A 72,089-nucleotide genomic window follows, 5' to 3' on the forward strand; every position below is an offset into this window, starting at 1 on the left:
TGACTTGACTTTATGTTTTAAGTTGTTTCAAGTTGTATAATTGTATCAGGATTATGTCCGGACTACGTGTTGTAGATCCGTGACTTAGATACTCACTTACTTATTTACGAGGTATTTCATTTAGCTGTCTATTTGCAACTTACATACAGGCAATATTTTTGGAAATGAATTAAGTAATTCAACTTGGTAATGATAATGACGTCATAATTGAAAAGAAAAAGTTATTCCGCATTTTTAATTAAGCGTGGCTTAATACGATGATATGATAACAAACCGGGTATACACGGGGTGTTACACTACAGCACTTTCAAACCAGAATCAGTGTAACTGTTAGTCTCTAAAAAAAATTCAGAAATTAAATCAGAGAGACAAGGGACACACGATATATCTTGGTTCACACCCACTAAGCCTAAGTAGGGTGCTAGGTCCAGACTGAAGTAGCTGCAGATATTTTATTTATCACAAGCGTACCTGTTTTATAAACACGCGTCACACAGGAAATCAAACAAAATATCAAAAACCTTTCTACTGCCTACAATGCTCCAAGCTCTGAGAATACTCTCAAGCTGAACCTATGGAGTTCACCAACTCCTCTCACACAAGACCTCCACTTTCCCTAGTGGATTCTTGAGGCTCCAAGCCTTAAGACACCCTCTCAAGCCAAGCACAAGGTTGCCAACCCACACGGTTGCACCCACACACCTAAGACATATTTACAACACGCAACTACTCCACTTTAACAACCAATACAAAATATTTCAGAACGGTAACAAGTGAAATAATCCTAAAATACAGTGTCCAATCACACCAAATATATCACGGTAATATCAAACTAAGCTCCACAAATTTATGCCATATGCGAAAAATTAAACCAATGACATATGTATGAAAATCTCGAAAATTAATGCACCAAGGAGCTTGGATATTACACAATTAATTTTCTAAACAATGGGTACCGAGAAATCTGATTTAAACAGAAAATATTAAAATGTAAATGGAAAAATCAGATTCAGAATTTTTTTCAAAATTTCACATAAAATCCAGAATTAATCTTCTAATACAGAACCAAAAGAAAATCTGATTAAACCCAATATGCCTCAATGAAACCAAATATTCAGATTTAACATGCTTAACAAAAATTCTTCAAGATTTCAGAATATAGGGTTCAAATAAAAATATTAACCAAGAATTTGAGTAGATTAGAGTTTACCAAAATGAAGCCCTAAATTCTTTATCGAAGAATCTCAAAATTTTCTCCAAGAAAATATGTAGGCACCACAAACAAACGAGGAACCAGATCTTTCTCCAAAAAGATAATGAAAATAGAGATGTGAGAAGGAGAGTAAAATCATCGTTTATGAAAATTAGAACCAGTGTTTCTTGAATGATGAACTCGATTAGCCAGAGAAAATGAGCGTTGTGTTTTTCCTCTCTTTTTTCTCTTCTTCTTTCAAGATGGTTGTTAACAAGAAAGTGTGCTCTGTGCTCAACGTTTCTGACGAAGACTAAAATTGAATTGGTAAAGTGAATTCCCTTTTTGTCTATTACTTTTTTTTATATTGCTTAGTATCTTCCTAAGAGAACCCACGTGACGTGAACTTTTCGTACAGCTTTTCAATTGGTAAAGCTACTTTTTTTCTTATTATATTTATTATTGAAAGTGACTTGTACATTCAAGTGACCTAATGGCTTAACTTTTCTTTTTTCAATAGTTATTACTATTATATTATTTTTAAAAGAACCCACATGTTTATGCAACGTAACTTCCACAATTTTATTAATATTATATTATATGTAATCAAAAGCTAAAAACTTACATGATACTTTGCAAAGCTATTATTATTATTATTATTATTATTATTATTTTAGTTATATTAAATATCTAATTCACCTCTTGGTTCGGGGAGGCGCTGTAGAGAACTTTTGGAACTCGTTTGCTTTTGAGTACAACCTATCACCCTCAGACTGTTGGACAGACTGAGCGGATCATCCAGACCTTGGAGGACATGTCGAGGGCTTGCACCTTGGAGCAGGGCCCAACATGGGATAGGTACCTCACATCGTTGAGTTTTTGTGCAACTGTGTTTTCCTTGCTAGCCTGGGTAGGGAACCCTTCGAAGCGACGTTTGGTATGAGGTGTAGAACTGCTACCTGTTGGTCTGAGGTTGGAGATAAAGAGTTATTTGTCTAGGACCTTGTCCAATTTACCACCAGCCGATTCGGACGATCATTGGAAAGCTGAAGCAGGCGCAGAGTCGCCAGGAGAACTACATTGATGTTAAGCATCGTCCACTGGAGTTTAGTAAGGGTGAGCACGTGTTTGTGAGACTTTCACTGTCACCGGTGTTGTTCGGGAACTCAGAGTGAGGAAACTGAGCTCGCGATTCATTGGGCCATACCAGTTACGTGGTAGAGTAGGACCTGTTGCCTACCGGTTTGTCTTGTCTCCGAACTTGACCAACTCCCACAACGTGTTTTACGTGTCTCAACTTCGCAAGTTTGTAGCGGATCCTTCGCTCGTTGTACAACCGGATGTTGTGGAGGTTCGGGAGAACTTGAAAACTCCCGTCGGACAACTCAAGTTTCTCGATCATGGCGAGAAGCAGTTGAGGAGCGAGATCATTTTGATGGTAAAAGTACCATGAACGGGAAGAATTTCTGAGGAGTATACCTGGGAGCGAGAGGACGAGCTTCTCTAGCAGTATCCCGACTTCCGAGACATGCATGTTTCTGATTTTGAGGACAAAATTCTTAAAAAGGTGGGGTGAATGTAAGAACCCGCACCGTTAATTAAGGAAATTAATTAATTAATTATGTGAAATTAGGAAATAATTCCCTAATTTACCCTAATAATTATTATGAGGCTTAAATAAATATAGAAAGTGATTAAGAATGCTGAAAGTCGCTTTTCGGATGAAAAGTGCAGATACCGGTTCTGCTTCTCGGTATAAATGCGTACCGATGAAGTATGCCAGAAAATTATAATAAGTGTGGGAATATTACTAGAATAATATATAGGACTTGTAAAACAAGTTTCAAGTCAAAATAATGAGAACTGGTGTCAGAACTGATACTGGCTATGGAAAGGCGCGTACCGGAAAGGTGCTGCGAAAAATAAAATAAAAATATGAAAAATCTTAGAAAAATGAGTAGGTTCAGAATTCTAAGTTTGGGATTAAAATGATAAGCGTAGCATTAAGCGCTAATACAATGCGATTAAGACTTAAGTTGACTATAAATACAACTTATGCACAGAACCCTAGGCCATAATCTGAGTTCTACGTGGGTTTTGGAGCTGTGTTCAGCCCCCCTTCTGTTTATGATCTCCTCCCTTTGATAAACCACCAAGTTGTCACCTTTTACTTGATTTCTTCCTGTTCTACATTGTAAACACTTGAGTGAGTGTAGTGTGAGGTTGAGGTCCAGCTCTTACTGAGTGAAGGGTGCTGTTAGGGAGTGTTTTGTGGGCTGACTTGTGGGTTTGGGTGTTGTGGAGTCTTGTTCATGCCATTGTGGTGTGCCATTTTCGTGCACCTTCAAAGTCAGAACCTTTGAGACAGTTTAAAGAGCTCCAAGAGCCATTGTTGCTCTGTTTTGAGCTTGGGTAAGTGTTACAACCTTTGATCATGAGTTTTAATGATTAAAAGAGATTTCTTGGCATGTTTAATGAATTAAACAAGTAACCACCCAGTATATGAACCTAAAGAAGTGTAAAAATGCATGCTTGAACGTTGGAATGGGTTAAAAACCCAACCTTTGGAAGGATATCTCGCGAAATGCAGAACTGTATTCTATCGCGAAATATCTGAATATTGGGTTGGAAATATCCGGATGTTGATATCCGAATATAGATATCCATATATTGATATCCGGATATGGGGTTCTAAATATCCGGATATGGGGTTCTAAATATCCGGATATTGCAAGACAGATATCCGGATATTGATATCCGGATATGTCCCCGACAAATATCTGGATATTCTGGGTTTTCGAAGAACAGTAGCTGCACTGTTCATACAAAATGATGTTTGGGGTTTGTGGACCCTGGAATGGTTAAGTTGAACCTCTGTAATAATTAAACTAAGTTAGAATCATGTGATTAAGGGCTTGTGGCTTTGTGAGAAGCCTTAAGACATGAAACGTAAAGAAAAGACGTTGTCCTTGTGTCTAATACTTGTTGAGTATGATTATTGACATGATTGTTGGTCCAAAACAGATTGTGATTCTGCTGTGTTTGGGCTTTGAGCTTGGTTGGACTCTTGGTTTGGATAGTTAGCTTGCAAGGTAAGCTTTCGTATCCTCGGTTTAGCCATTGTTGGTTCCACCATACCCCATGGGGGAATGGTTTATATGCATGATGTGTTTTCATGCTTTGATGATTGGAATGCTTTTGAACTGTTACGTGTAAGGGCCTTATAATATGCATGTGTTGTTCCACTTTGACAGTAAGCCTGAGTATGTAGCGTCATACAAAATGGTGAGACTAGGGTGGATGCAAGTAGCGTCTTGCACTATTTGTAGGAGATAGACATATATCCTGCATTTCTCTGACCAGTAGATTATATTGACACACATGACATGGTTATCTGTGCATTACACTAACTTTGGAACTTATATATATTGTGTAAACTCCTTTAGAACTTATATTGCACATGTAAGTGAGCTTGGGGTGGACCCCTTGTCTTACTGAGATTTCTTTTTAGAGATCTCACCCCACGTTTGAGGCACATATTTCAGGTTCAGGTAATGCGGGGGTTGAGACCTCTAGCGGCAGGAGGCCGGAGCTGAGTTAGATGTCTGCTGTTATGATTATATGCTGGATGCTGTTATGTTATCTTTATGATTATACTGTTATTGTTGAGACTGTTGTTGGGGCTTGTTGCCTTATTTGGTGAGCACGAGGATTGTCCATGCCACATTGGATTATGTCGTTGATTAGATTTGGGTTGTATAAACTATTAAGGCTGTCCGTCTTACGTGTTTTAGTGCCGTGACTAGAGACTCATTTAATGATCTTAATTATTTTATGAGGTTATTCAGTATAGATGTATGTCTTTTGCATTTACATACAGGCAATGTTTTGGAAATGAATTAAGTAATTCAACTTGGTAAGGATAATGATGTCATAATTGAAAAGAAAAAGAATATTCCGCATTTTTAATTAAGCGTGGCTTAATACGATGACATGTTAACAAACCGGGTTAACACAGGGTGTTACAATATTCATATTTTCTCCCCCTTTGACATCATCAAAATCAATTATAGCATATAACAAGGATCAATGTTAGATAAGGCATATAACAAGCATATCATATATCCAAAGATTACCATGTCTTGTATCAAGTATTGATTCTTTGCAATTTTTGGGCTTATCTAAGAGATTCTTCAATTTGCTAGCATCTTTAATGCCATCTTCATCTTTTCATTCATTTCCAATTTCTCTTAACACCTACAACATAATCTTCCACACTTGCCTTTCTAGGCACCTTAGCAAGATCAAGCATTTATCATATAAAACATGTAATATAATTTACACAACAATTTTATATTTCATAAAAAATTGCTAATTGACATTTTATAAAGGAAGATGTTGCAAATGAGCTTGCTATCCTATTTGGACAGAATTGAATAGAAGAATAAAACAGTGGAATATTAAACTTTATAGGCATGTAGTGTATGAAGTAAGCTTTCTATCCACATATAGAACATTTATATTGAACATGTACAACAAAAGATATGTAAAAAACAATCTATGCATATCATATTAAACACCAAACAACAACTAGACATCATGTGCAAAATGATTTATGAAATAAAAATAGTCCATGGCACATGATGCATACATGCTCACTAAGTTTTCTAAGGAACATATATCATTTTCTTAACCTTGGGGCTAAAGAACATGCTAGATGTGTTAGGTTGAGGTCCATAAGATGTTGAAACAATGTTACCCACATTTATAGTCCTCTTAGGAACTCACTTAAGATTAGTTCGTTTTACGCCATATTTCTTATTATTGCATTGATATACAAGATGACCACTCAGGCAACAATATGTACATTTCTTAAATGGTAGTTTAGACATGAATCTAGGATGATATTGGTTTGTCTTTCTTGGTTGAGCAAAGAGAGGTTTTCGAAAATCAAGTCCATGTTTAGTAGTCTCAACCCTTTGTCTACCAAGGAGGACATTCAAGTTGTCTCTCCCACTTGTCATTCTATCAACCATTACCTTCAAACTATCCACTTCAATAGATAATTCAACACATTTAGTACATGAAATATTGGAAGGGGGATTCACATCATCACATGATCCAACAAGACAATTCATGAAAAGATTTTCATTTTTAAGGTTCCTCATTGTCTTTTATTAGATCATTTACAATGGTGGTCAAACTATCAACTTTGTCTTGCAAACAATTTTTCTCATTTTTAATTTTCTTAACCTTAGAGGTTAATTTTTCATTTTCAACTTGCAAACACTTATAAGCATACAACAAATCATCATATGATAGACCAACCATAGAAGAGGTATCACAAGAGGAGCTAGAACTACATATTGAATTTGAATAACATACCGAATAGGAATCCCACATAGAACTAGAAGAGTGGCTAGAATATACCTCAATTTGATCTTTTTCAATTTGGGTCATTAAGCAAAGGTTAACTTGTTCACTTGATGAGGAGCTTGTAGTACTTGAAGCGTCATCCGAAAATGCCATGTAAGCTCTCTTCTTTTTGCTTACTTTTCTTGAACTTGCCATTGTTATATTTATTCTTTTTGTTTGGGCAGTCCTTTTGGAAGTGACATTCCTTTCCACACTCAAAACAAGTATTGTTTGAGTTGTTTTCCTTTCTACTTTTGTTGCTGGCCCTTCTTCTCTTTTTGTTGAACTTCTTGTTGAAGAACTTGGTGAACGACTTGTTAAACTTTCTCACGAACATTGTCATTTCATCGTCTTCATCGGTGCTTGATTCACTTGATGAAGTATCAGTACTTTTCTTACTTTGCATGGATTGGGAAGAAGAAACTTTTAGAGCTATACTCTTTGAATTTTTCTTGTTAAGCTCATGGTTAGCCCTTCTATTTAATTCCAAATCGTACACTTGAAGCTTTCCAAATAAGGTAGCAATGGACATTGTGGAGAGATCTTTAGCTTCATAGATAGCCGAAGCTTTTGAATCCCATTCCTTAGTAAGACATCTCAAAATTTTGTTAACTAACAGTTCATCATCATGAAAAACATTTAAAGCATTCATTAATGTAACTATATGCATGAAACATTTTTGCATGCAAATATAGACTCACCCTCATACATCTCAAAGAGATCAAATTCTCTAGATTATGCATTTTGGTTAGAACGTTTTACTTCACTAGTACCTTCATGGATTGTTTCTAAAATGAGCCACATCTCACGTGCGGTCTTACATGAAGATACTCGGTAGTATTCATCCTTACCAAGTGCATTAACTATTAAGTTCTTTGCTTTTGAGTTGTATTGGGCACTCTCTAATTCAGCTCTAGTAAACTCTGTGTATTTTTTAAGCACACTTTTACCATTATCATCTAGTCTAGTTGGAGGCTGATATCCTTCCTCTACTCTATACCAAATTTTAAGATATACCGACTCAGGAAAAATCTGCATTCTTGTTTTACAGTAGGGATAATCAATCCCATTGAAAAACGGAGGGCGATAGGTGGAACCACCCTCGAGAGGAATATCCTGATGGAAAGAAGCCATAGGATCTTTAACTCTTTGGCAATGGCCAATCACTCAGAGCACGAAGCTCTGATACCACTTGTTGGGCAAGTGGCTTCTTACACAGGACGCTTACGGAACACCTAGAGGGGGGTGAATAGGTGTTCTAAACTTTTTCAAAAAAAATTTGAATTCAGTAAACAATTACACAATTTTTCTTCAGTCCCTATATGCCCAAAATAATTTTTCACAATGCTATGAAAAATGTAGTAACATAATGCGTACCTTAGCAATTTATAGAGTATAAATGCAGCAATGTAATTTTCTTAAACAAAATAGAAAAATATTAATTTTCAAATAAAGAAAAAACAGTTCAAGTGCTATAGTAATTATATCAGAACCTATAAGGTGCTACAACACTTTCAAACCAGAATCAGTGTAACTGTTAGTCTCTAAAAAAAATTCAGAAATTAAATCAGAGAGACAAGGGACACACGATATATCTTGGTTCACACCCACTAAGCCTAAGTAGGGTGCTAGGTCCAGACTGAAGTAGCTGCAGATATTTTATTTATCACAAGCGTACCTGTTTTATAAACACGCGTCACACAGGAAATCAAACAAAATATCAAAAACCTTTCTACTGCCTACAATGCTCCAAGCTCTGAGAATACTCTCAAGCTGAACCTATGGAGTTCACCAACTCCTCTCACACAAGACCTCCACTTTCCCTAGTGGATTCTTGAGGCTCCAAGCCTTAAGACACCCTCTCAAGCCAAGCACAAGGTTGCCAACCCACACGGTTGCACCCACACCTAAGACATATTTACAACACGCAACTACTCCACTTTAACAACCAATACAAAATATTTCAGAACGGTAACAAGTGAAATAATCCTAAAATACAGTGTCCAATCACACCAAATATATCACGGTAATATCAAACTAAGCTCCACAAATTTATGCCATATGCGGAAAATTAAACCAATGACATATGTATGAAAATCTCTAAAATTAATGCACCAAGGAGCTTGGATATTACACAATTAATTTTCTAAACAATGGATACCAAGAAATCTGATTTAAACAGAAAATATTAAAATGTAAATGGAAAAATCAGATTCAAAATTTTTCTCAAAATTTCACATAAAATCCAGAATTAATCTTCTAATACAGAACCAAAAGAAAATCTGATTAAACACAATATGTCTCAATGAAACCAAAAATTCAGATTTAACATGCTTAACAAAAATTCTTCAAGATTTCATAATATATGGTTCAAATAAAAATATTAACCAAGAATATGAGTAGATTAGAGTTTACCAAAATGAAGCCCGAAATTCTTTATCAAAGAATCTCAAAATTTTCTCCAAGAAAATACGCAGCCACTACAAACAAACGAGGAACCAGATCTTTCTCCAAAAAGATGACAAAAACAGAGATGTGAGAAGGAGAGTAGAATCAACGTTTCAGCGTTTATGAAAATTAGAACTAGTGTTTCTTGAATGATGAACTCGATTAGCTAGCGAAAATGAGCGCTGTGTTTTTTCCTCTCTTTTTTCTCTTCTTCTTTCAAGATTGTTGTTAACAAAAAAGTGTGCTCTGTGCTCGGCATTTCTGACGAAGACTAAAATTGAATTGGTAAAGTGAATTCCCTTTTTGTTTTTTACTTTCTTTTTATATTGCTTAGTATCTTCTTAAGAGAATCCAGTGACGTGAACTTTTCGTATAGCTTTTCAATTGGTAAAACTACTTTTTTTCTTATTATATTTATTATTTAAAGCAACTTGTACATTCAAGTGACGTGATGGCTTAACTTTTCTTTTTTCAATAGTTATTACTATTATATTATTTTTAAAAGAACCCACATGTTTATGCAACGTAACTTTCACAAGTTTATGCAACGTAACTTTCACAATTTTATTAATATTATATTATATGTAATCAAAAGCTAAAAACTTACGTGATACTTTGCAAAGCTATTATTATTATTATTATTTTAGTTATATTAAATATCTAATTGATTTAGTTTAATTTTTTTAAATTTTAATCATAACAAACAAAACTAATTATTATTATTTAATATGAAATTAAATGCATGAAATGCAATGATATGTATTGGAGCTTAGGTAGATACTATATGATATAATATAGTATGTAACATAATTTCTAAAAATACCTAACCACCTGTATCTTCAAGCTCTATCTTCAATTTGAGATTTCTTGTAAACCCTTTGTCATCATCAAAATATTTATTCCATTATGCTTAAGAGGTCTTCATGATGGATCTTCACTTTTCACTTAAAAGCTTAAATTTTTGGGTTGAATTAATTTTTTACATAGTATGAGAGTCTCGTGTCCCGAATTTGATACTCATCGGAAGGGGCGCGTTAGAGAAGTATATAAACCATTGATGGGCCTTTACTTAACAGGAACAAGGAACACGAGACTCTGATACCATTTAAAAAATAATTTAACCCAAAAATTTAAGATGATGAGTGAGACTATATTAATGATTTTATATATTTCTAAGAAAATATAAGCTAAATATTACATAAACATGTATTATTACATATTACAATATGTATATGGTAGTTATAATATGGTATTAACTATCAGGTATTCATCGATAAAATTTACAGGATAAATTCAACCCAAATTCATAATTTATGGGCTGATAACTCGGACTAAAATATCTGGCTATCTATATAAAGTCCGATCTGGATTCAATAATTGGAGTAGTACTGTCTTTCCGTAGCAAGAAATAAGACTACGAATTTAAGTAAAATTTACTTTAGGTATAACAACCAGGCATGTTATAGTCTTAACATTTAAGGTTAATGTTGAGATATATAGTCTCACATTGATTGGATGAGCAATTAATATGGCCTTTATGAGGCCTTGGGCACTCCCACCCCTTGAGCTAGCTTTTGGGGTAGTGTATCTCAAGGTTCTTAACATAGTATCAGAGCCTCACCGTCCCCTACTTTAAAAAAAAAGTGGAATTAAAATAAAATAAAAAAGCACAAAAAGGTAAACCAAAAATGGGCCTGTGCAATTTCCACGTTTCTAGCCTAAAGGGCTCTTGCGTGAGGAGGCGTGTTGAGATATATAGTCCCACATTGATTGGATGAGCAATTAATATGGACTTTTTAAGGCCTTGGGCACTCCCACCCCTTGAGCTAGCTTTTGGGGTGGTGTATCCCAAGGTTCTTAACATGTGTATGTAGTGAGTTCTCTGATTTATGGTCAATGTTGTCTTTTTCATTTCTGCTTTCCCCTGCTCCTGACATATAGGGTTTGACACGAAGGGTGAAGTTAGGGTTTGACATAAATATTATGCATTTTATTTATGGCGTTGTTCTACAGGCATCCAAGATTCCTAGCAACTTCTGTTATTGAAGACTGTGGGTGATTTTATATCACTAAGAGATTTGAATCCATGTATAAAGCAGAGGAGGTAGATGATCAGAATTATCACTGTGCAATTATAAAATTAAAGAACAGTCTTACTTGTTAGATAATTGAGACAAAATGATGAAACAGACAGATGACGATATCAGAGGATTAAGATATGCAGAATCAGAAGAATAAATCCGAGCCCACAGAACATGTCTCCTTAAGACAATTTGCCCCCTTACCGATGCCAAAGGTTGATGGACACTTGTCTCCCAAGATAGAACAGATTTCGTCTGAAGAATGGCGGCACTACCAATCAACAACCCAAACGAACACAACAATATGTCAGAGGAAGTCACACCGGAGTATAAAAAGGAATATGCAAAATCGGAAGGAGAAAAATTCCGGCAGAGTTTCAGTGCAGAAAATTGGATCCATTTTCTGAAGGTGTCATTGTCTATTTATAGACAACGTAAAGTCACGTTCCAAAAGGCACCTATTCGACGATGAAACAACACATCCTTTGGACACGAAAAGACACATTCGTTCGACACGAAAAGACACATTCGTTCAACACGAAAAGACACCCATTCAAGGATGAAACAACATGTCCGTTAAGATGAAACAACACATCCTTTAGGATGAAAAGATACATCTGTTTGTCGACGAAAAGGCACACCTTTTCACTACCAAACTTCTTATTCATAACCAATAGATTGTCTACACAATTATATATATATATATATATATATATATATATATATATATATAAATTCCAACAATCCCCCACATGGATAAGAAGTCAAATCATCGTGACAAAAAATGCACAAGAGTATAAATGCAAAGTGTAATTTCCTCAACGAGAAACAACTGCATCGAGATAGGTGGAGTTACCTTTGAACCTTCTCTAGTGAAAACCTATCGGATATACTCGGTCAATCGGTGGTCTAGGTCGACTTGAACCATCAACCTTTAGTGTATACCTAGACAATAGGAGTCACACAATTGCTTCTCTAGCATTGTTGGTCCTTTGTTGCGCCCATTTTGGCCGTGGGACACCTGCCTGGTTCTGCGAGTGTTTTAGAGAATCGGCCTTTGAAAAATTCCCATAAAAGCGACCCTCACTTCACACTCACATAGGTGATTTCTTTTGATGTAACTCACTATACATCATCTGAACACAACAGATTAAGAAATCATTAAAAGCCTAAATGCTTACCCTCATAATACATTGTCTTGTCTTAGGAATGAGTATGAGTTTAAAAACTCCACAGTGTTTGAACAGTCGACCATCACTTAGTTGTCTCTTTGAACCTAGTTCATGGGATCTCCACTCTTCTAGGTAGAGTTACCGCAATGCTCAACAATTGATAGGCCTTAAACCCATTCCTTTCGACAAATTTTCAACCAACTCTCTAGGAATCCCTTTGGTTAACGGATCCGCTATGTTCTCCTTAGACTTAACATAGTCAATTGTAATAATTCCATTCGAGAGTAGTTGTCTAACGGTATCATGTCTACGACGTATGTGTCTAGACTTACCGTTATACATGACATTCTTGGCCCTTCCAATAGCTGCTTGGCTATCACAATGTATGCATACAGAGGGTACCAGTTTTGGCCAATTAGGAACATCCTCAATAAAGTTACGAAGCCATTCAGCTTCTTCACCGGCCTTACCTAAAGCAATAAATTCTGCTTCCATGGTTGACCTTGCGATGCAAGTCTGTTTGGACGATTTCAAAGACACAACACCTTCGCCAAGAGTGAACACATATCCACTTGTAGATCTAGTGTCGTTAGAGCCGGTGATCCAATTTGCATCACAATACCCTTCTATAACTGCAGGGTATTTCTCGTAATGCAAAGCATAATTTTGAGTATACTTCAAGTATCCCAAAACTCTTACCATAGCTTTCCAATTATTTTCATTTGGATTACTGGTAAAGCGACTTAACAGACTTACTGCATAAGCAATATCAGGTCTGGTGCAGTTCATAACATACATCAGGCTTCCTAACACTTGAGCATATAGCTTTTGTGTTGTAGCTTTACCAGTGTTCTTTAATAAACTAAGATTTGAATCTACAGGGTTCCTCACAGGAGTTATATTCAAACTTTTGAATTTCTCAAGAACCTTAACTATATAGTGAGCCTATGATAAGACCAACCCTGCAGATGTTCTATGGATTTTAATACCTAGGATAACATCTGCTATCCTCATATCTTTCATATCAAACTTATTATTAAGTAATTGTTTAGTAGCTTTAATCATTTGATTATTACTACCCATGATCAACATGTCGTCTACATAAAGACAGACAATGGCAAATCCTTTTTCAGTATTTCGAACATAGACACATTTGTCACATTCATTAATTCAAAGACCATTTGACAACATAACTTTGTCAAATTTTTCATGCCATTGTTTTGGAGCTTGCTTTAACCCGTAAATGGATTTTATTAAGCGACAAACTTTCTGTTCTTGTCCTGGAACAACGAAACCTTCAGGTTGTTCTAAATATATTTCTTCTTCCAGGTCGCCGTTCAAGAAGGCAGTTTTAACATCTATTTGATGTATTTCTAATCCATTCAATGCAGCTACCGCGATCAACGTCCTAATGGATATGATCCTTGTAACAGGTGAATAAGTATCGAAATAATCGAGACCTTCACGTTGCCTGTAGCCTTTTACCACAAGCCTAGCTTTATATTTATCAATAATGTCATTCTCTTTCATTTTTCTTTTGAACACCCACTTATTTCCTAAAGGCTTATTGCGAGGAGGAAGATTTACCAATTCCCAAGTGTGGTTGGACAAGATAGACTCTATCTCACTATTGATAGCCTCTTCCCAGAATGGTCCTTTCGGGGACGTTATAGCTTCCTTAGACGTTCGAGGCTCATTTTCTAATAAATATGTCATAAAATCATGTCCAAAGGATGTGGCGGTCCTTTGCCTCTTGCTACGTCTAGGTTCATCTTTTACATTCTCTACATGATCAATATTAGTTGTAGCATCCTGAGGTATTACAACCTGGTCATCATTATTACCATTTGATTCTTGTATTTTCTTATACGGAAATACGTCTTCAAAGAAAGTAACTTCCCTTGACTCAATAACCGTATTAACTTGTATGTCTGAGACATCAGATTTATAAACTAGAAACCGATAAACACTACTATTACGTGCATAACCGATGAATACACAATCCACGATTTTAGGTCCGATTTTCAACCTCTTAGGTTTAGGAACCGCAACCTTAGCCAAGCACTCCCACACTCTAAAATATTTCAGGGATGGCTTCTTTCCTTTCCATATGTCGTATGGTATGCTCTTTGTCAAACACCCCCACACTTCAAGATAATTCAAGGTAGGCTCCCTACCTTTTCATATTTCATAGGGGGTCTTAAGATTGTTATTGAAGACAGTGGGTGATTTTATATCACTAAGAGATTTGAATCCATGTATAAAGCAGAGGAGGTAGATTATCATAATTATCACTGTGCAATTATAAAATTAAAGAACAGACTTACTTGTTAGATAATTGAGACAAAATGATGAAATAGACAGATGACGATATCAGAGGATTGAGATATGCAGAATCAGAAGAATAAATCCGAGCCCACAGAACATGTCTCCTTAAGACAATTTTCCCCCTCACTGATGCCAAAGGTTGATGGACACTTGTCTCCCAAGATAGAACGGATTTCGTCTGAAGAATGGCGGCACTACCAATCAACAACCCAAACGAACACAACAATATGTCAGAGGAAGTCACATCGGAGTATGAAAAGGAATATGCAAAATCGGAAGGAGAAAAATTCCGGCAGAGTTTCAGTGCAGAAAATTGGATCCATTTTCTGAAGGTGTCATTGTCTATTTATAGACAACGTAAAGTCACGTTCCAAAAGGCACCTATTCGACGATGAAACAACACATCCTTTGGACACGAAAAGACACATTCGTTCGACACGAAAAGACACATTCGTTCAACACGAAAAGACACCCATTCAAGGATGAAACAACATGTCCGTTAAGATGAAACAACACATCCTTTAGGATGAAAAGATACATCTGTTTGTCGACGAAAAGGCACACCTTTTCACTACCAAACTTCTTATTCATAACCAATAGATTGTCTACACAATTTATATATATATATATATATATATATATATATATATATATATATAAATTCCAACAACTTCTAGTGCTTGATTTTCACTCATTGTTGCCTGTAAGCTTCGTGGAAATGTTTATTTGAGAAAACTAAAGGGGTTAAGCTAGCATCATGTCACAGGAAAAAAAACAAATTTTTGTTGACACAAAACAATCATGGGACCCACATATTTGTAAAAAGGGTTTTATAAGAGTTATGTTATAGGAAAAGTGATTGTGTAATGTTATAGAGATTCGTTTTGCGTGCCATAATTTTTTCTTTTTCTTTTTTCTTCAAAAAGTGTGGGTCTTACAAAATGTTGTGTGTGTAGGAAAATTTGTTGACTCCTTGTAAAAAAAAGAAAAAGAAAAACTGAAAACACGGAAATCGATCTACAGGACAACTTCTTGCTTTCGTGTAACATTACATTCATTTAACCCGAAAACTATTAACATAATATTTAGCAACAAATATCACAAACGACCAGTCCACAAGAACAAATAGAGAGCATGGAACGTGGGGAAATTATTTTTTGGTAAGCAATTATGAAGAGAATATGTAGTCTTTCTTTAACATATGCTTTTTTATTTACAGCAAACACGGGATAACCACGGGATAACATTAACTGTAAAGAACCTTGCGATACATCATCCCAAAAGCTAGCTCAAGGGGTGGGAGTGCCCAAGGCCTTATAAAGGTCATATTAGTTGCCCATCCAATCAATGTGGGACTATATATCTCAACACGCCCCCTCACGCAAGAGCTCTTTAGGCTAGAAGCGTGGAAATTGCACAGGCCCATTTTTGGTTTACCTTTTTGTGCTTTTTTTATTTTAATTTCACTTTTTAAAGCGGGGGACGGTGAGGCTCTGATACCATGTAAAGAACCTTGGGATATGGTTGAGATATATAGTCCCACATTGATTGGATGGACAACTAATATGGCCTTTATAAGACCTTGGGCACTCCCACCCTTAGAGCTAGCTTTTTGGGTGGTGACCTCAAGGTTCTTAACATGGTATCAGAGCCTCACCGTCTCTCGCTTTAAAAAAGTGAAATTAAAATAAAAAAAATCACAAAAAAGGTAAACCCACATGCAAAGTAAGGACTTCCAATTTGCTATAGCAGTAAATAAAATGCATGATGCTTTTTAATTGGCAAAGTAGTTCCAACCTTCGAATTTAATATAATCATTAACTTCATGTAATCCAACAAACAAGCCAGCCATATAAGCAGTTAAGCCATATATTATTGGTGAGAAAGTTCTGCTCTAGTAACGGTGTATACCTTTGCGCCAACGGCCAACACACCAATTACAAGAATTGCTCATCAACCTTCTAGTATATATTCTACTTATGTGTCTCGTTTAACACTGACTCGCCTGAAAATAATTAGATTTATTGCGACTTGATTGAGGTGTGGAATATTTTGATTCAACGTCAAAATGTGAACACATTGTCAATTACAAGAATTGCTCTATTATAACAAACTCTAGTATATGCGAAAAATAAAAATAATTCTGATTTTAAGAAAATAATCAAGGTTTTATTTTTCTTACGTAAGATAAATCTTTTCTTCTATTCTCATAACAAATTATGAGACCCACTTTATTTAAAAAAGAAAAATAAAATAAAATAAGAAGTAGCACAAAAATCAAAGTGAGATTAAAAGATAAAATTTCATTTACGTAATATATGAGAAATAAAACTCAAATAATCAAAATACGGTAGTGATGAAAACATCCTATCATGCAAAATTCCATTGTTATCCTCTAATCAATAATTTAAATGATTTCAGTATACCTACTACCCAAATTAGAATAGGAAATCTGCTATAACAGCGAAAGGAAATTAATTCTAGAAGAAAGCAGAGAGAGTAAAATTAGAACTTCAATTTTAACAATTTACATGGTGTGGAACGATCTTGCAATGTACATAGTTACAAAACATTTATAATCACTCCTCTTCGTTAAAGCCTGTACTATACTTCTCAAATTTGTAATGCTAATTAACCTCATTATACAAGCTAATTAACCTCATTTTAGTGATCTAAATACTGCGTGTTATTTAGAATCCTTTATGATTATGATAAACTGATGTAACCTAAGAAGCTAACTTCTGACCGAATTTGGTTGAGATACCTGTACCACAATCAAAGCATTAATCCTACAAAACTGATTATAAAACATTCCTTTTTGAGTGTGCGCATGCTTGTGTGAGGAAAAAAAAAAACCTGACATGATGGTAACACAAATTTACAATTCAAAACTTATCATTCCAGTACTTATGCATAAGATCAGAATTTAACATATAATTGCCACAAAATGGGTACACAGCAACTCCACTTACATTCATAAAAAACAAAAAACTTTGTCTCTAATCTCAAACAAGTTCCACATTCTTACAGCTCCAAATGAAAAGGCTGATATTAAGGAAATACTTTGTCCCTAATCAATTCCCATCTATCCTATATTATTTCAAATGAAAGTTCACAAGTTGGAGAACACCTTGTGCATGAGGATAACACTTTCAGCATCTCGATCTTGTTGAGCTCTTCTCCAATTTTTTCAGCATTAACACAGATTTTCATGGTTCGTAAAATGCTTGCATTTTGCATCACATATCTTGCAAATTGAACTTCACCTTTTGAGCCTTTGTAATTATTTAGATGACATGTTTTAAGAGGTAATGGAATGCATTTAGGAACAACAGAAGGCGGGCATCGCCAACCTCTCTCTTCATAATTAGAGACGAAGTTATAGTCCTATTAATAATAGACGTGAGATAAAACGAATAAGAAAACCTCATTCTACGTCACCACAATCAAAACATTATACGTCAAAAAAAAAAAAATTAAATACAGTAATCAGAAACATAGTGAAAATCCTGTTCACAATAGACATGAAATAATATTATGGTTTTATAATTCTCATTTATCACGAGAATTCAAATTTTCCTACACACCCTTTGATTTTCGTGCTGTTATGGGTCCTACATATAATTTTTTCTAACATCTAGGTCCCACATATTTTTTATCTCTACAACATGAGAATTATCGTGAGAAAATCAAACCCCGTAAAATTATAGGGATTATCTCTTCGGTGCGGAGATAAGAAAATTTTATCTCTTGCGTTCATATAAAAAACGATGGAAACCATTTTTCCTCTTTCTATTTTAAGAGGAACCCACCATCACTTTAATGCGAGGGCAGAAGAAGAAAAAAAAAAAAAATATTCTCTAAAATAAATAATGTTTTAGAAAAAGATGAGAACTTAGAAATAATTCTTAAAGGATTAAACATAACAAACCTGATTAATAATAAGAATTTGAAGCTTGGGGCAATGAATGAGCAATCGTAGCACATGAAGCCAACTCATAGTATAACAAAAAAAGGTGAGTTCAAAATGGACTAGATTGTGAAACACTGGGATAAGATCTCTGGGATAGGGATTCGGGTTCTTATATCTGTCAACAATCACATTATACCGAGGATACTCCTGCAAGAGACAACAATTGTCAGATATACCATTTCCCTTAAAAATGAAAAGTGACTATACATAAATCTGTTTTTCAATACCTTATCAATGCATAAAAACTCCACGTTATCAAGTATTAGTAGAGGAACATAACGTTTATGAATATCAGCTCTGACCAACTTGGGTAGTCTTTTAAACTCTCTATAACTTAATGATATCGGGCAACGTTTATCAAAATACAAATCTTTAGCTACCAAATCTTCAAGAACTGGACACCCAGAAAGAAGTTCAGCGAGATATCTACCTTCTAAAAAAGTAACTTTATTCAAATGCAGGACTTTAAGTGAGGGTAAATCAATGGACGAAATAGATTTGAGTCCTAATACATTCAACTTGAGCACAACGAGGGTTCTGTGTCTTAAAATGGCACAAGACAAGCTGATAGGCCGAATCCTAGCTGAAAACAGAGATAGGTCGAGGTGCTCAACTCTGAGTTGTAGTGCAACATTAACCCACATGTTGATAATTCTGGGATCATAATTAAAAGACCGACACTGACACCAGAGGCGGAAGGTTTGGATAGGTTGATGTAAATCTCGTGACAGGATAACTTCATTCACCCACTGAACGAAGCGGGAACACTTCTCTTTGTTTAAATTTTGAAAGTGAAAGTCTAGAGTGGAGACTGAGCGCCAGAGAGGGTTCCATGTCTTGTTAAGAACACTAGTTGCAACAACTTGTTTGGTTGGTAGAAAAGAAAGAATGTGGCAGAGAACAGAAGCAGGCAACGTGCTAATCCGATCGGCCATCGTTTGAACATGAAGAAATTATGGGTTCTGTCCCACTTCTAAATAAGTGAATCTTGCCGATGATTATGAAGTCCAAGAGGCTTAATATATGCAACAACCGTGGGGTACACAAGCTTGAATTTAATATTGTAATAAAAATATATATGAATGCATAAATTATTAATATCATTAATCTTCTTAAAGACGCTAACTGTTGAGTAGGGTTATTGCGTATAGGGCAAATATGACAAGGTACCTTGCCTCGAGCCATGCAAACGTAACTTTCACCATCAATCTGATCATGTCTGAGTACTTTTGGGGGGTTTTTGTGGGATATTGATCATATTGACACGGTCGTGACAAAAAAAATATCGGTATGTTAAGCTCTAATAAAATTTTGTGAAATGTCATGTCACATTCTCTCTATGTTCCTTAGCAAGAATGGATTAGACATCTGGTAGTGTTTGAATGATCAATTATTTTTGCTAAGCAGCCTAACTAGAATGACAAGATGTTAACATATGATAATAGTACAAGTATTTTTACTGGGCAGTATAGCGAGATTAGTCACCCAAACAGCTTTTGCAAATGATGTTTGTACTTTTGTCATGTTTCAACATCCTGTCATTTTAGTTAGGCTGCTTAACGAAAATGGTTGACTATGCAAGTGCTGTCACATGTCCAGTCCATTCTCGCTGGGTGGTGTAGCAAAAATGTAACGTGTCATTTTGACAAAAAATCTTCCTGACATAACAATTCGACAAATTTTTTACTAAAAGGTGACAAAATCGTCGTTATCCCAGTTTTTGTTTTCAATTTCTTGTTCAGTATGTCGGGAGAGTGATCATTTTGTCACGCCTAGCAAAAAATTTACCAGACTGCTACGCCAACGATAAATTTTGCAAAAATACCACGCGACATATTTCGCTATACTGTGTAGCGAAATATGTTTGCATATAATTCGCTACACACTGTAGCGAAATATGCCATGTCAGGCTGCACAGTCAGCAAAAATGACATGTGTTAAGCAGGTAGAAATTCACTACACTGTATAACGAATTATGCTTGAATTCTACCTGCTTGACACGTGTCATTTTTGCTGACTGCGCATCCTGACATAGCATATTTCGTTACACTGTGTAGCGAATTATATGCAAACATATTTCGCTACACAGTGTAGCGAAATATACCGTGTGACATTTTAATAAAATTTACTGTTGGCGTGACAGTTCGATAAAATTTTTACCAGGCATAACAAAATGGTCAATGTTCCCGATATGTCTAAATACCTGGTCATGCAAAAGTTTTGCTTGTCTTTTTTTAGCATAGGCTTCTCAAGTCTCGCATCTGTCAATTCAACAAAATCATCAAAGGTCACTTCAAACAATAACTCATCGCTGAGCTCACCAACCAAAGAAAAATCAGGTCTCCACTGCCTACACTTCGGGAGTGTTTGACAGAGGAAATTTTTTTTTTTATTCGAGAATCTCAAATTTTAAAAATATAATTTTTACATTCAATTTACGTTAATATCCAAAAATTTAAAATTTAAAAAAATTCAATTTTCTAAAAATCTTAGAGAATAAAACGTACCAAATATCTTCTCAGTGTAAAATTAATCTTCAATTATGGAGCTTGGCTTTCGACATTTCGGAAGAAGAGATTACAGACCAATTTACAATATTAACGAGCGGTAATCGTCAATATTATTAGTCTCTAATCGTATATTATTTACAATATCTATAACTCACAAATATTATACAATATGAATAGGCTAATATATTCGCTGATGGTTAATCAGTGCCACATTTTGATACGTAAATAAATATAAGATATTTAATACATAAATATTTATTATGATAATATGTAGTAATAACATATGATAGTTATAATATGGCATTAACTATTAGGTATTCATCGGTAGAATTTGCAGGCTATAACCATCAATACATCCTGAATTATAGGTTCAATGGCCTAAATTTATAGGATAATTTCGACCCAAATTCATACTGTGTGTTGATAATTCAGACCATAATATTAGACTATCTGTATAAAGTCCGAAATGGTTTCCATAGCAGGAAATAAGAATATACATGAATTTAAATAACATTTACTTTGGGTATACCAATCAGGCATGTTATAGACTTAACATTTAAGACTATCCCGTTTGCTGTAAATAGAAAAGCATATGTTCAAGGAAGACTGCATATGTTCAAGGAAGACCGCATATTCTCTTCATAATTGCTTAACCAAAAATAAATTCCCCACGTTCCGTTAGCTCTCTCTGTTCTTGTGGTCTGGTCGTTTATGATAATTGTTGCTAAATGTTATGTTAATCAATAGTATTGTAAACTAAACAATTCCCTGAAGAGTACATGCATCAACAAGAGAAAAACAAGCACTACAAGTTGCTCGGAATCTTGGATGCTTATAGAACATCGCCATACATGTTAGACCTAGCTTCATCCTTCCACGCCCCCATGCCAAACTCTACATGTCAAGAGCAGTGAAAAGCATAAATGAAAAGGCTGTTATGACGATAAAGCAGAGATTTAACTACATAAACATAAATAGTAAGGACTTCCTATTTGCTATAGCAGTAACCTGATGCTTTCTAATTGGCTAAGTAGCTCCAACCTTCGAATTTAATACAATAATTAACTTTATATAACCCAGCAAACAAGCCAGCCTTAAGCAGTTAAAACCATATACTATTGATGAAAGCTCTGCTCTATTAACATTGTATACCTTGGGCGAACACACCAATTACAAGAATTGCTCAACAACCTTCTAGTAGCAGTTATACAAAATTAGCAATGAACAATTTAAGTAAAAGTAATATCCCTTGAAGAATATTTATTGGCAATTATTTGAAGCAAAAAGTTTTTTTCCGACATAAATAGATCAAAGACTTATTAGCAGATGAATAAAGATTCTGAAGTTATTCCAAAGCAGATTGTTGAACAAGTGTGAACCTGCTTTGCATAATTCAAAAATCGGATATAGCTATTTCACAGAGAAATCAATGTTTGAGATGCTACAAGGCCAACTATATATATATATATATATATATATATTACCATCCGATCCCCGTCGGTAATATATAAAAAAAGGGACACAAGGAAAACAACACCCTTCAAACCTGATGAATTTCAAAGAGACTATCATACCACACAAAGGGTTATGGGCAGCCAGGCCAATTTTTGTTGACAACATCCTTGTTTTCTAAATTTCCGTGGACGTACACTTTGGGCTCTTTAACCTGCAAAGGGTCAAAACTAAGATAAACAATTTTGGAAGTTACAAAGCATTCATTGTTCGAGCTGGTTGCGAATTGCAACTACTGACCAATAAAATTGGAGGAAAGCCATATTTAATGTGGATTTTTGAGAACCCATCTTCAGTAAATAGACACTTAAATCCATGGATCGCAGGATGTTCACTGTTAAAGATCAACAAGATGGAGATCAGATATAAAGGAAAATCCCTTTTAATAAGTCAGTGCATTGACATATAAAATTATACATAAACTTCCACTTCCAGAATTCATCTCTCTTAACAGTTGCACTTCTACACACACAAGCGCATGAAGATTACAGAAGTAATAAGTAAAATTTATTTATCCAAGTGCCCAATGTCATTATTATGACCATTACCCACACGACACTTACAGATACTGTCCTTTCCAATAGCACAAACTCCTCAAAGGGATCCGACGCACCAAATTTACCAATTTTATTCCATGCACATCTCACTTGACAATACTGACACTTTACGTCATCTCTCACAATAAACAAAGCATGCGCCATACAATTTATATGCTTGTCAAGCAAAGTACAGGAAATAACACCACTGATATGTTTCACTCACTTTATAAGAAAGGTAAAATTTCTCTGCTGAAATTCTTGCAAGCTAATTTGTTCTTCTTTAGAATACCTGCACCAGATATTATTGTAAAAGCAACTTAATGATGGGAACAGAGAGTAGTAGTTAGTTAGAATAGCTATTTTTGGGCGGTTAAAGTTGTCACAGTTAGAAAATTAGTTTAGCACCAGAGGGTAGAAGAGAGGGATTCATATTCGTTAGTTTGGAAAAACAAAGCAATAGCTCAACTGTACGGGAAACTCTCGGAGTAGTTTTCTTTCCTTCCTATGTCATTTGTTTGTGATTCAGTAAATCAATACAGAAAAGTTCTTTCTCTTAGAATTTCCTCCGTTTCTCACCTTGTTCTCCCCAAAATTATTTCAAACTCTGTTTTAAGGTTCCTAACAAATTGGTTTGATCTGCTGGAACTCTTGTCGGGAGGAATGAAAGATATTATGGTATACTTGAAGGTGACCAGCAATAATGGATTGCAGCCTCATTCATGGAATTCCAACATTTTTTTAGCTTAATCATACATGCTGTATTGGTTGATGAAGACGCAGAGAGGAGCAGAATTGGAATTTTGCAAAGAAGGGCAGCTAAGGTCACACTCAAATACAGTTTACTAAATTAAATAAAAAAAAAAATTTCCTATCCTTTATCCGGAGGAGAGGAGAAACAAAAAAACCACGGATGTGCAAGAAAGGAGGATACAATGAATAAGTATGTTGGAGAAGTTTAATGAAGTTTTACTCTGAATCAATTCATTACTAGGCGAAAGGATCAAAGGAGTGATTCTGATTATAATTTTGAAAACAAAATTTTAGAACATAAATATAGTTAATCTAATTCGTAGTAGGACAAAGAATAAATAAGTAAAATTGGAGAACTGTAATTTTCTTTGGTTACTGAAGCATAGCCAAAGGCTAAGAAAGGCACGTCTTCACTGCTCTACAAGAATGAGCTTTTTGTCAAATAAATGTTTGTTTGGATTCATGCAAGAGTTATCTTGCTGCATCCAAGTGTACTATAAAAGAAAGAATGAAAATATACCTCCATGGGAAATCACTTTCGCCAAAGCGAGATATCCCATTCATGGCTGAAAATGTATCAATGTGAACCCACTGTTCATTTGTATCGTTATGAAAACCTGACACAAATAAAAAAATCAAAACACAGACAACGAAAAGTAATGACAAGGGGCAGTATCAAGAAGACAAAAACAAGAAACTCCTTACATAACTCTCCGATCCATAAACTTGAATATAAAATAATGTTGTGTATTGATCTAATTCAGAGAGTTACAATATATAGAGACTCTAATGGGCTTATAGGAAAGGCCCAAACCTAATACAATCAGAATACAATCAAAATAATTACAGACTAATCATATCTAATCATATCTAACACTCCCCCTCAAGCTGGTGCGTATATATTGTGAGCACCAAGCTTGTTACAAATGGATTGAACCCGAGGACCTCTAAGAGCTTTAGTGAAGACATCCGCGAGTTGATCAGAGGAGTTGACGAATCAGAATAATTACAGACTAATCATATCTAATCATATCTAACACTCCCCCTCAAGCTGGTGCGTATATATTGTGAGCACCAAGCTTGTTACAAATGGATTGAACCCGAGGACCTCTAAGAGCTTTAGTGAAGACATCCGCGAGTTGATCAGAAGAGTTGACGAAAGCAGTCTTGATTTCTCCTAATTGAATCTTTTCTCGAATGAAGTGACAATCAATCTCTATATGTTTGGTCCTCTCATGAAAGACAGGATTAGAGGATATATGTAGCGCAACTTGATTATCACAGATGAGTGTCATGGGTTGTTTCTGTTCACAAAGATGAAGTTCCTGAATCAACTGCTTTAACCAGATTAACTCACAGGTACTATTTGCCATTGCACGATACTCAGCTTCTGCACTAGACCGAGCAACTACAGGTTGTTTCTTGCTCTTCCACGAAATTAGGTTTCCTCCAAAGAAGACACAATAGCCGGAAGTAGAGCGCCTGTCCGAGGGTGGTCCTGCCCAATCAGCATCTGAATAACCACAAATTTCTGTATTTCCCTGATCTGAATACAACAAACCTTTTCCTGGTGCTCCTTTGATGTATCGGAGGATCTTCACAGCAGCATCCCAATGTGAATCACAAGAAGAATCAAGGAACTGACTAGCCGTACTAACAGCGAAAGAAATATTTGGCCTAGTCACAGTAAGATAATTGAGCTTCCCAATTAGCCTCCGATAACGTCCAGGATCAGATAACGGCTCCCCCTGTCCGGGCAATAACTTGACATTAGGATCCATGGGTGTATCAACTGGTTTACTCCCCAACATACCAGTTTCTTCGAGGATATCCAAGGCATACTTCCTTTGACAAATAGAAATGCCCTGTCTAGATTGCGCCACCTCAATTCCCAAGAAGTAACGCAGCTTCCCAAGGTCCTTTGTTTGAAATGCACTGAATAAATGCTGTTTTAACTGACGAATTCCGTCTTGATCACTTCCGGTGAGAATGATGTCATCAACATAGACTAACAAATAGATGCACTTGTCAGGAGATGTAATCCTATAAAATACAGAATGATCAACTTTACTGCGGATTAAGCCAAACGCCTGAACAACAGAACTGAAGCGACTGAACCATGCTCGAGGAGACTGCTTGAGACCATATAAGGATTTTTGAAGACGACACACTTGTCCAGACTCCCCTTGAGCAACAAAACCAGGTGGTTGCTCCATGTAAACTTCTTCTTGCAAATCACCATGAAGAAAGGCATTTTTGATGTCAAGTTGAAGGAGTGGCCAGTGACGAACAGCAGCAAGGGCAAGAAATAGGCGGACGGATGCCATCTTGGCAACAGGAGAAAAAGTATCCCCATAGTCAAGACCAAATATCTGAGTGTAACCTTTGGCCACCAAACGAGCTTTGAGGCGATCAATAGTGCCATCAGGACCAACTTTGACAGTGAATACCCATCGACAGCCGACTACTGATTTTCTGGGAGGAGCAGGAACAAGATCCCAGGTGCCATTGGAGTGAAGTGCTTGCATTTCATCAATTATCGCCTGACGCCAACCCGGATGAGATAGTGCTTCACTTGTGGTTTTAGGAATAGAAACAGACGAAATACTAGAAACAAAAGTAAAATGTGGTGAAGAAAGTCTATCATAACTCAAGAAACTATAAAGTGGATGAGGGTTGCGAGTGGATCGAATACCTTTGCGAAGGGCAATGGGAGTAATCTCTGATGGAGGATCCGGAGGGGAAGAGTCGACTGGAGCAGGCGGTGAGTCAGTAAGAGTCAAATCTGCTGGAGGCGCAGGCTGACGACGCTGATAGGTGAGAAAAGGACGGTCCTCAGGGATGGAGGCAGGGGGTAGCTCCTCCGGGATAGTCACCTGCAACTGGTAAAGACAAATCAAGACAAGGAACAAGAAGAACATGATCAACCTGTGTTATCTGAGACAAGATAGAATGAAAAGGTTGTTGATCAAGGAAAGTGACATCAGCTGAAACAATATAACGCTTGAGATTAAAAGAGTAGCAACGATACCCCTTTTGAAAACAAGTGTATCCAACGAAAACACACTTGAAAGCTTTGGATGTTAACTTATCTTTACCTGGAGTAAGATCATGAACAAAGCACGTACATCCAAATACATGTGGACGTAGAGGATAGGAAGATGCTCCTGGAAATAAAACACTATGTGGAACTTCATTATTAAGTACGGAAGAGGGCATGCGATTGATGAGAAAGCAAGAGGTGATTATAGCATCTGCCCAAAAACGGAGTGGAACATTCATGTGAATTAGTAGGGTACGTGCAGTTTCAACCAGATGTCTATTTTTACGTTCGGCCACTCCATTTTGTTGTGCAGTGTGTGGGCAAGTGGTCTGGTGTATCGTTCCACGTTTCTCCAAAAAATTAGAAAATTCAAAAGACACATATTCTCTTGCATTATCACTGCGCAAGATTTGAATAGAAGCACCAAACTGAGTAGTTATTTCAGCATAAAATTTTTGATAAATTGAAAATAATTCAGAACGATTTTTCATTAAATAAACCCAAGTACAACGAGAGAAATCATCAATAAAGGTGACAAAATACTGAAAACCCAAAACAGACATTGTTCGACTCGGACCCCAAATGTCAGAATGAACAATAGAAAAAGGAGCATCAGCTCGTTTATTGACTCTATTAGCAAAGGAGGAGCGAGTGTGCTTTCCTTGCTGACAAGACTGACAATTTAAAGACTTAAGACTAGACAAAAAAGGAACCATATGCTGAAGCTTGGAAAGGCTTGGATGACCCAGACGACTGTGAATTAGCTCAGGAGACTCTGTGAGAGAACATGCTACTGGAGAAGGTGGTGTAATCAGATAGTAAAGACCTCGTGACTCAATGCCCGCTCCAATCGTCTTCCCCGTACTCGGATCCTGCATAGAGAAAGATTGTTTAGAGAAGGTAACAGTACATGAAAGAGACTGAATCAACTGGCTAACAGAGATTAAATTAAAAGGAATGCCGGGTATATAATAAACAGAGGTCAAAGCTAAAAAAGGAGTTGGGTTGGCTTCCCCAATTCCATGAGCAGGAGCCTTAGTACCATTAGCAAGAGTAACAGAGGGTAAATTATTAGAATAAGAAAGGAAACTGAAAAGATCCTTATTACCACAAAGGTGATGAGTAGCACCTGAGTCTATTATCCAGGGTCCAAGAGATGATTGAGAAAGGCAAGCAACATGATTATCAGTGTCTTGAGTAGGATGCTGAGAGGAAACCTTCTTGAGAAGTGCCTCATATTCGGCACTGGAAAGAGTTACTGATCCAGTAGGAGGTGGTGCAACATCAGTCTGAGCAAAGTTAGCAGTCGGTGGTTTCAAGTGAGGGTACTTCCTGTAGCAGCGTTCTTCAAAATGTCCAAGATTCTGGCAATAATTGCAACGAGGCCTCTGTCCGCGGCCACCCTGTCCATGGCCACGTCCGCGACCGCGTCCACTGTTCCAAGAATCATTGGAGCGAGAAAAGAATGCAGTGGAATCGGTAGCTGGCACATGTGTGGGAGCTGTTGGTTTGTCCTTAAGATTCAGAAGGCGTTGGAAAGTGTGTGACAGGCTAGGAGTCTCAGCACTGGTTAGAATATTCTCACGAACACTTTCTAACTCCTCAGAAAGACCGGAGAGAGTTATGACCATAAAGAAGCGCTTCACCTGCTTCTTGTACGCAGAGGCATCTGCAGCATGAGGTAACATAGCCAAGAATCCATTCGATTTTTAATTTTCAAAAGGATTACGAATCCTTAACTTTTCCCTTGCATCAAAGAACGTATCTTACCAATATAAGTTTCCATTCGAGACACTGGAGATTTGCGCAATTCCATTATCTGAGACACAATTGAATAAAGCTGCTGAATGTCATTGGTGTAGAGGTTTTTAGCTTCCTCCCATACGTCATAGCAGGTCTCAAAGGAGATGAAAATGTCTATAATCGTCCGATCAATGAACTGCCAAAGGATACTTAGCAGTTGAGCATCAATCTTGTCCCATTCAGATGTCTTGTCTTTTGAAATATCGGCAGACTTAGTTGTGAGATGTGGGCCGTGCCCCTGACCAGTAAACCAGATCTTTACTGAGGTAGACCAGGTCTTGTAAGTAGCAGATCCGGTCAGTTTCATTGTTGTAACGGATGGGGTAGTACTGGAGATGACTCCAGTACTAATTTTTGTATGTGCCCTCCATCAAAAATTTAAATAAAGATGACCAGAAACAAATAAAAGGACCAAATAAACACAGATTACCAAATAAAAATAAAACAGACTCAAATAGAAAATTCCAGCACTATGAATAATGACGATGAACAGTGGGTTATCACTGATATCAAAAAATAAGAATGCACAGCACTTGAAACAATGACCGGAAAGCAAAGAATCACTGATATCTTCTGAACAGACGAGACCCACAACGAATGAAGACCAGATCGGAGAAGAGGGGAGGAAGGCGAGCTGTTTTGTCTTGGAGTGGCCGGAAAAAGCCACCAGAACAGTGCTCACACGCCGGTGAGAGGCGGCGCATGAGGACCACGGGCAGAGAAGCTCAGTCGCGCGTGAGGGCGCGTGACTTGGCCGCCGATGATGGGCCTTCTGCAGAGTAGGTCGCCGGAGGAAGGGGGTTCTGATCGCGTGCTGACCAAGCTGAAAACTCGCCGGAAAAGTGCTCCGGCGGCCTGAACAGTGGCTGACGGTGGCGGATGGTGGTTCCGGTGACCGTCGGAGGTGCTGACGCGTTCGGAAATTGCTCGGAAGGGACTTACGGTCCTTGATGTCTTGCCGGAAGGATGCACGGCAAAGAAAGGATGACTCCTAAGCAGTGGGCTTAGGTTTTAAGGCGAAAACAAGGTTTCTAAGCAGAAGCGAGGGTCCCCAGAACGAAAGAAGAGCTCTGGTACCAACTTGAATATAAAATAATGTTGTGTATTGATCTAATTCAGAGAGTTACAATATATAGAGACTCTAATGGGCTTATAGGAAAGGCCCAGACCTAATACAATCAGAATAATTACAGACTAATCATATCTAATCATATCTAATCATATTGTGTATCACAAGGTTATTTACATGGTATCAGAGCCTCGCCGCCCCCCACTTTCTCTTGTGGCGTTTCTTAGCGCAGATAGGCTGGGCCTGTTGCATTGTCCACTCTTCAAGCCCAATGGGCTCTCGTGTGAGGGGGCGTGTTGAGATATATAGTCCCACATTGGTTGTATGTGCAACTAATGTGGAGTTTATAAGGTCTTGGGCACTCCCACCCTTTGAGCTAGCTTTTGGGGTGGTGTATCCCAAGGTTCTTTACACATAATTTATGTAGCATTCCATATTCCATATTTTCTTGAAATTTCCTTTTTTAAATGAGGGAATTTTTTGATTTGGAGTTTTTTTGGGTCTCAATGACTCTGCTCACTTGTCTTTCAATACGAATAAAATGAATAATGAGCAAGAATAGCAATTGATACAAATCAAATCCTATTGCATCAGTCAAAAACCAAAGAAAATCTTCCCTAATAAGTAATACCACATAAGCACAATCCTTTATCCTTTCCCATAATTGATCCATTGCTAAAGTTGAGAGAGAGAGAGAGAGGAGAATCTTGCGCTGAAAACCATGTGTTTCACCTATATCATTATTTAAGCTACCTCTGAAATTTCTTTTGCTGAAACTACTAAAGAACCATATAGTTTATTCCAGATATCCTATTGATATAAAAATTATCAACTTTTATCTTGGAATGTTAGTCAAAGATTGAGTCTGTTAGGAACTGGTTTTTTGATCTGAATAATAAAAGGATTTAACACACTATTTGGCCCAGCAAACTGGATTTTCTGTATTAATGACAAGAACAGTACATACCTCTGATATAAGCTATTACAGAAGGGAAAGGTACAAGAACGTAAATGGCTATTTCTAGAACAGAATAAAAGAAATATCCTACACCCCAATGATACAGGTTCAGTACAATTGAAGAGATACTGATTCTCTCCCAATCTGGTTTCCCAGCCCTAGTCCCAATTTTCCAGCCTCCTCTCCTCCTTTTTCTTCATCTATTTATACTAAAGCATTATTATTTTTCACGTGTGACTCACCTCATTGCCTCTAACAGAATTTCCCTTCTAGAATATTCCCCCTCTAACTGCCTTGGTGACTCAGCATGAGTGCCTTGAGTGATTGATTCTCTACATTTCATTCTAGAATGTTCCTTAAGAGATGGTATCCTAACAATACTCCCCCCCTAAACACTCACCTTGTCCTCAAGGTGAGGTGCAACCCTAAAATAAAAAGAAATAAAAAAAAATTCCACCGGGATCCAATTGCTTGAATTGCAAGGATCTCCTTATGTATGATGATGCACAACAACTTCCACCCGGGTCCCATTGTATCTCTTTAACTTCCAAATGTTGAAACAATGCATTTGAACCACAAACTTCTGACACTTCAATGTTTTGTATAAGTCCTCGATGAATAGGAAGAAAGTTGAGAATACCCGTATGGCAGCATTCAAAATGGCCCCATCTCTGCTGTTTGGAAATTATAACTGTTGTAGCATATTTCATGCCAAAGTGCATTTTAATGGGTACACAAGGATGCAAAACCCATTCAAAATCGGAAGCCCATTGCACCCATAAAAATTTGGTCACTTTCATTGGATAGTAGCCAAACTGAATTAAGCCCAATGTTATAACAAACCCATTGTGTTTGAGTTGGGAGGGTTGGAATAACTCAAGTGTAAAATGGGCCTTACCTTTTAAGTAAGCAAAGAGGCCCAATTCTACTAGCCCATTCTCTGACCTAGTCTTCTCCACTTGCTAACCTTGTGCAGCACTGCAACGCCAAGACCCCATCGATTCTGATGGTTCAAGTAGGAGGGGTGCGTCAACCATAACCTTGTTAGCCACCGCTTGCTTTTCCCAAACGACTTTGGTCTTTTGTTTCTCCTCCTCGATCTCCACCTTATCCATTATAGTTTTTCTTTCCATCACTAATTCTGGTTTTAATTCCTCGAATTTTGCTTCCTCAGTTTTTCGAGAAGTAAAAATCACCTCTGTTTTTTGGGAACTCTGTGTAATTGTTCCGTCAGCTTTGAGTGAATCTTTCATTCTTCCACAAGATCTTCCCCTTCGTGAATGACGGCCTAAATGACGCTGGGTTTGCTTCTGCCTAAGCTTTTTGATGAGCCTTAAAATCTCTCTTTGGTTTGCCTCAAACCTGCTGGTGCGTTCCTCACTTCTGCTCACCATTTCCTCTAATCCCTCCATCCTTTCCTCCGAAGCTTCGAATTTGTTCTCCATTTTATTTCTCTGGTTTCCTCTGTTCATGGCTCCCAGATCTGAGCCATGCTTCGTTCTGCTCGTATGACGCTGCAGCAACTCTCCCTCCCTCTCACGATGGTGTTTGTCTGGTGGCTTTAGCAAAAGGGGTGGATCAACCACTACCGACGGTGGCGGTGGCCTTGCTGGCTCCCATGCTCTTTTTACCCACCCATGGTCATCTCCTTCTCGGAAGGAGCCTCCTCGTTCGTCATCTTTTCCGTCGCCTTCCATTGCAACAACACCTGTGTCCTCTCTTTTTTCTTTTTTCTTTTTTCGATCTCCCTTTCCATTGCCAGATTCTTTCCATTTTGTTTTCAACAATGATTTTTGTTTGGGTGGAATTTATGAACTCCTTGTTTGAGATTTGAACCATTGTCGCTTGAGAGCTCCTTTGGATTTCCCCTTTCTGTTCATCACAATTTTTTATCGGAACACAATTTGCCTCATCTGATTCTCCTCCATTCTGTTCTCCTTGCAAGGTCTTCGTCTCCTCCGTAACAGATTTTTGTTGTTGCTCTTGAGGCTCAGATTCTGCATCATATACCAAACAGATTTCAGGTAAATAATTCTCTATTAATGCCTTTTCAAAGTCACTCCAACTTGCATTAGGATTGCACCATCTCCAGCTTTGATACCAGCCGAAAGCACTCCCTCTAAGCCCTCTCACAGCTTCCTTCAACTTCTCATCTTCATTGATTCTTTCTTTCTGGAAAAATTGTTGCAAATAGATCAACCATCCTCAAGCTTCGTCATCCTCTCTGTCTCCATAGAACTTGGGAACTTTGCTTCTTTGTGATTTTCTTCCAAGCGTGGCCATGGTTCACAGAGCTCCCAGATCGGAAGCTCTGATACCAATTGTTAGGAACTGGTTTTTTGATCTGAATAATAAAAGGATTTAACACACTATTTGGCCCAGCAAACTGGATTTTCTGTATTAATGACAAGAACAATACATACCTATGACATAAGCTATTACAGAAGGGAAAGGTACAAGAACGTAAATGGCTATTTCTAGAACAGAATAAAAGAAATATCCTGCACCCCAATGATACAGGTTCAGTACAATTGAAGAGGTACTGATTATCAACTTTTATCTTGGAATGTTAGTCAAAGATTGAGTCTCAATAAAAAAAAACCAAATTCACGCATCATATCATCCAGAAATGTCAAACAATATGAACAATCAGATAGCCCCCATGACAAAAAAATTTAGAACAAGAAACTGTGATCAGAGTATCAAGGTTCGTGACCCATATAAAAAAATATTTGCTTGTTCATTAGAGGACCCAACAGTTCCAACAGATGTTAACAATTTAACAGAACTTGCCACAGTTGATTATGACGAAAAGAATCAGTAAGTTCAATATTTTTACCAAATTAAGGGGCAAGAAGGGAGCAGTTTTTTCTCTAGGCAAATTCTAGCTAAATAAATTGCTGAAAATACAAGGACATATCAGGATTCGTGAACTCACCAATCCCATGCAATTCCTTTAAGGCATAACCACTAGGATAGTTCCAGTATGATGCCATGAAAGTTGTGATAGTGCCTCCAAGACTACAAGATAATGAACAAGTACATGAAAGGATATATTCATCACAAATGAAACAAAATGACTAGTGGACCAACCTCATTAGAAGTAATCCCAACATAATGAGGAAAAGCAAGTTCCAAATCATCTTTTTCTTGTTGTTGTAACTGAAACATTTCAGGATACATATTAATCGAAGTCAAAGTCAGTAAAAGGTAAGAAACCAAGAATATAGACACATTAATTCTTCAAAGAAGGAAACATGTGACATTTTCAAATCTCTGTTAAGATTGTAAATACAATTAAAAGAGAAAAAACCCTTCGGTATTGATTTCCCAAATGACAAACAAAGAACAAAAAGAGAGAAATCTCCTACAAGGGTTCTCCTTACAGCTAAGGCATTGCTCTATTTTTTTCAAGCTAAAAAATCTGAATCTCCACCTTCTACCTTCTCATACTATTTAAACTAATTCTCTGGCTTTAACAACTTTCACCGCCCAAACATAACTATTCTAACTTACTAACTAACTACTCCTCTCTAACCCTATCAATGAAATCCCCGTGAAGTTCAACCTTGTCCATATTCATTTTATTATATCTCTTGGCATGCCTCCTCACAGTAGAACCCTTCGGACTTTAAAGCGTGGATAATATACAGACCTACTTTTTGGTTTACCTTGTGCTGAAATTTAACATTTTTTTATAGAAGAATAAGGGCAGTAGGGGAGCAAGGATTGAATACTAGAGTATAGACCACTTGATCATAGGCTTTGATACCACTTGTTAGCAATAAGGGTGGCAATCCTTCACGACACAAAAATTCATGTTCAAGTTGACCCATATTTAAATGTGTCGTGTTCGTGTCGACAAAATATGACATTCGAAAATTTGTGTTGTGTTGCCTGTCAACACAAACACAAATTTGACCCATTTTGACCTTGTAAATTTGTAATTTTAGTTGTAATTGTGTTTTCCGTGTTGTGTCATGTTAACCCTCATAAAAAGCGGGTCGTGTCAATATTGAGAACTCATAAATTTCAATTTGCGGGTTATTTGTGTCGTGTAGTGTCAACCAGCAAAAAATTGTGTGTCGTGTTCGTGTTGAAAGTTTTAACACGAATAAAAATTCGTCTCATGTCCAGTGTATTATGAAAAAGACATAAGTCAAACATGTTTTTGACAACTGTTAGAGAATAGCATAAACTATTAAAAAGCCTTCACCAATTAGCTTAAGCTTTTGGGTTAAATTGGTTCTTTACATAGTATCAAAGCTTCAATGACCATAAGGTTACGAGTTCGATCCTCACCGCCCCCACTTTCAAGTGGAATTAAATAAGCACAAGGTAAAACCAAAAAAATTGAGCATGCGCAATATTCACGCTTCAAACCCAAAGGACTCTTGCGTGAGGGGTGTGTTAAAGAATAATATAAACCATTAAAAAGTCCATCACCCAACACCTTAAGGTTTTGGATTGAATTGGTTTTATACAACAACATATAAAACTAAAAGTCCAAAATAAAAGAGTCAAAGTCTAATCTATCAAATCACAGCCATTACCTTGCATCGAATCTTCTCCTTCTCCATCAAGTTTTATTATCAAAATTCGGAAACTCCAAATCATCCATAGCTTCAACCAAATATTCTTCATTTTGCTTTGAGTATCCAAACCAAAGTTATCTATGTCTAAGTATTGAATAGTTGATGAACTTCCATCATTTTTCCACAACTCAATCATCACCAGATGAAAAATCATAAACGTTATAATATAGAGTATTTCTAACTTTCTTCTTCTTGACCAATCTTGATTAAGTCATCACAAAAGCATCATTCATTGTCTTTTGCTTCTAACAGTTTCTTCTCTTTGTGTCAACGTAAACAAATACAAAAGACATTAATATACAATTCAAATTTTTGGAATGAAATACAACTCATATTTCTTATACTTGAAATTTTATAATCACAAAGGCACTCCGGTTTCACTCACCCAAAGGAATTACATGTCAAGTCCAATACACGAATAGCAAATTTTTGGAGTTCTAAATGTTCATCCCCATAAGACTCTCCACTATTGTGATGGACTTTTATTTTTAAGTGCAACATCGGCTATTAAACTACCAAAAAAGTTCGATTGACTCTTGAAATCTTCAAGTTGACCATCAATCTATTTTTTCAATATTCCGTACCATCATTTCTAAACATTCATATAATCCACGTTTAACTTCAATATTTCAAATTCCCCACCTCGACTAATGAAATTTTTTTGGTAGTTTAGTAGCCAAGGTAGCATTTAAAAAAAAAACTCCATCAAATGGTAAAAGTCTCATGGGAATGAAAGTCTAGAGCTCCAAAAATTTGCTATTCGTGTATTGGGCTTGACATGCAGTTCCTATGGGTATGAGCAAAAATGGAGTGCCTTTGAGATGGTAAAATTTCAAGAATATAAAAAATGAATTGTATTTTATTTCAAAAATATGAATTTTATATTAATTGCTTTTGTATTTGCTTAGGTCCACACAAAGAGAAGAAATTGTTTGGAGCAAAAGACCATGAATGATGTTGTTTTTGTGATGGCTTATTCAAGATTGACCAAGAAGGAGGTGGCTAGAAAAACTCTTGAAGACTATAATGTTGATGGCATTTCATTCGATGATTATTGGATTGTGAAAAAGGATGAAATTTCATCTAAGACAACTTGAGTTTGACACAAAATGAAGAAGACTTGGTTGAACTGTAGATGATTTGGAGTTACTGAGATTTGATGAAGAACTTGCTTAAGAAGGAGATGAAGATGCCACACAAGAGATGATTAAGACTTAAATGATTTGATAAATTATATTTGAATCTTTCGTTTAGGTTTTTGGGCTTTTGTTAGATTGTGAGTTGAACTATTTGAATTTGATAATGGGTTGGAATTGTCTTTTATATTTAAACTCTCTTATATTTGTTGTCTTTTTTTTTGGTACATATATTTGATGTCTTTTATATTCATGAAGTTATAATTTAAATGTTATTTTATAAGCATAAATACTATTATTATATAATTAAAATTAGGAATATAAGATCTTACAATCAGTGTCGATTCTACAATTTACAATTTTGTCACCCCCCTCAGATCTTTAGATAAGATCTCAAGTATGACAACCTAGCTCCCACCTAGTAGGTGAAGAATTGGTTATTTTGTTGTATACTTGTATTAAATTTAAAACTATATTTCCTATAGGCCAAACGAAATTTCACGTGTAAATGACCACTAAACACTTTATGTTATGAGTGCCAACAAAATGTCAAATACCTTCGGATCATGCAAATTGTTTTGTTGTCTTAATCTTTATCCTTGTTTTATAATCAAGAACATTTTGGTGACTGATGGTACTGGCAATAAGGAACACAGCAAATATATTGTATATAATGGGAAAACCCCTTCTTACAAACTCCAATTCTTCTCACAAGACAATGAAACAGTAAGCAACAGACTCAGAGACACATTAATGAAAGATGATTGACAAAATACGCAGCTACTCTACCAGCACCTCCAACATAGAACAGACTCAATGACGAAGAACAACCCCACTCCCCATCAAGCTACCCCAACCATACCATGCTGCATACGTCCTAACTGCCCTCCTCTCTCTCCCTTCCCTCCTCTATAACAGATTCCCCTCCAATATTTCCACCCACCAAATCCTCTCCATTCAGAACCTTCCACGTGTCATCCCTTATAACAAATTCTATGGGCCTCACATCTTGACCCATAACCAGTTTATTCTTCTTTTTCTTACGTTGATATATGTTCATCAGTGGCCCAACAACACCTCCCTCCTTAACATTCACCTTGTCCTCAAGGTGAAGATCTGGGAAGAGTTCCTGCAGCTCCTCCACAGATTCCCAAGATCACTCACAATCTGGCAAATTAGCCCATTGGACTAGCACCTCAATCTTTCCATTCAACAGTCTTCTGGCATCCCTAATGGCACTTGGATGGACCTGCAGCTCAAGAGATTCAGTTAAACACCTGGGCAGAGACAACACCTGTACTCCCAGATTAATAGCTTTTTTTAATTGCGAAACATGAAAAACTGAATGCACTCGGGAGTAATCTGGAAGTTTCAATTTATAAGCCACTGGGCCTATCTTCTCTGCCACCTCAAAAGGACCATAGAACCTTGGGCTTAGTTTTAATTATAATGTATCAATGTATTGTATTCAATTGTATAAAACTGTACAAGAGTCCTTTATTTAAAGAGGTTAAATAACCTAATGGGCTAAGCCCAAATAACCTTCTAGAATAATAAACTAATAATAATAAAACTAATATTATTTCTAACACTCCCCCTCAAGCTGGTGCGTATATATCATAAGCACCCAGCTTGTTACATATATGATCTATTCGGGGACCTCTAAGAGCCTTGGTGAAAACATCTGCAAGTTGATCACTGGAACTGACAAATGCTGTCTCGATCTCGCCTGACTGAATCTTCTCTCTAACAAAGTGACAATCAATTTCTATATGTTTAGTCCTCTCATGAAAGACTGGGTTAGAGGATATGTGCAATGCGGCTTGATTGTCACAAAAGAGTTTCATGGGCCGTTGTTCACAGAGATGTAATTCCTTAACAATTGCTTTAGCCAGATGAGCTCACATGTCGCATTTCCCACGGCCCGATATTCTGCCTCTGCACTTGATCTGGCAACCACAGTTTGCTTCTTACTCTTCCAAGAGATCAAATTTCCTCTGAGGAGAACACAATACCCCGAGGTGGATCGTCTGTCTGAAGGAGAACCTGCCCAGTCAGCATCTGAATAGCTAGACACTTCTGCATTCCCCTTATTAGTGTATAATAAACCTCTTCCTGGTGCCTTTTTGATATATCGAAGAATCCTGATAACTGCATCTCAATGAGAGTCACAAGGAGAGTCAAGAAATTGACTTGCCACACTAACTGAAAAAGAGATGTCTGGTCTTGTCACAGTAAGATAGTTCAACTTTCCAACTAGTCGGCGGTAACGACCAAGGTCTGCCAATGGCTCCCCCTGTCCAGGTAATAACTTAATATTAGGATCCATAGGTGTATCAATGGGTTTACATCCCAACATACCAGTCTTATCTAAGATATCCAGTGCATACTTCCTCTGACAAAGGGAAATGCCCTTCCTAGACTGTGCTACTTCGATTCCTAAGAAATATCGAAGTCTGCCAAGATCTTTGGTCTGAAACCGATTGAATAAGTACTTCTTTAACTGATCAATCCCAGCTTGATCGCTGCCAGTAATAATGATGTCATCAACATAGACCAGGAGATAGATGCGCTGGCCAGAAGAGCTATGCCGATAGAAGACAGAATGATCTGCTTTACTTCGGGTTAAACCGAAGGATTGAACAGCGGAACTGAAGCGACTAAACCAGGCCCGAGGAGACTGCTTCAGGCCATATAAAGATTTACGAAGCTTGCATACCATGCCAGAACTCTCCCCCAGAGCAACAAAACCTGGTGGTTGCTCCATATATACTTCCTCTTGCAAGTCACCATGTAAGAATGCATTTTTGATATCAAGTTGTAGAAGAGGCCATTGATGAATGGCAGCAAGTGCAAGAAATAGGCGAACAGATGCCATCTTGGCAACAGGAGAAATAGCATGAACAAGATCCCATGTGCCACTGGAGTGAAGTGCTTGCATTTCATCAATCATTGCTTGACGCCAACCCGGATGAGAGAGTGCTTCACCTGTGGTTTTAGGAATAGAAATAGACGAAATACTAGAAACAAAAGTAAAATGTGGTGAAGAAAGTCTATCATAACTCAAGAAACTATAAAGTGGATGAGGGTTACGAGTGGATCGAATACCTTTGCGAAGGGCAATGGAAGTAATCTCTGATGGAGGATCCGGAGGGGAAGTGTCGACAGCAGCAGGCGGTGAGTCAGTAAGGGTCAAATCCGCTGGAGGCGCAGGCTGACGACGCTGATAGGTGAGAAAAGGACGGTCCACAGGGATGGAGGCAAGGGGCTGCTCCTCCGGGATAGAGTCTCCTGCAACTGGTAAAGACAAATCAAGAAAAGGAACAGGAAGAACTTGATCAACTTGTGTTATCCGAGATGGGATAGAATGAAAAGGTTGTTGATCAAGGAAAGTGACATCAGCCGAGACAATATAACGCTTGAGATCAGGAGAGTAGCAACAATACTCCTTTTGAAAACGAGTATATCCAAGGAAAATACACTTGAAGGCTTTGGATGTTAATTTATCTTTTCTTGGAGTAAGATCATGAACAAAGCAGGTACATCCAAATACATGTGGAGGTAGAGGATAGGAAGGTGCTCCTGGAAATAAAACACTAAGTGGAACTTCGTTATTGAATACGGAAGAGGGCATGCGATTGATGAGAAAGCAAGAGGTGATTATAACATCTGCCCAAAAACGAAGTGGAACATTCATATGAATTAGTAGGGTACGAGCAGTTTCAACCAGATGCCGATTCTTACGTTCGGCCACTCCATTTTGTTGTGGAGTGTGTGGACAAGTGGTCTGGTGTAACGTCCCACGTTTCTCCAAAAAATTAGAAAACTCAAGAGACACATATTCTTTTGCATTATTACTGCGCAAAATTTGAATAGAAGCACCAAATTGAGTATTTATCTCGGCACAAAATTTTTAATAAATTGAAAATAATTCAGAACGATTTTTCATTAAATAAACCCAAGTGCAACGAGAGAAATCATTAATAAAGGTGACAAAATACTGAAAACCCAAAATAGACATTGTTCGACTCGGACCCCAAATATCAGAATGAACAATAGAAAAGGAGCATCAGCTCTTTTATTGACTTTATTAGCAAAGGAGGAGCGAGTGTGTTTTCCTTGCTGACAAGAATGACAGTTTAAAGACTTAAGACTGGATAAAAAGGGAACCATATGCCGAAGCTTGGAGAGGCTTGGATGACCCAGACGGCTGTGAATTAGCTCAGGAGACTCTGTGAGAGAACATGCTACTGGAGAAGGTGGTGCAATCAGATAGTAGAGACCTCGTGACTCAATGCCCGCTCCAATCGTCTTCCCCGTACCCGAATCCAGCATAGAAAAGGATTGTTTAGAGAAGGTGACAGTACATGAAAGAGAATGAATCAACTGGCTAACAGAGATTAAATTAAAAGGAATGCCAGGTATATAATAAACATAACGCAAAGTTAAAAAGGGAGTTGGATTGGCTTCCCCAATTCCACGAGCAAGAGCCTTAGTGCCATCAGCAAGAGTGACAGAGGGTAGGTTATTAGAATAAGAAAGTGAAGTGAAGAGATCTTTATTACCACAAAGATGATGAGTAGCACCTGAGTCTATTATCCACGGACCAAGAGATGATTGATAAAAACAAGCAACATGATTACCAGTGTCTTGAGTAGGATGCTGAGAAGAAACCTTCTTGAGAAGTGCCTCATAGTCGGCACTTGAAAGAGTTACTAATCCAGTAGAAGGTGGTGTAGCATCAGTTTGAACAAAGTTGGCAGTCAGTGGCTTCAAATGAGGGTACTTCCTATAACAGCGTTCTTCAAAATGCCCAAGATTCTGGCAATAATTGCAACGAGGCCTCTGTCGGCGGCCATGTCTGCGACCGCGTCCACTGTTCCAATTGGAATCGCTGACTCGAGAAAAGAATGGAGATGGGGTAGTCCTGGAGGTGCTGACAATCGTGTTTTTGGAAGCATTACAAGAGCCCTCCATCACAAAATAAAATAAAGGAGATGACCAGATCTGAAAATAGGAGAGGAAGGCAAGCTGTGCTGTCTCGGAATGGTGGAAAGTTTTTTTTTTTTTTTTTCGTGAACAGTACCTGTACGGACGCGTGAACAGTAAAACTGTACGGACGCGATGAACAATGAAACCGTACGGACGGTGAACAGTAACTATGTAAGGCCGCTATGAACAGTAAATCTGTACAGACGCGGTGAACAGTGTTTTTTTTTTCCTTTTTGAAAACCCGCGTGAACAGTATAGAACCAAGCCGGAGGGATGCACGGCGTTAGAGAAAGGAGAGAACGCCTAAGCAGTGGGCTTAGGGTTTTAGCGGAAGCGAAAAATCCCCAGAACAAAGAGCTCTGATACCAAATTATAATGTATGAATGTATTGTATTCAATTGTATAAAACTGTACAAGAGTCCTTTATTTAAAGAGGTTAAATGACCTAATGGGCTAAGCCCAAATAACCTTCTAGAATAATAAACTAATAATAATAAAACTAATATTATTTCTAACAGTTTTTGATTTATGTGCTTGGCTAGTGACCGAAGTTTGTAGGGCTGTATTTTCAAATACACCATTTCGCCAACTTCACAGGTTACTTCCCTTCGTCCCTTATTGGCCTGCACCTTCATTCTCTCTTGGGCCTTGTATAAATTCTGCTTCAAATCGTTTAAAATAGCATCTCTTGCATGCATCCACTGATCTACAGCAGCCACTGACATCCTTTGCTTATCAAATTGAATAATAGTAGGAGGATCCCTACCATATAATGCTTTGAACGGGGTCATCTGTGAGGAACTGTTAAATGAGCTATTAAACCAATATTCGGCCCAAGGAACCCATTTAACCCTGCTTCTTGGATGGCTGCTCGCAAAACACCTCAGGTATGTCTCCAAGGTGCGATTTACCACCTCCGTTTGCCCATCCGTTTGTGGATGATAAGCTGAACTAAACCTCAACCTCGTTCCTGTTGCCTTAAACAATGCTCCCCAAAATTTGCTAATAAACAGCCGGTCCCTATTTGATACTATTGACTTAGGAAACCCATGCAGCCTCACTATCTCTTTAACAAACAGACCCGCCACTTCCTCTGCAGTGAACGGGTGTGTGAGAGTAATAAAGTGTGCGTATTTGGTTAAATGATCCACCACAACCAAAATGGTGTCAAACCTCTTTGATTTTGGCAGTCCAGCAATAAAATCCATAGACAAATCTTCCCATACCTGATCTGGGATTGGTAATGGAGTCAGCAGCCCTGCAGGAAGTAAATTTTGATACTTATTCTGCTGACACACACTACAAGCCTTCACAAAATTCTCCACATCTTTGCGCATTCCTTTCCAATAAAACAAAGCTGACACCCTCTTATAAGTTCTCATTTCCCCTGAATGACCACCCCAAGGTGAAGAGTGAAATTCTTCCAAAATAGTGGGCAACAATGGAGATGATGAGGAATGACAATCCTATCTTTATATCACAAGCAACCCTTAGCCACAAAATATCCAGGATGTGAAGACGAATCCTTTAAAAATTCTGTCATCAACTTTTTAATACCCGGATCATTGAGAGCCTCCTCTGCTAGTGTTTGCAGATCTGCACTGGTGGTCACTGACAACATTTTACGGTCCATGACCCAAGACAATGCATCAGCAACCTTATTCTCCAACCCAGGTTTGTATTGAATTTCAAAATCAAACCCCATGAGCTTAGCTACCCATTTTTGTTGTCCCTCCACCATCAACCTCTGTTCTGTCAAGTATTTGAGGCTCTTCTGATCTCCTCACAATAAAATGGCAGCCCAACAAGTAATGACGCCATTTTTGCACTGAAAACACAATTGCTTTAAGCTCTTTCTCATAAACAGATAAGGACTTATCTTTTTTTGAAAAAGCTTGACTGAGAAACGCAATTGGATGCTCTCTTTGCATTAACACTGCTCCCATTCCCACCCCGGAGGCATCTGTCTCCACAACAAATATCTCATCAAAATTTGGTAGTGCCAACTCCGGTAACTGCATCATGGTCTCCTTCAATTGCTCAAAGGACTTCTGAGCTACTTCATCCCACACAAAACTGTCCTTCTTCAACAACCTAGTTAGAGGACTAGCTATGTGACCATAATTCTTCACGAATCGTCCGTAGTAACCCGTGAGGCCCAAAAATCCCCTCAACCCCTTCAAAGTGGTTGGGACTGGCCACTTTTGCATTGCTTCAACCTCGGCAGAATCAGTTTTCTCTCCCAGTCCAGAAATGATATGCCCCAAATATTCCAATTTTGCCTTTGCAAAACTGCATTTTTTTATTAGCCACAAAAAAAATTTCTTTTAACACCTCCAGCACCTGACACAAATGTGTCCAACGAGAGTCTTCATCACTACTATAGATCAGAATGTCGTCAAAAAAAACCAACACAAATTTGCGTAGAAAGGGTTTAAACAATTCATTCATCAGTGATTGGAATGTGGAAGGGGCATTACATAAGCCAAAGGGCATCACCAAATATTCGTAATGACCCTCATGAGTCCTGAAGTCTATTTTCTCAATATCTTCCTCCCTCATTCTGATTTGATTATAGCCAGATTTTAAATCTAGCTTAGAAAAAATAGAAGCTCCCTCTAGTTCATCCAACAATTCATTTATCACTGGTAGTGGAAATTTGTCAGGGATAGTCACATGATTGAGCGCTCTATAGTCCACACAAAATCTCCAACTTCCGTCCTTCTTCCTGACTAAAATCATAGGACTAGAGAATGGGCTAGTACTGGGCCTGATCCACCCTACAGACAACATCTCCCTCACAAACTTCTCCAGCTCTTCCTTCTAATAATAAGGGTAGCAATATGACCATAAATTCAGAATATTGGCCCCTTCCTTCATTGTAATACGTTGGTCACCAGTTCTTTGTGGGGGTACCCGTGAAGGATCCTTGAACACTTCTAGAAATTTTTCAATGACCTTCGTGGCCATGCCTCCAGGAATAAGAGGGGACCCTTCATTCAATCCTACGTACCCCAACTCCGCATAGTAATTTTCCACTCCTTTTTTGAGAGTTTTGCTCAATTTTTTACAGGAGATGAGCCCTCTCGAACAATTTAGGATCTCCACGTATTTCAACCGTTTTCTCTCCTTGAGGCACCCGCAAGATTAAGTCTCTGAAATTTGCCCTGACTTCACCCAATCCCTCCATCCAGACGAAGCCCAAAATAACATCCACCCCTTTCAGTTTGAACAAGAAAAAATCTTGAGAAACAGACATACCTGGAAGGTTCAGTTGCACTCTCTTGCACGTCCCATGGCATCGAACCTGATTGCCATCCCATATAGTAATGGATGGACTTTCCTCAGCATTCACCGGTAGATCGAGTTCCGCTGCTAAGCGAGCAGCCATAAAATTATGCGAAGCACCAGTGTCGATCAAGATTGTGACTCGTCTCCCTTTAATCTCACCCCACAGCATGAGTGAGCGATTAGAAGTAAAACCCGCGATGCTATGTACGCTCAGTTGAAGATTCTCTACTGCTTCAGCTTCATTGGTGTTGGACCAATCCAGGTCACCTTCCTCGACATCTTCCTTACCAGCCAACATCACATGCAGTTGCGCTTGCGGGCATACGTGATCTGGTGAAAAGGGGCCATCACATCGGAAGCATAAATTCCGGCTACGCTTTTCGTACCATTCTTCCGGTGACAGACGACGGAATTTGTTGCCTCGATTTCCACCACCACCGCTAGGACTCCTCACGTTACCGACACTAAAGGATGCGTCGTTTCTGGGGTTACCAGAAGACCCCATCTCCTTTTGTTGGCCAACACTTTGGGTTATGCTATTTGGGCCCAGCACCGTTGGCCCATTATTTGTTTCATCCACACTATAATGGGTCCGGCTATCTGAAGTGCCCCCAGGTCCAAATCGACTAGGAAGCGTCGTACGCGCATAATGTGGCCCATTACCATTAGTAGGCCCACTTCCTCCCCTTCCATTTTGGGTACCCATTTGGCTCCGGACCCTTTCCCTGTCCTCCACCCTCTGTGACATTACCATCATTCTGCCCAGATCACTCAAGTCATGGAGCTTAATTTCAGCTCGAATCTCTTCGTGCAAACCGTTAAGGAACACCGCTTGCAACACGTCCTCGTCAGCTTGCCTAAGCGGAGCGGATAATAGTTCGAATTTTTCTCTGTACTCAGAGATAGTCCCCTGTTGACGAAGGCACATCAGAGCTTCGTAAGGGTTGCCTGAAGAAGACGGATGAAACCGTTCCAAGATTGCAGCTCGGAATGCTCCCCAAGTGATAGTCGGATTCCTCTGCTCCCACCACTGGAACCAATTGAGCGCCCTTCCTTCCAAACACACCGACGCTGTCTCTACTTGCTCTCCGGCTGTAATCCGGTTAATGCAAAAGTATCTCTCCGCACGATAAAGCCAACCGTATGGGTCATCACCTGAAAAGTACGGGACCTCCACTCTTCGTCTCCGTTCGTTTTCTCTGCCAGGACCATGGTTTCCCTCTCCTTCGTTCGTATCGTTTTCCCCTGCCTCACCTTCACCATTTCCATTGAGACTCCCATCAACTTGTCGGTTCATCCTTTCCAGAACTTGAGTGAGCAAATCGTTCACCCAATTCATCGAAATCTCCAACCCTCCTATTCTCCCAAGAACGCCTTCATTGCGTTGCTCCATCGCTACTAGCCTCTGTTCAAACTCGTCGACTCTAGTCTCCATTCGGGATCGAACCATTCAGATCTCCCACTGGATCAAATGCTCTGAATACCAATTGATGGTACTGGTAATAAGAAACACAGCAAATATATTGTATATAATGGGAAAACCCCTTCTTCCAAACTCCAATTCTTCTCACAAGACAATGAAACAGTAAGCAACAGACTCAGAGACACACTTTTAATGGAAATAGACTCAACGAGACACTTTAATGAAAATGGACTCAACGAGACACATTAATGAAAGATGATTGACAAAATACGCAGCTACTCTACCAGCACCTCCAACATAGAACAGACTCAATGACGAAGAACAACCCCACTCCCCATCAAGCTACCCCAACCATACCATGTTGCATACGTCCTAACTGCCCTCCTCTCTCTCCCTTCCCTCCTCTATAACAAATTCCCCTCCAATATTTTCACCCACCAAATCCTCTCCATTCAAAGCCTTCTACGTGTCATCCCTTATAACAAATTCTATAGGCCTCACATCTGACCCATAACCAGTTTATTCTTCTTTTTCTTACGTTGATATACGTTCATCAGTGGCCCAACAGTGACTACCAAAATGAATAGTACAGCCATATTGTATTATTAAAGCAGTACACTTAGTCCAAACCAGAAGAATCAATATATAAAAGGCTGCGGAAGATGCTTAGTATATTGAAATAACTTGCACCTAAGGATTTTAGCTACTGCAAGTTCTTTGCAATTTTTGGTGCTATAAGGGAACAACTTGTGAGATAGGCTAAATCCAGTGTTTACAGAACTAACTCAAACAAGGAAAATGCAAACTTCTGAAAAGACCACACAATAACCTCACATGAACATAATGAAAAATTAAGTTTGTCTGAATTAAAGAAGCAGAAGTAACTTCCACACAAGTCCTTATTATCAAGTATAGTGAGCCAGACTTAATGCCTTGGCCTAATGAGCTGCCTGGCACAGCATCATCACTCCTGAAGCCAAGACATAGATTGAATAGCATTTTTATATTCAGAATATTGTTCTTTATCCATAATCCAATAATAAATGAGAAAGAAAAGCAGACTAATGCCACACCAACAAGGAATGCAATGCATATTTATTTATATTTCAAATTCCCAAATGATTTTCTTTTCAAAAATATCCACTTTCAGTCAAATTTTATATACATGATGTAATAACTTCAGAAAATGCAGAGAGAACCCATTTAATTTTTATTAAACCATATAAAATTCATAAATTCACAAATTGTCGTGTCAAATTCATATCTGAGCACAAATATTACAACTAAAAACCATATGCAAGACAAGAAAAAGCTGAGGTAAAATAGACATATAGCTGAAGAAAATACTCTGTATGAATAGGAACAGTAAATATTATATCCGAAACTTAAATAAGTAAAGAGAACTTACATTCTGTTACATGCAATTGAAGCAGACAAGTTAAATATTGGAACTGAGCTTAAGATAAAACGAAGCTCCTGCAGTGTCCATCAAAATAAAGTTACATACGAGTTTCAGTTTAAAGAATGGTACAAACGAAATCATGGATTTCAGATTCTAATTATGGTACCTTGTGGGGAAGCTTAGAATAAAGCAAAATGAAGGCAAGAACTGGGAAAGTGAAAGACCGAACCCTTTGGTCTACAAAGAGACCAAACTGCAAAGAAGACAGCTTGTCAAGTTATTTAAGAAATTATTTGCCGAATCTCCACCAAACGACACAACTTATACATAAGCTTTCTTCCCTGTGAATTGTCATCGTGATACATAAATACAAGTAACATTTTTATAGTGTAGAAAACACGGTGATTGATATTTCAAAAATCTGGAAAAGCAAGACAAAAAAAAAATGATTGAAATGCAAGAAATTGAGAGCCTCAAAGGGAATCATATATACGAGCTTAAGAAATTTAAAAAGAGTCTAAGGAAAAGACACAAGCCTCAAAATGACATGATTTTAAATATAGCCTTCACAGCCATGTACCACAATTATCTAAAACAGCGTTGCTTTACACATGGGATGCCAATAACATGAATGAAATGCAAAACCAATAATGTAAATGGAATAACTCACTACATTTTTAATTGTCTTGTGTATATATTTCTCCCAATCCACAATTAATCAATTATTTATTTCTTTTCATCGTTGAAACATCTCTATCTTCCAGGACAACTGCTATATTAATCACACAACAAGCTCAATCCTCAACGCATTTTACTATGACTATCCACAGTCCAAATATCCCACTATCTTTTAAACAAGATCTTCAAGAACATACATGACTTAGTGCATACATGCTAGATGCTTGAAATGGGTGAGAACATATAGGGAATAAACTGAAATGAAGTATTCAAAGCAAATGGGCAATAATTATTCTACAATAATTTCATAGTTCAAACATAAATCATCAAATATAAACCCTTAAGTAGCAGCTCAGACTAGACAAAGGAAATTTTGGGTTTTACCTTTAGAGATAATAGAAAGTTTGGTTTTAAGAAAAATACCCAAAATATACCATATTGAAATGACAAAATATTTATCTATTCAGTCGAAGTGCAATAAGCCACCACATCAAGTTAGAAATCTACATAAGAAGCAACAAGATGATCATTAAGGAGGATATTTTGTAATCCAAGAAGTTACCAGTGAAAGAGGATACGCAGCAAGCAGTGAACGAGGGAGTGCTGAGGTGAAGTACCAGTGGAAAGCATGCGTCTAACAAAAATATTGTGAAGGAACATAAAAAAAAATATCAAATAGAAATGGAACAATACTATCAAAAGTGACAAACAGTATGTACGTTCATTATGCCTCATCCACATGAAAAACAGAGAAAATTCACTACGATCAATGAAGATTACAAGGAGTAGCCATTCAACATCCAAACCAATGTTGTGAAAACCGGACCGGACCGGCCGAGTCGACCCGGAATTCGGTGAACCGGGCATCTGACCGGTCCGGTTATCACATTGGACCGGCCAAGTACCAGACCCGGTCTGACCCGGTGCGACCCGGCCGGTTTTGGTGAAAACCGGTGACCCGGCCGATAAACCGATGACCCGACCCAGGTTTTTAAAAAAAAAAAATCATAATTAACATATTTTTGTGATATGTTACTTATTGACTACATAAGTTGTGTATCTACAATACTAATATTATCTCAGTTATGCACTATGTAAGAAATTTTGGTTTGATTTATAGTTAGAGATGTCGTTTACTGAACCTGAAACACTAATATCACAAACATTATATGTTTGTTTGATCCTTTATTGGACAATAATGTATAATTTATTATTTTTATATTAAAATATTTAGAATTTATATTATTATTTTTAACTATTTGAGTATGTTTATAATTTTTTTAATATAAATTATAGATTTAAATATAATCACCGGGTCATGCAGTTGAACCAGTGACCCAATGACCCAGTACCTCGACCGGGTCAATGACCGGGCCGGATTTAATAACATTGATCCAAACCCAAAGCCCTATAAACTGAAATCCTCACTATTGCGGAAATACACCCCAAATCTCTTTGAAAAACCCTTCTTGTGTTGTGTTCCCCTGCTGGCTTTCAAGTTCAGCCAGTACATAATTAAATACGATCCACTTAATAACAGAGATCTTAGTAATCACAGGATTTCTGAAAAAAGTAGCCCAAGGATTGCCACCTAAAGGAAATCCCAAGTGAAGGGGCACTGCAAAGATTTACAGCATCCAGAGAAGCAAAGGAAGAACGGACATAGCTGTCCACATTTAAACCAACCAAACCACTTTTAGTCAAATTAACCTACAAATTAAAGATAACAAAAAATTTTTAATAGAAACAGCATTAACACAAGTATCATCATCATCAAACTAAAGGTGGAAGACCATAACCTCCTCCAAACCAACTCCAATACCCTTAACGATATCCCTATCCACAAGCATTGGAAAGGATATGGCTTAGAATGTCAACCTCTAAACGAACAAGAAAGGGGATAAAAGATTCCCTCATCAGACTCTTGATTATCCTTTAAACTAAGCCTTAGCTTCAACATTCACAATCATAGAAAAGTAGCAAATGAGAGAACCAGAAGAAAATTGAATATACTCTGCTCATGAAATATGTATAACATATATTTTCATTTTCTACAACTATGCAGTTGTTCCATAAAACCTCTTTAAAGGATACTCCCCATTCAGAACTCTTGTTTAGTACAGAGTTAAACCAAAAGACTTCAAATTCAGGCCATAATAACCTTTTCCACATAATTGAATCAGCCAATATGGTTAGACCTGTATGTAAGAGACCTTGATGTCAGAATCAACCTTTATTTAAATTACTGATCAAATTAAAAAAAAAAAACATGTCACTGACCTACACAGAAGAAGGCCATTGCAGTGCAGCGTTTCAGAGCTCCCCAAAGGGAAACTTTTTTTGTCTTCCCTTCAAGAGATGAATCGTATTAGGCATAAAGCTTGATCAAGTTAACTTAATAATGGAATTGTCAGAGCAAATTTTCAATTTTATTTTTACAAGAATTCAACCAAAAGTGCAAGGCCAGGAAAAATTCATCAAACAGAACAATTAACTTCAAATGCCAAATCCAATAAACACTATTCTCCAACGATTAATTACCACATTAAACCTAGTTAAAGCAATGAAGTTCTATATTTAAATTTTAAATAAATGTTATACATAGAGTTATAGGCCGAGCCTGGAACAGTGGTAAAGCTATTCCTTTGTGACTGAAAGGTCACGGGTTCGAATCCGAAAAATAGCCTCTCAGCAAATATATAAGGGTAAGACTGCGTACAAGAGTTGCCCTCACCACACCCTTGCTAGTCGGGGTTTAATGGAGAGTGATGGTTATATATAGAGTAAATAGGAAACATATCAACACCTTCCCTAATCATCCTATAATCTCTGAGATAGTAATAATCTATGTAGCACCGATACTTCAAAAAAAACTGAAGTGTCAATGTCGAACACGCAACACGCTCCGACATGCTCCCGATACGTGTCCGACACTTGGTCAAAATTTTTGACACGTTGACCAATCCGATACGCGAATTTGACCGTGCTGGTGGCATTTTTGTAATAAATTTATAATTTTAAAAAAATAAAAATATATTAATAAATTTTTAAAAAATTAAAAAACATTTAATAAAAAGTTAAAAATAAGTGTTTTTTCATTTTCCTTCTCTCTAATAACAAAATCCACAACCACAGGAGACGTGACAACCCATTTTTCTTCCCTCTAATAGTAATAACAAAACCCTAAGTTTCTGACTAAGTCTCAAATTTGACAAAGCAACGGAAGTTCACCAGAATGCAAAAATAGACAACTTGCTGATTGGAAGTCCCAAATTTGAAATTACTTGTGAAAATAAATGTAACACCCTCAAATTTCTAAACGTATTTTTTTATATATTTTGATAAATTAGTTTATTAATTTATTTTCTATAAAATTTGTATTCAGTTTCCCTAATATTTTGAAAGAGTACTGCAAACCAAGTTCCGAAATATATAATTTAACATCAAATTTAAATTAGTTACCATCGTAGCTATTCTTGTTTGTATTCATGACTACTCAGAATTGTATACATATGTAATGAACTCATTAGATATCCTCCAAACCAAAGAATTGACAGATATCTAACATGGAGGTTAAGCACAATGGCAATTTGACAAGATCTCTATAATGCAGCTCAAGCCTTTAAGGAGAAATGGATAAATTTAAAGCAAGTAATAGAAAAATGCAACATACCAAAAGAAGTTGTAGCCCAAGGGGACAAAGAAGTAACAGCATGTCACATCTGAATACAGTTGTAGCAAAAATCTGATAATCAGAAAGAGCCAACAGATTATTTCAGAAACAGCGAAGCATATCAAACATCCTAATAATTGAAAAGGCCCATTAATTCTAGAAACCATTCTCGGTATTAACACTAAAATGGTTATATATTTGGAAAAAAAAAAAATTAAGAAAATGATATATTGAACTACTAAAAGCAAGGTTGTCGAATTCATAAGTTACTGAAACTTGAGCGGGTATATAAATTCAACTATTAAACTACAAGAGTTCACATATATTAATATATACACAGAGCAGTGGGTCCACAAAAGATATTTGAGGGGCAGTATTTAACATAATTTTAAAAAAATACAAGGTTTTAATACATTATAACAATCATCTAAGCCAAACACAACTTTTAATCTTTTATATTATAAAATTTAAAATGTTTATAAGATTTTAATAATCATTCTCTTGATTTAAATAATTGAAGTAGTGACAAACTCATTATTATATTTATTTATTTGGGTTTTTTGTTTTACAATATTAAGTTATAAATGATCTCTGACCTTCAAATTTAGTTTTGAATGAAAAATACCACAGATACGAGATACCTGCAGATACGACAGATACCACAGATACGAGATACCTGCATTTTCCTCCACAGATGAAACAGAATAACCACCAGTAGAGTTAATGCTATCTAATTACAAATCTTTTGAACTCCTATGTGATTTCAGGTCATGGGCATAATTTAAATTTTTTCTCAGCATTATTACTAATTTACTATTGCTAGAAATGTTTTCATCATCTGCTTCAACTTCTTCAATAAAAACTTTTTCAGTCATCCATTCACGTCAGGGGGGAGATCATCAAACTATTTTTTTTTTCTTCAATAAAATAGTAATAGCAATAAAGTTACAGTTCTATTCCTGTGTTTCTATCACTTTTAAAATCACACTTTGGAAGTTGGAACTAAATCAACACAAGGCTGATTACCCTACTAAACAATAATCACTAGTAGGTAACCAATATTGGCTCAATGGAATTCATGTGTTATAGCACAGACTTAGTTCACATACACATAAAAATTAGAATTAAGAAGTTTTGTCAATCCATAGAATACAGAGAGTCAAATACCAAATAAATATCTCACCAAAAAAAGAAACAGTAAACTTGATAATATAAGTTGAACTTTTCTCTTTAAAGATAGTGATTTTACTGTAAAAGACTAGTTTAAGAAATCAATTCTGGCACGGAATATTTAATCACAAAATTCCGGCATTGCAAAAATACATATATGACTCGAAATGACAAAAGTTACGTTAAGAGCTTATAATATTCAAAAGAGAAATTAAGATTTTGTACCCAATGTGAAACTGAAATAAAACCACACGACATACATACCAGAGAATTTAGAGCTGCATAAAAGCGTCCCTCAAACCAGTATCCATATGCCAAATTCACTGCAAAATAAATCAAGAGAAAGTACAGCGCCATGACATTGACTCGCACATAGGAGAAATCCCTTATAAAGTTGTAAATGAAATTTTCAGGGAAAATTAAAATAAATCAAAAAAATACAAAATTCGCTGAATTAATGCAACAAGAATTGTTCTTTCATAATTTATAAAATTTTCTCCGAACAATGACCAAAATGCCACGTTTTGTCAAATTTTTTAACCAAATGCCACGCGAACAGTATTTTTTACCAGACTGCCACGTGTCATAATTCGCTACCACTGGTAGCGAATTTCGTTGCCAATAATTTCATGACACATGGTCATATTGCAGACCAAATTCGCTATCAGTGGTAGCGAATTATGACACGTCATCTTTTTCCTGCGAAAATGTGCTACATGTCAAAAAATCATTCGCGAACATAATATGCTACACAGGGTAGCGAATTACTACCTGCTTGACACGTGTCATTTTTGCTGACTGTGCATTCTGACGTTGCATAATTCGCTACACTGTGTAGCAAATTATTTGCAAGCATATTTCGCTACACAATGTAGCGAATTATCCCACGTGGCATTCTGGAAAAATTTACTGTTGGCGTGGCAGTCTGGTAATTTTTTTGGTCAGGCGTGGCAAAATGGTCACTGTTCCAATTTTCTCACTGTCTGTCTAACGTATTTTCCTACCAACAATACATGATCAAAATTTCTTCCTCTCGTGCAAAAACCTTTTGGACTTGAAGCATGGTCAATGCATAGTCCACCTACCCCATGCTGAAATTCAACTTTTATTTAGAAGAATGGAAGCAATAACGAACAAACCCTTGATCATTTGGTCACATAATCTCTCAGATACCATGACAGTAACCAACTCTCTAAAAGCTTGAGGAGAAGGCTCATGAGTGTCTACACTATAAATAAATTTAACCTAAAATAAATAAAAATAAGGTTATTGGATAGCTATTTGAAGTAACAATTTACAAGACTTCCCAACTCTTTCTCTATTAACTATATAACCTACAATAATAGAAAATTATGCTTAGTGGATAAAGTCACACAATTCATTAATTCTCTCTTTATTTTGTAAATAAAAATAAGTGAATAGTTATTCAGATGGCTCCATGTCAAGACAATCAATAATAGATAAATTAAGGTTATGGATTTTTTTGGTAATGCCTAACAGTTCATACTAATTTGTACAGCTATACTTTCACTCTCCACCACTACAAAAAAGCTCTCCTGCTCATATCTTTTGCCTAAAACGCAAACAAACAAACAAACAGAAAAATTTCATTATTTAAAAGGGAAGTACAAAACTGAAGGACAAGAAATCGTCCCTATAAAATATCTAGTGCTTAAGCTGTTAGCTAGAGGCTTAATAATGGCTTTTACCTCAAACTCCCTACCCAACATCCAAAAGCCCTTTTGGGGCTGAAGGTGGAATGTGGACTACTTGCACAGGCTCACTCAATCCTCATAATGATGTTATTAAAATCATGTTGGAAGAACGGGGGCAACACCACTTAGTCATAGAGGCTCTAATACCATTTCAAAAACCAAATCAACCCCGAAGTTTATGATGTTAGCCAGGGGCCCAAGAATGGCTTTTATCTCAAACAAAACTCACCTGAAGAAAAAGCCCATTAGCATGATATCCAACACAAACTACCCACCCACCCTCATCCCCATAGAAAAAACTCAAACCCAAAATGAAAGACAAGAAAATACCGATATACCATATGAGATGTAGAGTTAAAAAACATAGCGAGAAAACTCTTAATTTCTGTTCTGGCCAACTAAACTAACCAAAAAAATAAAGTGCACTTCCAAGAAGGCGAGACCACAATGCACTTCCTTACCAATACCTCAAAAATGGGTGGGGGAAAAATTCCAAAATAGTAATGGAGACCCACTGCTCATCCAAAAGCCTTATTCCAAAGATGCCAAGCATCGCATAATGTACAATGAAAATATTTTCAGTCTCCAACCTAAGAAAACGCACAACACAAATGTCCAACAATAAAGCCTTATGCGGCTTCTATGTACCAAAAAAAAAAAATGCCTCATGTGGCCTATATGCCTGAATCATATCATTCTTTTTTTGACTAAAACAAGAAATTCTCTTTGTAGAAATAATATGCCCTTTCCTAGAATCAGGTAGGATACCAATGCAATGACTTACTTCCTTTTTGGACTAAATGCCCCTATATATAAATCTTGCATTCTGGGTCTTTTACCCTGGTGTTAACAAGTATCATGTTGTCATTAAAGAATAACAATAATATTGGCAGGAAAATTTCGAAGCAAGACAAGCAAAGTAGTTACCTATACCCAAAGCAAGAATGTTAGGAAGTGGACGAGTACAATAGAACAGAAAGTGAAACTGAATGGCAGTTAGTATCACAAAGAAGGCTTCTACTTGATGCCCAAATTTGTTCCTTATCTGCATCACAAAGAACATGATTCAGGGAACATACTAAACTTTGTTTTGTCTTAATCTTATACAACTTATTTTAAACTTCAATGGCTTGGAGCAGATACAAAACAGATTCTCAAACCATGAAAGGGAACATATATAGCATCTATAAATGTTGTTAATACTCATGAAAGGTATTAGCAGCCAGCATAGATTCTTTTATTAATTTTGGTAAAAAAGAATTTACTAATTGAAAAGAATACAGAAAAAGAGAAAGGGAAACCTCCTAACAGTGCAGCAAAAAAAAAAAAAAAAAGATATGCATCAGCATGAGAATTTCCCAATTCCTCTACAGAGTCATCAAAGAAACAACTCCCCCTTCTAAATAGTTTACAAGCAAAAACCCAAGAAGTCAAGAAAGCAATTTTATCCCATATAACTTCGCATGGAAGGAATTCTGATTTAAAACTCAGACATGATGCTCTAGCCAAATGAGCCAAAGCTCTGCAAGCATAGCAAATCAGCAATAGCCATAGGGACCTTAACTCCTTCATCCTCCCAAAGGCACAAACACTTGAAAACGAAGAGACGATGCACATTGGGATTGGTCAACAGAAAAAAATATTTGGTCACTACTCAAGACAAAACCTTTTTGACGACAGGGAAACTCAAAAGGACATGAGCCCCCAAGAAGTGGAAAACATTTCCTGCTGTCAAAGAGACAAATTCTGATGTGTAATACCCAATCATTTATTACCCTCCTATTACTACCAACCCCTCTATTTAACTGCCACCACCTGTAGTAGCTGCAGATCAGCCATCTTCCAATGGAAACTCTCCTCAAACCTGCTACATGACTACAATTACCATGATATGCACTTGCTGGTCATTATATACAAACATAATGTTCATCTGACCTGTTAGCAGAATAATATCAGTGTAAGTCACTGAAAATTTTATTGGGCATGTTATCAAAAGTTGAACTAATTAAGCTAAATCCTTATTTTTATAAAAGAAGAAATTCATTAAGATGGGGAGCAGAAAATTACAAGGAAATTTGAGGATAAGGATCCTCCATAACCAAAAAACAACAAAGAAAAAGAGAAAACATCTATGGAGTAAAGCAACCCAATCCCTTTGGATTCTATTACAACCCCCTTAAATAGACCTGGTGCTTACACCACATATAAGCTAATCACCTAATCCTATCACAAATCAGCCCAGCAACTAATTCAAAGTAACCTACTTAGAAATGTGAACATTATCGAATTGCTTGAAACAACTTTTTGGTATGAGAAAACTTGGTGCAAATTTAAAAAAGAGAAACTATGCATAGGGTACGAGGAACTTGGTGCAAACCACTCAATCAATGATTCCAGGGGTTAGTATTTATGAAGAATTAAATATAATGTGTTAGCAAAGTCTTCTTCTCTTCCAAGGTACTAATTGCTACCTGTCTTGAATTATTACATAATGTACACCATTTTAGACATAACTTTCTCAAAACCCAGCCACTGAAAAAAAAATGGAGCTATTTAATCCTTTCTCTAAATATGATGACAAGTTAAGCAAAAGAAATCATGTCCGTGAAGATTTTAAAATGATATGCCAAAAGACTCTATCGCCTACTAATGAAACTTAAACTTTAATTGGATAAGTAAGATATCAGACAAATAAATAAACACTGGTTCATGAAAAAAAAAATTACATCAATTTACTTACTTAAGTATTCTGTATTAATTATCAACAGAAGTTAAAAAAAAGAAAAGGGCCAAAGGTACATACCTGATGACGAAAGAATCTTAACGTATATAGTGTGATGCTTCCTAGGGCCATCCGAACTAGATATCAGCAATAAGACACATTGGCTTATTTTGTATAAAATATATGTGAGGAAATTTTAGTGAAAGAAGTTATGCAACAGCTGGTGATAAGAAAAGTCAAAAACAAAAAAAATTGAAAAAACATATATCAACAGAACCAAATTAATCAAATACACATGAAGCAAATCTTTAACTAGTATACAGTGTATTAACGTCCCTACCACATTCTCAAGTGACATATAGCACAGAAGAACGAAAATTGACACCACTTTTGATAATTTCGAGCATTTCGCCATGTTCTATGACTATAAACTCAGTCACGAATTGTAACTTACTTGATTTGATTAGTCAATTCAATTATGCACATTTAACGCAGACATTCCATGCAACAAATGCTCACAAGACTAAGAGAATAATGAAAGACAACATAGACCAAAGGCTAAGTGAAAGAAGTACAATATCACAACTGTTATTTGAGTTCCTATTTTCCCGGCCCCGCTAAAGGATAGCATTTTAGACTTTAAACTTTTTGATCATTAGCATCAGTCTTTCTTTCAATTTAAACCAAATGAAAGGGGGGGGGGGGGGGGGGGGGGGGGGGGGGGGGGGGGTTGTTGAACAGCTTTCTCCAAAATGAGGAAAATTAAAATAAGCAAAAATCGAAGTGCAATGATTGTCAAGTATGAAAGAAAGCTACCTATGAGAAGAGCATAAAACTTTGGCAAATGTAGCAAACTTGCAGTTAACACAAACGGAGCTGCAACGAGGGACACAAGCAAAGCACCTAAAAGAAAATGCAAATTATATAAGATACAATATAATAATAAAAAAAAGAACTAATACACTTTGCAAAATCTCAATGTAAACAATCCAATTGAGCTTAAAGATAAGCATGATTCAATTTCCAATACTAAACAAACTAGAATAACGAGTCACAAAACATGCTAGTTATAAAATAATATACTGAAATCCTATAAGTTGACTCTTTACAATATGGTCAAAATGAGAGAAAATGCTAGAAAAATACAAAAACTTACCAATGAAAGTGCGAGGAACCACACCAGGGAATTCCAGATGATCATACTTGTCGAAGTGAAGCCGGTGATAAAGAATATCGTGCATTGCCTTCACGAAACACAGAAAAAAAAAATAAGCTAACATGTTCAAAGAGAAAAAGATCTACCAAAGAATATATATATATATATATATATATATAGAGAGAGAGAGAGAGAGAGAGAGAGAGAGAGAGACCTGAACGTTGAAACTCTCTTCGACTTTAGTGTAAGGCACCATGAGTACATAGAAAGTAGCGATTGATCCCAACAGTAAATCGTAACCGTAACGTTCGAGAAACGTCCCCGATTTGGCATTGGAAGCCATTGTTTTTGGTTTGTTGCAGAGTGACTGAGTGCAGAATCTCAAGTCTCGACACTACAAAATGATGAAATGGGCTTATTGGGCTTTTCAGATGTCTTGGCTTTCTTTCACTAGCCCTGTTGTGTTGTGGAGCGTTTCGCAGGGAAGATATTTTTTTTTATCAGAAAAAAATGATTTTCGGGAATGCAGGAAAAAAAAAAATTCCGATGAAGAGATGTTTGGTAAGTCCAAAAAAATTCGAAAAAGTTGAGTTAATTTTACTGATATTATATTTGGTTGATTGTAAAATATTAATGAGAATCTGAAGCGAAATGACAAAATTATCCATTTTTACATATCCGCCGATATATTGTATAAGGGTATTTTTGTCTCAAAATGTGAAAATATGTTTCCCAATTGATGGGAAAAAAATAATACCATGAGTGGGATGGGATTATTTTTTTACCAAATATGGTAAAAAAAAAAATCTTCATCCCATTTTCCCAGCATTTCAACCGAAAACTTATACGAAACACCCTTTTTGAATTATGTAATTAGAAACTTATCTGGACCTTAGTATTTGTAAATTATGTGCACTAATTAATGAATTATACCTCATTTGTAAAATTCAGAAAATAATTACATTGTTTCATTGTCTTAGTCCAAGAGTACAATGAACACAATATCTCTCACTCGCTTAATGCAAGTTTGGGATCCTCCTAAGACCCAAAGAAGTAGCACGTCTCTTGTGTTATTCAGGCAAACTCTTAGTAACTGGGTTTACAAGATCCACCTCTAATGCTATCCTAGTTTAGTGAAAAAACTTATAACTCGAGGTCGATTTTCTTGAGTCAATATCCACTTGAAAATTGAATCTATGAAAACTCACATTTTCAAGATTCCCACTAGAATATACCAGCATATAACCACTCGTTCTCCAAAGATACTTGAGTACATGTTTAACTATAATCTAGTGTTCCTCAAGATCTAGAATGGTACCATCTCACTACTCCCGTTGTATGACAGATGTTTAGTTTAATGCCCAACATGGTATGCATGAGACAACCTATTGCCAAAACATAAGGTATTCTACTCGTGCATTCTTCTTTCTTAAGAGTCTTTAGAGGTTACTCTTTAGGAAGATGAATTCTATGTCTGAGAGACATAATTCCCCTATTGGAATTACTATGTAAAAATTTAGGCAAGATTTTTGTCAATGTAAGTAGCCTAAAGTGATGCCAACAACTTATTCTTTCGATTTTACAAGAGTTTTATACCAAGAACATAATTGGTTTCCCCAGTACTTTAATACCAAAACACTAACTTAGCCCACTATTTATGCTTGATATTACCTCCACGTTGTTTCCAATAAGGAGCATATCTTCTACATAAAGTACCAGAAAAGCTACTGCCTCATGTTGGATCCTTTACATACAAATAACAATCTAGAGTAACAATTCATATAATGAAATACTCATAACATCTTCTAGCATGAACGCTAATTGGTTCACATGTAATAGTATGTACTGTAACACCCCGTATATATCCGGTAATGTTATCATATCATCGTATTAAGCTACGCTTAATTAAAAATGTGAAATATCTTTTTCTTTTCAATTATGATATCATTAATCATTACCAACTTGATTACTTAGTCATTTTCCAAAACATCGTCTATATGTAAATTGCAAATAGACAGCTAACTGAAATACCTCATAACATAAATAACATAAGTATGTCTCTAGTCACGGAACTACAACACGTAGATCGGACAACCCTGATAGTTTATACAACTCAGTTAAACTTAAACATAACAGAAATCAAAGTGGCATGGACAAATCTCATGCTCACCCAAAGAAGGCATCAAGCCCAACATAAGTCTCATCATCAACAACATAATAATAAGGCGGAAAACATAAATAGCATCCAATCCAGTCATGTCAGCATAAATATAAACAGCAATATCAGCTAAGCTCTGGCCTCCTGCCGCTAGAGGCATCAGCCCCTAAGTTACCTGAACCTGAAATAAGCATTTCTCAAACGTGGGGTGAGATCTCTAAACATGAAATCTCAGTAAGACAAGGGGTCCTCAAGGATCTTCCACCCCAAGCTCACTTACATGTGCAATATAAGTTCCAAAAGCAGTTCATCAATATCATTTCTAAAACAGTGCAATGTAGCAGATAATCATGTCATGTGTGTCAATACTATTCTACTGGCCAGAAAAATGCAGGATTTATATACGTCTATTACCCACAAATAGTGCAAGACGCTACTTGCATCCACCACAGTCTCACCATCTTGTATGATGCTACATACTCAGGCTTACCGTCAAAGTGGAACACACATGCATATTATAAGCCATTACACGTAAAGCTCAACAGCATTTCAAATATCAAAGCATGTAACACATCATGCATATAAACCATTCCCCCATGGGGTATGGTGGAACCACACAATGGCTAAACCGAGGACACGAAAGCTTACCTTGCAAGCTAACTACCCAATGCCAAGAGTCCACACAGGCTCAAGTCCCACAAATAGCACAATCACAATCTGGACATACCATAATTAATCATCAATAATCATAGCTCAGATTACATTAAGTGATTAAGTCTTTCCTACTCATTTTAACTCATTACATGTTGTTTCTGCAGGAAGTATTCGAATACTCCACGAGTAGTATTCGAATACTCCAGCTCTCCAGAAAGTATTCGATTACTTTCATTAAAGTATTCGAATACTACCAAGTATCCGAATACTTTTCTCCCCAGTATCTGAATACCAAACCTCACTGTATTCGAATACTTTCCAGTATTCGAATACTTCTTCAAAGGTATCCGAATACTTTTCTTCCCAGAAAAGTATTCCAATACTCCTGCAAGGAGTATTCGACTACCAGTGAACAAGTATTCGAATACTACACGAGAAGTATTCGAATACTTCTTCACCAGAATGCAGAATTTTGAACAGACAACTGCATAATCCTATTTTTAAGGGTCCAAACGTGATTGGGAGTCCAATGACTCCCTAAACAGATGTTCATTACTATGTTATGAACTCAGAAACACATTCTTTTACTCAATTGGTTAAAGTTTCACTTATTAACTGATTAAACAAGCTCAAAACTCCAAAATAACAAAAAGATGATCATGGCTCACCTCAAGAGCTTCAAACTCCGAAAATGAGACACACAACGGGCACTCTACATAGCACCAAGGTTCGAACTAAGGCAAGATACGAATTTGACTACCAAGCTTGGTTCTTTAAGCCAAAAGATCACTTCTTGGCACAACTAAAGGCAAGAACAATGCTCTTACCAAAGAACCCACCAACACAGCCTTCAAAACTCCCACAAAACAGAGGCTCAACTCAGCAACAAGTGTTTCCCTCCCTCACAAGGCAAGCTCACACCAAAATATGGTGTTGAGGTGAAGAAACTATGGAGAAAGGTGGTCACTTTGGTGGAGTTTCAAGAGGAAGAAGGCTAAGGAAAGTGAAGGTGGCAATGGTTGCTGCCAACTTCAGCAAATGGAGTCACGTAGAGTGTTATAATTCTGACCTAGGGCATTGTGCCCAAGGTTTATAAAGGTCCACTCAAATTAACACACAGTATTAACAATAATAGCTACGCTTAGCATTTTAATCTTAAACTTAGAATTCTGAACCTACTCAATTTTACAAGATTTATCATATTTTTCTTATATTTTTCGCAGCACTTTTCCGGTACGCGCTTTTCCATAGCCAGTATTAGTTATGACACCAGTTCTCATTATTTTAATTTGAAACTTGAAATCACAGTCCTACATATTATTCTAGGAATAGTCATGCACTTATTATAATTTTTCGGGATACTTCATCGGTACGCATTTATACCGACTAGCAGAACCGGTATCTGCACTTTTCGTCAGAAAAGCGACTTTCAACATTAATACTCACTTACTACAATTATTAAAGCCTCATAATAATTATTAGGATAAATTATGGAATTATTTCCTAATTTCACATAATTAATTAATTAACTTTTTTAATTAACGATGCAGATTCTTACATTCACCCCACCTTTTTAGGATTTTGTCCTCAAAACCAGAATATACCTGTCTCGAAAATCGGGATATTGCCGGAGAAGCTCGTTCTCTCGCTCTCAGGTACACTCCTCAGGAGTTCTTTCTGACCATTGCACTTTGACCATCGGAAAGATCTTGCTCCTCAACTGTTTCTCGCCACGATCGAGAATCTTGAGTGGTCCGACAGGAGTTTTCAAGTTCTCCCGAACCTCCACATCACCCGGTTGCACCACGTGCGAAGGATCCGCTACATACTTGCGAAGTTGAGACACGTGAAACACGTCGTGGATGTTGGCCAAGTTCGGAGGCAAGGCAAGCCGGTAGGCAACAGGTCCTACTCTACCAAGGATCTGGTATGACCCAATAAACCGCGGGCTCAGCTTCCTCACTCCGAGTGCCCGTCCAACACCGGTGACAAGTGAAAGTCTCACAAATACGTGCTCACCCTCATTGAACTCCAGTAGTCGATGCTTGACATCGTAGTAACTCTTCTGGCGATTCTGCGCCTGCTTCAACTTTTCCCTAATCATCTGGATCTACAAGGTGGTATCTTGGACAAATTTCAAGCCAAACAACTCACGATCCCCAACCTCAGATCAGCAGGTAGGTGTACGACACCTCCTACCTTACAACGCCTCGTAGGGTGCCATGCCCAGGCTAGCATGGAAACTGTTGTTATACGAAAACTCAACCAACGGAAGGTACCTATCACATGCCGAGCCCTGCTCCAACGTGCAAGCCTGCAACATGTCCTCCAAGGTCTGGATAGTCCGCTCAGTCTGTCCATCAGTCTGAGGGTGATAGGCTGTACTCAGTCTTAAATGAGTTCCAAAAGCTTCCTGTAGCGCCTTCCAGAACCGAGATGTGAACTTCGGGTCCCTATCACTGATGATATTCTCGGGCACCCCGTGAAGCCTCACGATCTCGCGAACATATAGTTTGGCCAACTGCTCTGTAGTGAAGCTCACCGTCACTGGAAGAAAATGGGCAAACTTCGTCAGTCTGTCCACAATGACCCATATAAAGTCACAACCAACCTGAGTCTTCGGCAAACCCACAACGAAGTCCATGGAAATGCTCTCCCATTTCCATTCTGGAATCTTTAGAGGTTGAAGTTTACCAGACGGATTCTGGTGTTCAATCTTCACCTTCTGGCAAATCAAACACTTGGACACATACACAGCTATGTCCTTCTTCATTCTTGGCCACCAGAAATTCCTCTTCAGATCTTGATACATCTTTGTAGCACCAGGGTGAACAGTGAACTGGCCCTTATGGGCATCTGCCATAACCCCTTCGGTCAAAGGACCTCGAGGAATCACAATCCGCTTCTGAAACAACAGAAGTCCATCCTCGATTCAAGACACACCGTCTTGGTTCTTCACGTAGTCCAGGAACTCTCTCTGCACTTGCGCCTCTTGGATCTTCTCCATTAGCTCATTCCTGACTCTCACAGTCTCCATCTCGAGAAGTGCACCCCCAAACAAGGTAGTCACCTTCAGATCTCGAAACTTCTCTATGCTGTCGAAGTCACCCATAGTCAAACTGGATAGACTCACAGATTTCCTGCTCAGAGCATCAGCTACCACATTGGCCTTGCCAGGATGGTACTTCAACTCAAAGTCGTAGTCCTTCAGAAATTCCATACATCTTCTTTGTCTCATGTTCAGCTCCTTCTGATCAAACAGATACTTCAAACTCTTGTGGTCACTGAACACCGCAAACTGCATACCGAACAGATAATGCCTCTAAATCTTGAAAGCAAAAACAATCGCAGCCAACTCTAAATCATGAGTCAGATAGTTCTCCTCATGAGGCTTCAACTGTCTCGAAGCAAAAACAACAGCTCTACTAGACTGCATCAAAACACAGCCCATCCTCTTTCCAGAAGCATCACAGTAAAGCTTAAACTGCTCCTCAGGATCATGAAGGATCAACACAGGTGAAGTCGTCAATCTCTCCTTCAACTCCTGAAAGCACTCCTCACACTCATGAGTCCACACAAATGGAGTCTCCTTTCGGGTAAGGCGAGTCAAAGGGAGAACCATCGTGGAAAATCCCTTGATGAACCTCCGATAGTAACCTGCCAAACCTAAGAAGCTCTGAACTTCTGTAACCGTCTTGGGCCTCTCCCAATCCAGTACGGCCTCGATCTTGTTGGGATCCACTGCAACTCCATCCGCTGAAATCACATGCCCCAGGAACTTGACTGATTTGAGCCAAAACTCACACTTTGAAGGCTTAGCATAAAGCTTTTTCTCCTTCAGCACTTGCAGAACAATCCTCAGATGCTCTGCATGCTCCTCCTCAGTCTTGGAGTAAATCAGAATGTCGTCAATGAAGACAATCACAAACTGATCCAGATACGGCTGGAAAATCCTGTTCATGTAATTCATGAACACTGCTGGCGCATTGGGTGAGTCCAAACGAGATCACCAAATACTCAAAATGACCGTATCTCGAGCGAAACGCGGTCTTAGGGACATCCTCCGGCTTCACCCGAATCTGATGGTATCCGGACCAGAGATCAATCTTAGAATACACGCAAGCACCCCTGAGCTGATCCAACAGATCATCAATCCAAGGAAGGGGATACTTGTTCTTGATCGTCACCTTGTTCAACTGCCTGTAGTCGGTGCACAATCGCATTATCCTGACCTTCTTCTTCCCAAAGATGACCGGTGCTACCCAAGGAGACACACTCGGTCAAATGAAATCTTTCACTGAAAGATCCTCAATATGCTTCTTAAGCTTAGCCAACTCTGGTGGCGACATCCGATATGGAGCTAATGAAATAGGCCCCACACCAGGCAACAAATCAATGGAGAACTCTATCTCCCTCTGTGGCGGAAACTCAAGAATCTCCTCAGGAAACACCTCGAAGAATTCTCCCACCACAGGAATACCAGTGATATCCTCCTGTGTCCCACTCACCAAACCTCCCAACATGACATAACCGAATGCCCCTGCTCGCAAGGCTCTCCTAGCCTGCAGCAATGAAATATATGGCAAGGACTGGCTGCGAAATCACACGGAGACATCACCACGCGCTTTACACAGCAATCAATCAATGCACAGTTTCTGGACAACCAATCCATGCCCAGAATAATCTCCAAGTTGACCTTCGGCAATCCTATCAGATCTACCGAGAACTCTCGGCCGTCCCACTGAAACGCTACATCGCGATGAACGGTGGAGGTATCACACTTTTCTCCGGTGGCGGTAGTCACCCGCAACGGTGGAGAAAGCACAGACATGGGCAACTCAAGCCCCAAAGCAATCGGGGTTTCCATAAAAGAGTGTGTAGCCCCAGAGTCAAACAATACATCAACAGATGAATCACCAATAGACACAGTACCTCTGACAAGGTTCAAAGCTCTATCTGACTGCTGGTGATCCAACGTGTACACACTTCCAGTAGCAGGTGGCATTGCAGGTGCCGAAGTAGGTGCCAACAAAACCATCTAAAGTGGAACTGCCTAAACTACAGCAACCCTCGCTATCGACGATGGACAATCTCTAGAGAAGTGGCCTTCCTCGCCACACTGGAAGCAGATCAGCTGACCCGTAGCACAACGACTAGCATGCTCCTTTCCGCACCCCGAACACCTCAGAATGGAAAGAGGCCTAGCAAAGCTCCCTTGCTGTGAAGCAGTCCTCTTCAACTGACCAGGTGCCTGCCTAGTCGCCAACTGTTTACCTTTTCCCTTCCTAGCAAACTTCATGTCTTTCCAGGAAGTGGAACCACCTGTTCCCTTGGGCTTATCAACCTTGGCCCTCTTAGCCTTGCTTGTAATGAGGACATCCTCAATGTCCTTACACTGCTAAACCAGTGTACCAAAATCCCTCGAGGCAGCTCCAGCAATATGCTCTGCAATCACCTCACTAAGTCCTCTGCGGAACTTAGCAGCCAGAAACATCGGAGTAGGCACCGCCATCCGAAAGTGTGCAAACTCCACAAGCTCATTGAACTTGGCCAGGTACTCGTCAACAGACATCGAGCCCTGGACCAATCTATCAAATTCCCCTTTCTTCCTCTCTTGCGCGTCATAAGAGAAATACTGGCCGAAAAAACAGTACTCAAAGAATGGCCACATCATCACATGACCTTGCATCTCATAAGCACGAGAGGTGTTCGTCCACCACTCATGGGCATCGCCCTCCAGCATGTATGTTGCAAACATCAACTTCTGCAGATCAGTACACTGCATGACCCAGAAGATCTTGTCCAACGATTGCAGCCATCTCGCCACAGCAATAGGATCCAAAAACCCATCAAAAGAAGGCGGCTTATGCTTTCTGAAAGCGTTCAGCCAACGGTCGATCACATTACGGTCCTCAGTAGGCTCCATAAAGGGTTCCATCATCCCTATGACATGAGTAGCACTACCAATGTGACTCAGGCTCTCATCCTGAACACTAGGTGGAGGAGGCGGTGGCGGTGGTGGTGGAGGTGATGGCGGAGGATACTGGCCAACAGCAGGACCAGTCCTCATCTCTTCCAACATAACCCGTATCATGGTCATGTTCGCCAGCCGATTTGCCTCAAGAGCATCCTTCGGGGCCTTCTGGTTCGCTTCTCTAGCAGCGTCCATCATTGCCACGTTGGCCAATCTCGTGGCCTCCTGCATCTCAGCCAATGTAGTCAGGATTGAGTCGGGTTGACCCTCAACAGTCTCTCGTGTTCTCCTGGATCACATAGGCATCATAATAATAAAACCCAACGGAGCAAACACACAAGACAGACACAACCAAACATCTTAAGTTATGCAATACATACAGGCTTTTCCCTCGAACCATTGCTCTGATACCATAAAATGTAACACCCCGTATATATCCGGTAATGTTATCATATCATCGTATTAAGCTGCACTTAATTAAAAATGCCGAATATCTTTTTCTTTTCAATTATGATGCCATTAATCATTACCAACTTGATTACTTAGTCATTTTCCAAAACATCGTCTGTATGTAAATTGCAAATAGACAGCTAACTGAAATACCTCATAACATAAATAACATAAGTATGTCTCTAGTCACGAAACTACAACACGTAGACCGGATAACCCTGTTAGTTTATACAACTCAGTTAAACTTAAACATAACAGAAATCAAAGTGGCATGGACAAACTCCATGCTCACCCAAAGAAGGCATCAAGCCCAACATAAGTCTCATCATCAACAACATAAAAATAAGGCAGAAAACATAAATAGCATCCAATCAAGTCATGTCAGCATAATATAAACAGCAATATCAGCTAAGCTCTGGCCTCCTACCGCTAGAGGCTTCAGCCCCCAAGTTACCTGAACCTGAAATAAGCATTCCCCAAACGTGGGGTGAGATCTCTAAACAAGAAATCTCAGTAAGACAAGGGTTCCTCAAGGATCTTCCACTCCAATCTCACTTACATGTGCAATACAAGTTCCAAAAGCAGTTCATCAATATCATTTCTAAAACAGTGCAATGCAGCAGATAATCATGTCATGTGCGTCAATACTATTCTACTGGCCAGAGAAATACAGGATTTATATACGTCTATTACCCACAAATAGTGCAAGACGCTACTTGCATCCACCCCAGTCTCACCATCTTGTATGATGCTACATACTCAGGCTTACCGTTAAAGTGGAACAACACATGCATATTATAAGCCATTACACGTAAAGCTCAACAGCATTTCAAATATCAAAGCATGTAACACATCATGCATATAAACCATTCCCCCATGGGGTATGGTGAAACCTCACAATGGCTAAATCGAGGACACAAAAGCTTACCTTGCAAGCTAACTACCCAATGCCAAGAGTCCACAAGAGCTCAAGGCCCACAAACAGCACAATCACAATCTGTCCATACCATAATTAATCATCAATAATCATAGCTCAGATTACATTAAGTGATTAAGTCTTTCCTATTCATTTTAACTCATTACATGCTGTTTCTGCAGGAAGTATTCCAATATTCCACGAGTAGTATTCGAATACTTCAGCTGTAACACCCCGTATATATCCGGTAATGTTATCATATCATCGTATTAAGCTACGCTTAATTGAAATTGCGGAATATTTTTTTCTTTTCAATTATGACTTCATTATCATTACCAACTTGCTTATTAATCAATTAATAAAACATGGCCTGTATGTAAATTGCAAAAGACAGCTAACAGAAATACCTCATTAAATTAAACAGCATAAGTATGTCTCTAGTCACGGAACTACTACACGTAGACCGGACAAACTAATAGTTTATACATCTCAGAAATAAGTACAACATCAAGTGGCATGGACAAACCCCATGCTCACACAAATAAGGCAACATGCCCAACAACGTCTCATCAACAGCGACAATATAATATAAAGAGGAAAACATAAATTGCAGCCAATCTAGTCATGCCAGCATACACATAACAACAATAATCATCAACTAAGCTCTGGCCTCCTGCCGCCAGAGGCATCAGCCTCCAAATTACCTGAACCTGAAATAAGCATTCCCCAAACGTGGGGTGAGATCTCTAAACCAGAAATCTCAGTAAGGCAAGGGGTCCTCAAGGATCTTCCACCCCAAGCTCACTTACATGTGCAATATAAGTTCTAAAAGCATTTATTCAGTATAAGTTCCAAAACTACACAATGCAACAGATATTCATGCCATGTGTGTCATAACTATTCTACTAGCCAGAGAAATGCAGGAATACATCTATTATCCACACTAGTACAAGGAACACCGCTTGCACCTCACCCACAGCCTCACCCTATTCTATGTACCACATACTCAGGCTTACCGTATAGGTGGAACACCACATGCATATCAAAAGACACTTGCATATAACAGTTCAACAGCATTTCCAAGACATTAAAAGCATGTAACACAGCATGCATATAACCATACCCCCATGGGACATGGTGGAACTACAACATGGCTAAACTGAGGACACGAAAGCTTACCTTGCAAGCTCACTATCCAATGCCAAGAGTCCACACAGCTTAAGTCCAACACAAAGCAGATCACAATCTGATTTATGACCAGCAAGCATGTCAACATTTCTAGCTCATAAGCATTAACATAAAGACTATGTTTTCCTTTTACGATTTACGTCTTAAGGTTTCCCACAAAGCCATAAGCCCTTAATCATATGATTATGACTTAGTTCATTAATTACAGAAGTTCAACTTCATCAATCTAGGGTCCACAAACCCCCAATAGCCTACTGTATGAACAGTGCAACTACTGTTCTTCGAAATCCCAGAATATCCGGATATTCCTCAGGGACATATCCGGATATCCAATATCCGGATATCTCACTGGCAATATCCGGATATCCAGAATCCCATATCCGGATATCCATATCCCGATATCCATATCCGGATATCAATATCTGGATATTTCACGATCAAATATCCGGATATTTTGCGACAGAATGCAGTTTCTGCATTTCGCGAAGATATCCTTCCAAGGTTCCATTTTTACCAATTACAGAAGCCTAAACATGAATTTCTAGGTGTGTTAAGCATTACCCATCGTTAGGTTATCATCTTTAGCTCATTACATGCATCAAGGTTCCATTTTTAACCACTTAGACTCATGATCAAAGGTTATGAAGCTTACCCAAGCTTAAACTCAGCAAATGAACACTCTTGGAGCTTCCCACCAAGTACTCACAGTTCTGACTATGAAGAGCAACGAAAATAACACACCACCAAGGTTCTCTCTTTACAAAGGTTGCTCCTTGATGCCTCACAAGCAATGAACAAAGCCCCTCAACACACAAACCAACAAGTCAGCCCTCAAGGTACTCCAAGACAGTCGCCAAACTCAAAATATGACTGGCCTTTTCACTCACCAAGCTCACCCTCACCCCAACCAAGTGTTTAGATGGTGAAAAAGGGAGGAAAAGGTGAAGACTTGACACAAAATCAAGCAAGAATGACCAAAGAATGAAGGTGGTAGCAAGGAGAGCCCACACACCAGCAAGGAGTCCCGTAGGAGGCTAATATGCCCTAGAAATCTGTGCTCTTTAATATATATAGCCCACTTAAGCTTTAAACACACATTCCACTTTAATTGCTACGCTTAGCATTTTAATCCCAAACTCAGGATTCTTAACCTACTCAATTGTACAAGAATTATCATATTTTTATTCTATTTTTCGGAGTACCTTTCCGATACGCGTTTTTCTTTAGCCAATATCAGTTCTGGCACCAGTTCTCATTATTTTAACTTGAAACTCATTTTACAAGTCCTATATATTATTCTAGAAATATTCATGCACTTATTATAATTTTCCGGGATACTTTTTTGGTACGCATTTATACCGACTAGCAGAACCGGTATCTGCACTTTTTTTCCGAAAAACGACTTCCAGCATTCTTACTCACTTACTATAATTATTAACATCTCATAATAATTACTAGGGTCAATTATGGAATTATTTTGTAATTTCTCATAATTAATTAATTAATTAACTTCCTTAATTAACGGTGCGGGTTCTTACATTCACCCCACCTTTTTAGGATTTTGTCCTCAAAATCAGAATATACCTGTCTCGAGACTCGGGATACTGCCAGAGAAACTCGTCTTCTCTCTCCCAGGTACACTCCTCAGGAGTTCTTCCGGTCCACTGCACTTTGACCATCAGAATGATCTTGCTCCTCAGCTGTTTCTTGCCACGATCGAGAATCTTGAGTGGTCCGACTATGTTTTCCTTTTACGATTTACGTCTTAAGGCTTCTCACAAAGCCATAAGCCCTTAATCACATGATTCTGACTTAGTTCATTAATTACATAAGTTCAACTTCATCAATCTAGGGTCCACAAACCCCCAATAGCCTACTGTATGAACAATGCAGCTACTGTTCTTCAAAATCCCAGAATATCCGGATATCCATAATCCCATATCCAGATATCAATATCCGGATATCCATATCTGGATATCAATTTCTGGATATTTCACGATCAA

At 37.9% G+C, this 72,089-nt stretch overlaps 2 protein-coding genes across 5 annotated transcripts; both read right to left on the minus strand.

Moving 5' to 3' along the window:
• Positions 1-17,726: 17,726 nt before the first annotated feature.
• Positions 17,727-19,544, minus strand: LOC133306069 (F-box/FBD/LRR-repeat protein At5g56420-like). Its single transcript, XM_061506348.1, has 3 exons — positions 18,837-19,544; positions 18,568-18,756; positions 17,727-18,023 (listed from the first exon to the last, which is right to left on the minus strand). The coding sequence occupies exons 1-3, from the start codon at positions 19,542-19,544 to the stop codon at positions 17,727-17,729; spliced, it is 1,194 nt and encodes a 397-aa protein (XP_061362332.1).
• On the minus strand, positions 18,684-59,095 carry LOC133306060 (dol-P-Man:Man(7)GlcNAc(2)-PP-Dol alpha-1,6-mannosyltransferase). 4 transcript variants are annotated; one of them, XR_009750838.1, is made up of 20 exons: positions 58,961-59,095; positions 58,747-58,834; positions 58,407-58,493; positions 57,672-57,727; positions 55,796-55,913; positions 53,418-53,476; positions 51,984-52,055; positions 50,591-50,654; positions 50,405-50,508; positions 48,873-48,944; positions 47,799-47,885; positions 47,639-47,706; positions 33,887-33,955; positions 33,732-33,814; positions 24,441-24,537; positions 23,394-23,459; positions 22,872-22,965; positions 22,694-22,785; positions 21,971-22,013; positions 18,684-18,756 (listed from the first exon to the last, which is right to left on the minus strand). XR_009750838.1 is itself a non-coding variant. In XM_061506338.1 (19 exons), the coding sequence occupies exons 1-18, from the start codon at positions 59,087-59,089 to the stop codon at positions 22,705-22,707; spliced, it is 1,494 nt and encodes a 497-aa protein (XP_061362322.1). In that variant the 5' UTR covers positions 59,090-59,095; the 3' UTR covers positions 21,586-22,013; positions 22,694-22,704. The 4 variants fall into 4 exon arrangements, 2 of the variants coding, with proteins under 2 accessions (XP_061362322.1, XP_061362324.1); XM_061506338.1 differs by lacking the exon at positions 18,684-18,756 and having other exon boundaries at positions 21,586-22,013; XR_009750839.1 differs by lacking the exons at positions 18,684-18,756; positions 23,394-23,459; positions 24,441-24,537 and having other exon boundaries at positions 21,586-22,013.
• Positions 59,096-72,089: the final 12,994 nt, after the last annotated feature.

This window comes from Gastrolobium bilobum, unplaced genomic scaffold (assembly GCF_033153095.1).
Source record: "Gastrolobium bilobum isolate Gb01-03AN ecotype WA unplaced genomic scaffold, APGP_CSIRO_Gbil_v1 utg6539, whole genome shotgun sequence".
NCBI lineage: Eukaryota > Viridiplantae > Streptophyta > Magnoliopsida > Fabales > Fabaceae > Gastrolobium > Gastrolobium bilobum.

What these genes read in the sequence shown, in the direction of transcription:
- LOC133306069 (XM_061506348.1), bottom strand. Translation starts at nt 19,544, where the DNA reads ATGGCCGATCGGATTAGCACGTTGCCTGCTTCTGTTCTCTGCCACATT. An exon ending in AGTTTTTATGCATTGATAAG is followed by an intron (nt 18,757 to 18,836) that starts GTATTGAAAAAC and finishes TGTCTCTTGCAG; the next exon opens with GAGTATCCTCGGTATAATGT. An exon ending in AAATTCTTATTATTAATCAG is followed by an intron (nt 18,024 to 18,567) that starts GTTTGTTATGTT and finishes TATTATTAATAG; the next exon opens with GACTATAACTTCGTCTCTAA.
- LOC133306060 (XM_061506338.1), bottom strand. Translation starts at nt 59,089, where the DNA reads ATGGCTTCCAATGCCAAATCGGGGACGTTTCTCGAACGTTACGGTTAC. An exon ending in ATGCAGCTCTAAATTCTCTG is followed by an intron (nt 52,056 to 53,417) that starts GTATGTATGTCG and finishes TCTGATTATCAG; the next exon opens with ATTTTTGCTACAACTGTATT. An exon ending in AATGGCCTTCTTCTGTGTAG is followed by an intron (nt 50,509 to 50,590) that starts GTCAGTGACATG and finishes TCTTACATACAG; the next exon opens with GTCTAACCATATTGGCTGAT.